Here is a 72,089-nt window from a genome sequence, read left to right on the forward strand (position 1 = left end):
TCAATAAACCACAAACGACACCAAACCAACTCATCAGTTGTATAACTTATGGAATTTCAATTTAAAATTTAGTACTAAAATTTAAAAAGTTAAAATCAGAAAAATTTAAAACTATAATCCGGGAAACTTAAAGTTGGTTTTAATTCTTAAAATTTAAAGCTAAGTCATTCCAAGCAAACTCTTGGAAACAAATTAATATACCAAGACTTCAAGACAAATTTACACTTGATACTTTGAGAGACAATTATAAATTGAATAAAACTCAAGACAGACAACTTAAAAGCGAAACCTATGTTATTGAAACATATGTGGACTACGTTGGTGAAAAAAAACTCAAGACTTGTGAAACGCATTCCTTAGTGCCATGCACACAAAGCTCCAATATTTTCCACAGCTAGATAATATTAATGCATTAGTTGATTATTGCCGACATAGATGTGTAAAGTCTTCCGTATACAAGTTTTCTCAACAAAGTAAAACAAACAAGGAACCATTACAAAATTTACAATGTATTCTTTGTTCAACATTATGCCACATAGTTGCAACAATTCTTGTTACAAAAAGAAGATACAAGAATTCTCTTGTCGTATCTATTACGAAAACGTAAGTGCATATACAATCGCAGCTAGCCTCTAGTAGCCATAGGGACACCTATACAAGGCCAGCAGCAATTTTAGTAGGCAGTTTTAGCAATTTTTGAATATTGGATCACGGACCAATATTCAAAAACGATCTCCCGTTTTCAGAGTGATCACGGACCTCAAAGGTCATGCCTGGCCACACCTGCTCAAGCAAGCAATTCCTTCTTCTAGATAATTTTCCCTGTTAATCCAAAACTCTGGTGCATCCTGATATTAAAATATGCCAACAATCATCACATCTGCATGGACACATAAGCCTGTGATTTGAGATAAACCAAAAAATTAACAGCTAACTCAAACCTTCATTATTCCTGCTAGTACAGCGCCGCCAAGGTACACCATGTGCTTCCTGCGTGGTGGATCCTCTATTCTTAGTCGTAATTTCTGATCACCATCACAACATAAAAGATGAGAATACGGGAACAATAAGTCGGCCAAATTCGTGACTATAACCTTTCACACATCACATACTGTTATCTTTCTTTTTTAAAGCATCCTGTATTTCCTTAACTTACATGGTTGCATGTTACAGCCACTTTTGGAGGAAGTACCGAAAAGGGAAGTGATAGATCCATAAACCTAGGGACTACACAAAAGCTTCAGATTTAATTCTTTTTAATTTTCTAGTGACATAACATTGGGTTTGGGAGGAGGACGTCTTGCTACAATCAAGATCCAAAATCATGAGCTGGGAATCTCACAATTTAAGGCTGGTACATAATATTGGGGCCACAAAGATTTAATTAACAAGAGCACAGCAACCTTTTCCTTCCATTCAGATCAATATCTTCCGAATTTATTCAATAAACAAACAAACAACAAAATAATTCTCTCTTGAGGTATTGATAAGTAAGCACTTGCAGAACACACCCTCAAAAGTTAGCTATTAAGGGGAGAACCAAACATTTAAATCTTCCATTGACCATCCCATGCTACTCAATGAGGGCCTTGAGGACCCCATAATACTATATAGCTCATCCCAATAATTAACTCTATTGGCTAACAAAAATTATTGATTGTTTCTAAATTAACAAGCAACGACAAGGAAGCTTAAATTATAATAATGTGTCTTCAATAATACACATGCTACATTGGATACACATGCAGAAGCAAAGGAAAAGAAGATGCCTAAGCTTACCTTCAATCCATCTCTGTTACCCTTCAGGACAACATCAAGATAACGATCAAGTATTTCCTTTTCCAATCTGAAAATGGGATGGAGGAAGAATATAGATTTACCAACTTTAACTTCGAAACACAATATAAAGAAAGGGATGATGGAACTGGGATCAGATTAGACTAGAAACACTAACCAAAGAAACAAGAATGTATTTATTGGTATTAAAGAAATCCTCAAACGGATGTCATGAAGTGGAGATCAAAGCATTGGGAAAAAATAGCACTTTGGGAAATTTTGACAAACCCAAAGAAAATAATATTGTTGACTGCAACTTAAATATAAGACTAATGAGTTTATTGAAAGGTACAAAACGAGGTTAGTTGTCAAGGGATACACTCAAGCTTATGGTGTAGACTACCACAAGACTTTTGCACTAGTTGTTAAAATGAATACTCTAAGGATTCTTATCCTTAGTTATCCCCTTCAATTGGAAACTTCTACAATTTGATGTTAAAAATCTCTTTCTTCATGGAGACTAAGAAGAACAAATCTACATGAATATACATGGGTTTGAAGGAGACAAAAAAAATAAGGTGTGCAGAATGCGAAAGGCTCTATACAGACTAAAACAACCCCCTGGAGCTTGGTTTGAAATATTCACAAAAGCTATGAAGGGATTTGGCCACAAACAAAGTCAAGGAGATCACACTTTGTTAACTAAAGAGGGGCAACAGTCCTTCCAGTTTACATTGATGATATTATAGTAATTAAGAATGATGAAAAAGAGAAGGAAGAAGTGAAACAAAGATTATTCCAAGAATTTGAACTAAAAGAGTTTGGAAGATTGAAGTAGTCAACTCTAACAAAGGAATTTTCATACCTTGGTAAAATATAACTAATTTGCTGGCGGAAACTAGAAAAATTGGGTGCAGACTAGTATCAACTCCAATGAAACCTAATCATAAGTTATGTAAGGCTGAAGAGAAACCAGCAGTAGACAAAAAGATGTATCAAAAACTGGTTGAAAATTAATATATATGGCTCATGCTACCAAACATTGCCTCATTTAGTGAGTGTCATAAGCCAATTTGTTCATAAACCAAAGGAATCTCATATTCAAGCTGCTTATAAAATTCTACATTACTTGAAGGGCGGCCCTGGAAAGGAAATATTGTTCAAAAGAAATTGAAAGCTGACTCGTGAAACCTACTGGTGCAGATTATGCAGATTTTCTTGTTGATAGAATATCAACAATTGCGCATTGTACTTTCCTAGGTGGAAACTTAGTGACAAGGAGAAGCAAAAAGCAGAATGTGGTTGCATTGGCTGAATCAAAATTCAAGTCCATTACACACAGGCTATGTGAGTTATTATGGTTAAAAATTATCTTAGATTACTTGAAGATTAATTGGAAGGGACCCATGAAGCTCTACTGTGATAATAAGTCAGCCATAGACATTGCACATAATCCCATTCAGTATGACAAGACAAAACATATTGAAATAGACAGACACTTCAATAAGGAAAAATTAGAAGGTCTGCTAACAAATACTTCAAGAGGTGGCTAATATGCTAACAAAAAGGACTCAGTACCAAATACTTCAATAATCTCATAACCAAGCTGGGAATGGAGGATGTTTATTCCTTAGCATGAGAGCGGGTGTAATTATTGCACATTTACTGTACAATAAATATAAATTGATAGAACAATAAAGGGTAAAGTACAACAAGTACTGACATTTTGTTTTTAGTACGTTAAGCAGAAAAAAAAAACAATCTTAATACAAAAACTTTAATTTCGTTAAATTTTTTTTAACTCTGCTAATGGTTGAGATAATTAAGAACATGGGGACTTTAAAAATTGTCACATATGTTAATAAAGGGAAAATTAACGTTAATATGCAATTCAAAAAATTAAAAAAAAAATAACAAAATTAAAGTTCTTGTTGTAAGACTATTATTATTTTTATTGTACTAAAAACGACATATGTCAATACTTATTATACTAAATTGGCTATTTATCCAATACTAAATATAGATTTGTTTGTAAAAAATTCCTAACATTAAGGGATTCAGATTATGAGTTAATTTGGTAAATTTGCTCCTGAATTAGTCTTTCCTTCTGGAGATCTATTTCTTTTATTAGGATTTTGTTTTTCCTTTAAATACCCATGTATTGTTTCTTTTTGAGATCAAGAAAAGTAGTTCCATAATTATTGCTTACTGCCTACACAATTTTTCACATTAACATGAGAAGGAATCTGCTTTTATTAGTTCTTAAAAGATCAATATAGAATTCTAGAAGCTACTTTCAGCCAAAGAAAAATGCACTAGGAGGCACTTTAAATATTCTAAAAAATGGACAAAAGGGATTCACAAATATGTATCCACACACAGATATGATGCACTAGGAGGCACTTTAAACATTCAGAAAAATGGACAAAAGGCATTCACAAATATGTATCCACACAGATATGATATTACCTGTCTCTTACATTACATCTGATTATCACTACCATGGATCTAGCAGAAAAACATACTTAAGGGTTGAGATTAGTGTCGAGTAATACATGTGTGGACATATATTACATAATACTTAAACTCTTTAAGTTTTAGAAAGAAAAGCTTTGGTTTTTAACTCAGATGTAACACACAGTGTAGTTAAAAGTTAAAAGGGTATGCATACAGCAAGAGTGCAGACTGTTGCACCTGCCCAAACAGCTAAAGGAGATACTGATCCATTACAAGACACCTAATAATATAAAATGCAAATACTTATTTAAAGTAATAATAATAATAATATTAACTAAAAAATTCAACATACAAGAGACAATTAGAACCAAGGTAAAGAAGAAATGACAAATTACCGGCTTGGTAATCCAGGATACATGGTGCTCCCTCCACTTAAAACTATGTGTTGATATAGCTGCAAGACAAAACTTTACAGCATAAATAAATTGCATGACATTTTCAAAATAGAATATCAGAGACAGGACTGCTGTGAATAAATTATGGAAAGTGTGCAAGACCCGCTAGGGCTGCAGTGGTTCTATTCATAAATGTAATTTCTTCACTTAAAGGAATATTTTAATGATAATTATTTGGACTGGTGGCCAATAACGATGCAATTTAGTCATTACCCATGACTCAATACAAATATGATCAAGTAGATAGAGATCTGATGTCAAATAAAAATATTAATACAAAGATTGAGGACTTACTCAGTTGAAAAGGCAGAAAGGTGTAATGGTGAAGCCAGAGAGAGAAAAAAAAAATTTCAACAAAATAATAGCCCCACCCCAACTAAAATTGAGTCATACTTTGGACCTCGTCTTTTATACAGTGCAAGGGTACAGTGAATTTCATTCCAGCCAAAGAGTTTCTTAGCCATATGAGCTCACAAGTGACTAAAGTCATTGCCTTGTATTCTACTTATCCACTTGAACTTGCCACAACATTTGATTTCTTACTTTTTCACATTGAATTACCTCCCATAAGAATATAGTACCTTGTATTCTACTTGGTGACTCTACTCAATAAGCCCAACAATTTGAGTATTTCCCTTATTTTCATAGATAAGGCCTTTATTAGAAGCATTCATAGTATACTTTAAGATCCATACAGCTACATCCCAACGGTCTTGACGAAGGAAGTTTAGAAATTGACTTACTATGCTCAGGCAATATCAGGATGAGTTTGGGAAAGGTAATTTAGCATACCAACTAATAGTTTGTATCTCTAAGTCAAAATATGGTTCTCCTTGGACAAGTAAAGAATGGTCAATGTTATTTCGTATTATTCCAAATTGTTGGATGATAGATCGAAAACATCCAAACCATGCATGGGTGATTGCTTGAGGCCATACAAGAACCTACAAAACAAATCCAGAAACAAGCACCATTGACCTCAAAGGCGATGGTTGGGCCATGTGGCAACTCCATTGGCAATGTGACTACCGACTTTGCGATGGTTTGCATGGGGTTCACCTTTTTGACCCACCACTAACCTCAAAGGCAGCAGTGGTGGACAATGGCAGTGGCAATTGTTTACATGGCAGCGGAGAGTTCCCAAGACTGGGAGCACTTATACCAACTCTAACTATGTAAGGAAAAAAATATTTATTTTATTGATAACAATTACATCAATAACATTCTCATCACCTCTATTTCTAACAATCAAACTCTCTAAAATAAGAAAATAAAAATATGATGAAATGAATATGAAAATTGTAGAGATTTTTTCTACCGATCAATATGAAGATACTGAGGATATTTTTATTCTAATAATTCGCTATTTTACAACAGTAGATATCAAAAGGAGTATCTTACCATCATCCGATTGTCAATATCCATTTCCTGAATGCAGCGAAAAACCATGTCAGCCATTCCATCACCTTCTACGTCTATAAGTTCCTGTTCAATGAGGAAAAGGCAAAGCAATCATAAGCCAGAAAATTACATGCTATGTAATTCACCTAAAATTACAAAGATAGTGAAAATACTTTAGTTATGCTCTTAAAGAACAATTGCCATAATGATTCTCATAGGATTTACACATTGAAAATACATCATTTAAACAGCCAAAAAAGTAAATATGTACATATCTTTAACAATAGAAAACATAAATAAAATGGACACCAAATACCTACCGGAGTGAAAAGAGCCTCAGGAGCTTGGAACCTTTCGGTGCCTACTTTAATGACCCTTCCATCCGGAAGCTGAATCAGAAAGGATAAATCAGCAAGCAGGGAAAAAGGGGAGGATTGTTGTGAGATTGATATTGACTTGATATGATGTGATGTACTACAATGCGTGAAGTAATAGTAAAACCCAGAGCATGAAACCTTGAGTATACTGATTATGTAGATAAAAATCAAGAGATTAACCAACTCTAAGAGATAATGAGGATATATGGAAGCTAATCCTAAAAATAATATTATGACATACCATCAAAATAATATTAGATATTTCTTATCTTCTCACAATAATAATGACAATTACCTTATGCACACATGAAATTTGGAAGAGAGGGGAGGCGATTTTTTAATCTTCCCTGATTTAGCTCAAATTAGAAAGCAAGGAGAAATGAGGTTGTTCACAACTTTGTTTACTATGCTGAATGAATTGCTCTAGGAATTGATTTCACCTCCCATCCCCTTCACTGATGCTCATAGGATAAAAAAAAACGGATTAACAATACATTACTCACATTTTCCCTCATCTACACTTTTCTTGGACCAAAACAAACAACAGAACTCTCCCCTTCCACCCTTTAAACCAAATGCACTACATGGACAACAACAATGACTAATAATAATAATAATAAATAGTACAAAGTACTTGCATGCATTCAGGAAGAAAAAGAAGGAATGTAATTACCAAAAGTTTTGAAAGGCATAAGAATTGAGATTCATTGAAGAACAGATTGAATTATCAACAACACATGACTCTTGTCCCTCTATCTTTAGGAAAAGCATTTTTTAACCAGAATTTTATACTAAATCTAGAATTATTTACACAAAACTAGTCATAAAAAGATTTCAACAAATGCAGGAGGATATCAACTTACAGTATAATTTTTAACAAGGATGGTGGTCTCAAGCCCCAACTGGTATTCCCTCTTGTAGTTGTAACTGGGGGAAAAAGATGTACCTAGTCAACAAAGATTACAGGGCACATGAAATCAAAGTGTGGCTTGAGATTTGTGGCCAACCTTGTATAGCATAGCTTCTCTTTGATTTCCCTAACAGTCTCAAAATCAGCAGTCCTATTTAATGCATACCTGAGGACAAAAAATTGTGTTCCAATAAGAATTTAAGCATACGTAAGACATTACAACTAAAATGAAAGGAGTTAGTCCCTACCCCCTCCTTGAAAGCAAATCAACAAGATAGGAGGTTATATGTCGACCAGCAACATTCATTCGTTTAGTTAGATGAGGGAAAGAATAGCCATCAACAACAGGAACCTGGACGATAACTTTCATGATTAACAGTTTTGGAATGTATATAAATAATAATAATAATAATAATTTAGTATTACATTAATGGCAAAATATTGAACATGTTAGCCACCTTTTGCACTCTTAAACCATGGGTCATACAACATAACACTTGTGTACATGATTGGTGATCATAGTGTTTCACTCATATATTACGATTCATAATCATTCAGAAAATGGAAATAGACAAGACTCAAGAGGAGTCCCAATTCTCAATAAAAAAAATAAACAATGAATCACAAGTCATGACATTTTACCTATTTAGTCTTGTTTCAAGAAAATTCCAAAGGCAGAGAAGAGATTTTTCTTGAAGATATGAAATAATTTCTCTACATCAATCTTAAATTAATTCCAAACTGCAAAACCATTAAGGATGTTTTGAGACATGATACATTGTTACTTGCATAGATCATTGGCTGACACACATACAACAGGATCAAAGCCAACGACTTTGTGAGTTGTGATTCTAGCTCTCCTTTCTCGGTTGTAGGACCTTTACATAATAAGATCCTCAATATTTAGCCTTGTTTAAACAGCCAATACAATGCGGGGAATCCATTCAAGTGTACATACACTGATAGCTGCTAAACCCATGTATATGAAAGAAAAAGGAAACATGATGGGTCCATACTGGAGGAAGTTAGGTTAATATCAACAATGAAGGCACGGAGGAATTGTAATGAATGAAATAGTGAAGAATGCTTCTAGTGCAGATAAAAGGGTTCCAAAGTAAAAGGGCATGTGACAAATGATAAATGAAGGATGTGTTAGACCTCCCATTAAAGGAGAATATGTGAGGCAAGATAAACGAAATACGACTCTATCACAGTAGAGAGGAACAAACAGATTAGGAATTTCAGACAGAGAAAGTTAATTGTGATTTGACAAAGTGGAGGGAGATAGGGCAGGGTTTTTCGATTTTTGAATACTCTTGTAGAGGTCATAGCTCTTTTTTTTCCTCTGAAGATCAAGATCATCTTGTTCATGTTGTCCATTGGACGGGGAGTTGTATCTCAATAAAATTTCTTCCATTTCCTTGCAATCTGATCGAGTTCTATCAGCATGATTATGAGGTCAAAGAGGGAAATGGAAAAAGGCTTACACTAATGAGCATCAGGGGATAGGGATAAAGAAAATTTGGAGAGATTTCTGGTAGCCTGAGGCTTGGACTAAGACTGTGACTATACTTATTTTAGGGGTTCCTTAGCACTTACTTTATATTACAATTTCTATACAATGGGAGCCTCTTGGAAGATTGGAATCCATTGTCTGATAAATTAAGTTACTGTTTCTTCAGTTATCATCTAATAGAAAATGACTATTAATCTAGCAATTGAATTAAAATCACACAACAAACTTTAGAAAAATAAACTACAAGCATGCAACAAAATAGTTGGGTTTTTTATCTGAAATGTGTAATTTACTATAAGTTGATAGGGTACATAAAAGTATTAGTTAACTAAAATGTTACGGCAATGTTACAAATGGTATAAGCTTTAAATGAGTGGTGGATTTCAAGAAATGAGGTTACACAAAAAGTCATCAATTGGTGTAATACTGATTAGAATTTAGAGTTTTTCAACAAATTCATTGTAATGACAATATTCATATATTTAGGATTCAAATCAACCAACGCTAGTGTAAATGCCCATTCTGTTTTAACACTATTTAAAAATTATTTTAAGGACAAGCTCACAAATCCACCATGGAATTTAAAGCTTTCATCCAATGAGTAATATTTATAAAAGTACATTATATGTTAGCAATTCAATCCAAAAATATGAACAAAGCTAAACAAACTAATGATCATGTTCATGCACTGAATTGAAAGTAGCCAAATATGATATTCACATAAATGCAACAGTGGAACTCATTCAAAAGTTAGAATCCAATAAGCTTATTCAGCACCTTTGCAAAATATATTGTCAAAGCAACACAGCATTTCTTATCAATATTTGGTTACTTGTTAAGAATAACATATAATATTCTTTAGAGAGAGATATGACATTGTCACAGTTGATTTAGTTACTGTACCCAATTCAATCTAAGATATGTTATAACAATCAACAAAGAAACAAGCTTGTAAGGTTTGGCATCCTAAGATTTATATTAAACTGACATTATGTAAATATTGACATTATGTTGCATAATCAGGAGAATTATGCTGTAATTAAGTGCAGATTCCATTTATATTTATTAGGAGAGATTTGTTAGTGATTTGATTTTATTTGATTTGTACAGCTTTAAACAACCATTATAATTGTCTTTTATTACCTATTATTTCCTTCCTTAAGTAGATTGTAAAACAGTCTATAAATAGAGACTGTAATCACATTTGTAAGACACATCAGAAATACATTCCTTCTATTTCTTTCTATTCCTTTCAACTTGGTATCAGAGCTCCTGATCTGGGAGACTCTGTTTCTACAATTTTTTGGCAGCCTTCGTTGCTGCAAATACTTTTCTAGGCAGCCTTTATTGCTGCAAATACTACCGCTGCCGACCTCCGCTGCCGACCTCTGTAGCCGACCTCTACCTCCGCTGCCGACCTCCGACGCCGACCGACGTAGCCGACCGCCGCTGCCGACCGACGTAGCCGACCGCCGCTGCCGACTGACGTTGACAGACGTGCCGACCGACGTAACCGATGTGCCGACCTCCGACGCCGACCTCCGACGCCGACCTCCGCCGTTGACCGCTGCTGCTGAAATTTATTTTTTTTCCAGCATTTTTTTTCAAACAAAAATCACCTCCAGTTTTGTCGTATTTCGGTCAACTCTTACCAATGGCAACTAACAACACAACCTCTCTTAGCTCCAATGATTTGCCGATGTTGCAAAGCAGTTATCGTCTCGATGGAAACAACTACCTGCAATGGGCCCAGTTGGTTCGTGCTACTCTCAAAGGAAGGAAGAAATTGAGTCACCTAGAAGGGAACCCTCCAGCCAAAACTGATTCGAAATATGAAGACTGGGACGATGAAGACTCTCTTATCATGACCTGGTTATGGAATTCTATGACGCCAGAGATTAGCCGAAATTGTATGTTCTTCTCCACTGCTAAGGAGATTTGGGAAAACCTTTGTCAAACATACTCCATGAAAAAAGATACTGCAGCATGGTACGAGATAGAAAACAAGATCTTTCATACCAGCCAAGGGAGCCTTTCAGTAACAAACTACTATGGTATGTTGAATGGTTTATGGATCGAATTAGATCAATATCAAAATTTGAAGATGAAGTGCACAAATGACTGTATTGCACTATCACAATTTCTTGAAAGGGTACACATATTTAAATTTCTTTCTGGATTAAACCCTGAATTTGATCCAATTAGGATTCAGATTTTGGGAAAGGAAAATTTCCCTTCTCTCTCAGAGGTTTTTCACATTGTACGAGGGGAAGAAACTCGGAGGTTAGTAATGTTGGATGGGGGCAACTCCGTTGATAGTTCAGCTCTAAGTACTAACAACTCTGGTGATAGTTCAGCTATGGCGACTGGCAAGGGACCTATAAAAGGTTCATTTCCTTCATTTGGAAAGCCTCCCACAAAGGCTAATCGTGAAGATCGTTGGTGCAGTTATTGTAAAAAGACAGGTCATACTAAGGAAAGATGCTTCAAACTTCATGGAAAGGAGAAGGTCTTGGAACGTATTGGAGGATTCAAAGGTACCATACAAAGGCATGCTAATCAAGCATCATCTGACTCTGAAAGTACGACCTTACCTTTCCCTCAAATAGCAGAGGAGGTCCCCTCACTCAGCAAAGAAGAGTTGGAACGTTTACGAGCTCTCATGAACTCTCTTAGTAAGACTAGCTCTTGTTCTTTAACCATGAGTGGTAAGAGTTCTAGTTTCTTATCCTTTAATGCTTCTGGTACTGAGAATATCTGGATTATAGACTCTGGTACTACTGATCATATGACACCTCATTCCTCTTATTTTTCATCCTACAATGTCTTGTCTTATAACCAACATATTACTGTAGCTAATGGTTCCAATACCCCCATTACTGGTCGTGGTAATATCCACCTTCAACCTTCCTTCCCTTTAAAAAATGTGCTTCATGTTCCCAACCTATCTAATAACCTCTTGTCAATTCATAAGATTACCCAAGATTTAAATTGTGCAGTGACATTTTTTCCTTCCCATTGTGTTTTTCAGGATCTTGCCACGGGGAAGACAATTGGACTTGCTAAAGAGCAGGGCGGGTTATATTACTTACAACAGGAAGAAACTAAAAAATGTGCTAAACTACAGGCACACACTTCTAGTCTTCAGCAAGGCACTGAATCTTGGTCATCTTCTCAAATATGGCTTCAACACAGACGTCTTGGACATCCTCCTTTTAGTACCCTAAAATCCTTATTTCCTGTTTTATTTACAAAATTATCGGTTGAGTATTTTCATTGTGATGTTTGTCAGTTTGCTAAACACCATAGAACAACTTTTCCTTCGAATAATAATAGAAATTCAAAACCTTTTGATCTTATTCATTCTGATGTATGGAGACCTTCATCTATTCCTAATATCTCGGGTGCAAAATGGTTTGTTTCATTTATTGATGATTGTACTCGCGTTACCTGGATATTCCTTATGAAAGATAAGTCTGAAGTTTTTCACTTGTTTGTAAATTTTTACAAAATGGTTCAAACACAATTTGAAAGTCCAATTAAGAGATTACGTTCTGATAATGGACGAGAATATGTCAACCAGAACCTTTCAAAGTTTCTTCAGGAAAATGGAGTTGTTCATGAATTAACCTGTGTGGACACTCCTCAACAAAATGGGGTTGCTGAAAGAAAAAATCGTCATCTCCTTGAGGTAACTAGAGCTTTACTTTTCCAAATGTCTGTTCCAAAATCTTACTGGGGGGAAGCCGTCCTGACTGCCACTTATTTAATTAATAGATTACCTTCTCGGGTTCTAGAGGGTGTTACTCCTATTCAACTTATGACCATATTCTATCCTTTTATTCCCATGTTAACTAGTCTTCAGAGTCGTGTCTTTGGTTGTCCAGCTTTTGTACATGTTCATAGCCCGTATCGAGGTAAGTTAGATCCTCGTGCCATCAAATGTGTCTTCATTGGTTATGCCCCCAACAAAAAGGGGTACAAATGTTATCATCCTCAAAGTCGTAAAGTTTATATTTCCAAAGATGTCAGCTTCCATGAAACAGAGTCTTTCTTTCCTAGTTCTCAGCTTCAGGGGGAGAGTATTCAAGAAGCTGAGGACCTTGAGTTGCCACCTTTTCCTTTGTTGCAGAATTCCGTTCTTAAGGAGAATGACAAAGACCCTATGCCAACATCATTACCAGAGAAGAATAATGAGGACAGATACTTTGGGAAACAATACCAACGAAGGCAACAAGAACCCGTCCTGATCGAACAGCAACTTCAATTGTCCGAACCGGAGGTAAGAACCCATACCTATGAGACCCTTGAGGACACTTTAAATAAAACTAACCTAGATGATTTACCTATTGCCTTGAGAAAAGAAAAAAGATCTTGTGCCAAATATCCTATATCTCAATTTGTGTCTACAGAAAAACTTTCTATGCAGCACCAGAGTTTTCTTTCAGCTATTGATTCTATTAGAATCCCTACATCAGTACAAGAAGTCTTAGAGGATGAGAACTGGGTTCGAGCCATGAATGAAGAAATGAAGGCATTAGAAAAGAATGAGACTTGGGAGATTGTAGAGAGACCAAAGGATAAGAAGGCAGTGGGTTGTCGGTGGATATACACAGTGAAGTATCAGTCTAATGGCACGTTGGATCGATATAAAGCAAGGTTAGTTGCAAAAGGGTACACTCAAACCTATGGGATCGATTATGAGGAAACTTTTGCTCCAGTAGCAAAAATGAATACAGTCAGAATTATTCTCTCCTTGGCAGCGCACTTTGATTGGGAGATGCATCAGTTTGATGTTAAGAATGCCTTCTTGCATGGATGCTTGGAGGAAGAAGTATACATGGAGATTCCACCGGGTTATGGTAATGTTAATGAAGAAAATAAGGTGTGCAGACTTAAGAAGGCCTTGTATGGTCTTAAACAATCACCTCGTGCTTGGTTTGGAAGGTTTACTCAAGCTATGGTATCTTTGGGGTACCGACAAAGCCAAGGTGACCATACTCTGTTTATAAAACATTCTCAGAATGGTAAACTCACTCTACTTTTGGTCTATGTAGATGATATGATTATTACAGGTGATGATGAGATTGAAAAACAAAATTTGAAGGAGAGACTAGCTGCTCAATTTGAGATGAAGGATCTTGGGAAGCTGAAGTACTTTCTTGGGATAGAAGTTGCTTACTCAAGACAGGGCATCTTTATTTCTCAAAGAAAATACATCCTTGATCTTCTCAAAGAGACTGGTAAGTTGGGTTGTAAGCCCACTGGAGTGCCAATAGAGCAAAATCATAGGATTGGGAATGATGAGGAAAACCCAAAAGTGGAGAAGACACAATATCAAAGACTTGTGGGGAAACTCATTTATCTATCACACACTAGGCCAGACATAGCCTATGCAGTTAGTGTGGTTAGCCAATTTATGCATGATCCAAGGGAAAGACACTCACAGGCAGTAGATAGAATTCTTCAGTACTTAAAAGCCTCCCCAGGAAAAGGATTGTTATTCAAAAAAGGGGAAAACTTATCCATGAAAGTATATACTGATGCTGACTATGCAGGATCGATTGTTGATAGGAGATCCACCACAGGCTACTGCATGTTCTTGGGTGGAAATCTGGTGACATGGAGGAGCAAGAAGCAAAATGTAGTTGCAAGATCAAGTGCAGAGGCAGAATTTAGAGCCATGGCTCAAGGGGTGTGTGAACTATTATGGGTGAAGATCATACTTGATGACCTTAAAATAAAATATGAAGCTCCTATGGGCTTGGCGTGTGATAATAAGTCTGCTATCAGTATTGCACACAATCCGGTTCAACATGATCGAACAAAGCATGTAGAGATAGACCGACACTTTATTAAGGAGAAGTTGGATGATGGTCTTATAGCCACGGAGTACATCCCGTCAAGACTACAATTGGCAGATATGTTTACTAAAGGACTTCCCACAAAACAATTCGAAGATCTTACTTGCAAGTTGGGAATGATAGATATACATTCACCAACTTGAGGGGGAGTGTTGCATAATCAGGAGAATTATGCTGTAATTAAGTGCAGATTCCATTTATATTTATTAGGAGAGATTTGTTAGTGATTTGATTTTATTTGATTTGTACAGCTTTAAACAACCATTATAATTGTCTTTTATTACCTATTATTTCCTTCCTTAAGTAGATTGTAAAACAGTCTATAAATAGAGACTGTAATCACATTTGTAAGACACATCAGAAATACATTCCTTCTATTTCTTTCTATTCCTTTCAACTCTTATCAATATTTGGTTACTTGTTAAGAATAACATATAATATTCTTTAGAGAGAGATATGACATTGTCACAGTTGATTTAGTTACTGTACCCAATTCAATCTAAGATATGTTATAACAATCAACAAAGAAACAAGCTTGTAAGGTTTGGCATCCTAAGATTTATATTAAACTGACATTATGTAAATATTGACTGTAGCAAAGGCACTGTACAAAGAAATAAAAAAATGATATCAAAAAAAGGGAACAAAAGCCATTGTCATTATAGTGGTCAGCATAACAACTAAGTGGCGTAGAAGCTAATTAATTACCACATGGGTGACACCATCACCGGAGTCAATAACTAATCCAGTCAACAAACCTGAGACAAGTAAATAAATGTTAAAGTGCAAGCTGAAAGAGGGCACAAAGTGAGCATATATTGGAGAAGGATGAGCAAGTTTTCCAGAGAACACATATTGATGGAAAAAAACTCCCTATTTCAGAAAGAAGTTCTTACAAGTTATGATATGTAATTTCACTAAATATGGTGTGTAATTAGAACAGAGTATAAAACTACAGTTTATAAATAATTAAATGTTATAAAGATAGTCGGAGTTTATAAAACTACATTTTTCAAAAATGTGTAATAAGACTCATGGGAGTAAACTGCGATTAGGCTGAGATAATAGAAAAACAAAACATCAACCTTCACTCATCTCTATAAGCACCTTGAGCATATAATGTCAGAACAGCTTGAATTTGGATAAACAATCCTGCAAAATTGTACTTCTCAAACATCATCTCAACCTGCCAGACCAAATAGCATAAAACAACAATATTATAATTAAGAGTTTAATTTTCATTCTCTGCTAATATAAAGATTTTACATTGTCAACTGATTAGAAATTAAATTAAATATGATTTGTAAACCAAGTGTTATAAAACCCAAACAATATTACTACATACAGTAATTTATGATTGGATAAGCATACAAAAAAACTTTTCCCTTATAAAATTCAATAATTAAATATAAGATATACTAGCTCTTTTGGGTTTTTTTTTTTTCAAAGGAAGGCAACGAAATCAGTAAGCAAACCATTTTTTCCCGATTCTTGGAAGGATTAAGAGGCGGATCGGTGAGTAGAATCTTGCAGTCTGGAGGATTAATCTGTCAAAAATGAACCGATTTACCAACAGACGGAGCAACAATAGTTGAAAGAAAATTCAGAAACAAGCCCCAAGAGAGTCACCTTCAATTCATTGTAAAATGCATGATCCCATACATGACACATATCATCCCAATTTTGCACTATCCCGTTGTTCACAGGATAAGATACATCAAGCTGATGTCGCAAATCTGCACAGCTTTCGCCAACAACAATATCCTAAACACAACACAAACAACCAATCTAATTTCCTAAGATCATCACAATCATAGAAATCATCATCATCGTTATAAATAATAATAATAATAAAGATGATGATGATTACGATAATACCTTGCAACAACAATATCCACAACAACGAAAACCTCTTATAATAAGGTTTAACACTGAGATATTGAGTTTGGATTACCTTAAGCTCTTGTTCGGTAAGTGATTCTTCGTAACGGAGCATTGGCCTTCCCACTACACAAGGAAAGACCGATGTGGGGAAATTCTCCCCAGAAAATCCACACTTCACATACTGCATTCACATATAAAAAGAACAAGAGTAATTTCAGAAATATAACACCATTCAGATCGTGGGAGTGTAAATGTTGCACTAATTCGGCGTATTTTTCAAGATCCGTTCCAATGCAAAGGTGCGAGAGAGAAGAGATATACTCCGGTTCCATTGTCGCAAACAACAACGTTTCGGCTGTCCATGGCGCCTTGGTGGAACTGCTGCAGTGCCTTTTGCTTGTTTTCTAACAGTCACTGCGTTGCTTCTGACTTTGACTACTGGCGTGAAAATGCAGCAAGGAGTGAGTGGGGTCTACACCGTGGTGGATCGGTGATAAGTTAAACGACTCCATTGCTCTGTAGTTTTATTTTTTTTAATCAAACTAGTTTGATAAGTGAGGGAACAGAAAAAAAATAATTAAATAAACATGAAAATATAAAATAATTAATTAGATTAACATATTAATAATATAATAATAAAAATATTTAAAAAATATAAAAATAAAAACTTTATAAATTTAAAACTTTAATATTTAATAATCGGAGGTTGTTCGCACCTATCTTGAAGAAGCATGGGTTCTGTATATTTGAAAAAAAAAATTACTTTTATGTGAGTTGCATTCTTATTTTTTATAAATTTTAATCAATTAAAATTTGTGTACATTTTTACTAGTGAAAAACGAATTATTTAACATTATCGTTCAAACATAAAAAAATTGTCATTAAAAAAGTTTTTAATAATAAATTAAATTTCAATATTGAAAATGATAAAAAGCATTTGAAAAATAATTTAAAATATATTAAAACCATAATAAAATCTAAAAATATATGAGTTTGTCTTGAAAAAAAAATATAATTTATTAATTTATACATTTTAACTATTTGCATTAAATTATACATTCCAAAACAGAAATTTTGAAAAACAAAACCCAAAAATATATTCTGGAGATTTTATAAATTCAAATATATTCTGGAAATTCAAATTTAGAAACGTTTTATGGAAAAGGGTGAATTTTTTTCAAAGTGTAAGTTCAAATTTTATAGGTGCAGAAAGTAACTTCCTGAAATGTATTTCACTAGGCAAAGCATTACCTGACTACATGTAACTAAGTACAAATTAGGCACATTCTCCCTGCACCCAACACATTCTAACTGGCACTCAATCACTTAATAGTAAAATATGAATATATCCTTAATGAAATTCTGAAAACTATAATTGTGATATGCACCCAATCACCTGCACCAACCTTATTTTTCTGTTCTTCCATTCCATTGTGCCTGCCGCAGCCACCGTAAGCCACTGTGTTATGCAGCCACCGTGAGCGACGTTCTTCTCCATTCTTCTGCACCCACTGTGACCTCCATTATCGCAGGCAGAGCACCAGATTCGAAGGTACGTCATGCTTCCGGATATTTTTATCCGTAAGTTTGTTTTGACTTACGGATATTTTTATCCAGAACATAATTGGATCTGGATATTTTTATCCGTAGGCACAACTGTGGCTGACTTCTGGATATTTTTATCCGTAGGCACAACTGTGGCTTCTGGATATTTTTATCCGTAAGCAACGATAAGTTCCGGATATTTTTATCCGTAAGCAACGTGCAGTTCCGGATATTTTTATCCGTAAATGAAGAAGACAAGGGCATTTTAGAATTTTTAAAAGTGTGTCGGGTGCCAGTCACAATTGATCGGGTGCAGGAAGCAATTGCCTACAAATTACTCCACATTGCAAAGAAAGGCTTTTGGTTTCTGCACCCCCAATTTTCTATCTGTACCCTCAATTGTTTATCTATACCCCCAATTTTCTATCTGCACCCCCAATTTTCTATCTGCATCCCCAATTTTCTTTCTGCACCCAAAATTTCTATTGCACCCCCATAAGTTACAAAGTACCTATTTTGCTCCTTAAAGTTTTATTGGAAGAAAAGAATTCAGGAAAGGGGTGGTAGTGTTTTGAAGTTGATTAGGTCGAGGTAGGTGGAGAAGTTGTGAGAGGGTATTTTTGTTTTGCTGGTTGTAATGGTGAAGATTCGTTTATCAGAATTTATAATTCAGTGATAAACTTCTCGAATACAAAATCCATAGAATGTTTCTTCCATTTTGGTATTTGGAAAGGTGTGGATGTACATTCCAAAAAACACATTTCAAAATGGTGTGGTAGATGAAAATTGTATTTCATATTATGTTTCCGAAAGTATATTTTGTAGATTTCGGGTGCATCCAAAAGCATTGCATAAGAGTTATAGAATGCAAAATCTACAATATTTTTGTGCCCTCGTTGATCCCTTATCAATTAGATATTAAAATATATTTTGTTTTTGAATAATGATCTAGAAGATGATGTCTAAACATAGCAACTTCCTGCGTTTGTTGATTAGGAGGAGTCTAGTTTGGTTTGTAAGTTGTGTTGCTCGTTTATGGTTTCAAGCAATCTTTTCAAGCTTTGTTTGAAAATTTCTTTCTCTAAGATGAAACCTAATGAGCATACCACTTTGTTTTCTATTATGACATCTCCCATGAAAAATTGTGCGGAATTAATAGTATATGTTCCTGATATAGTAATTACTAGGAATGATGTTTCTAAAATCTCTCACTTAAAGAAACACTTATGCAGTTATTTTTAAACTAATGACTTTGAAAATCTAAATATTTTTTGGCATTGAAATAGTTCAATCAAAAGAAGGAGTTATAGTTTCTCAAAGAAAATATGTTATTATTATCCTAAAAGAGACGAAGCATAATTGATTGTAAACCACTGATGGATTCAAATAAAAATTAATAGTATATGAAAAAGAAGTTTTTTATGATCTAAAAAGAATATAGAAAAATAGTTTAAAAACTTATTTATCTCGTTATTACTATATCATATTTGTCTTTTAGGACCTGTTTGTTTTTAGGCGAAAATTGACAAAAAAAAGTTAAAGTGCAAAGAAAGTTAGAAAAACAAAAAAATAAAATAATAAAAACATAAAAACAAGGTAATTTTTTGTTTTAAAACTTTCTCTTCCTCAGAGATTTGCAGGGAAAAATAAATTTATATTGTTTTTGTTTTAAACAATTAATAAATTACATACATATATAAATTATATTTTAATATATATATATATATATATATTACATTTATAATTTCTTTATTAATTATTAATATTAATTTGTATATTATAATAAAATAAACAATAAATAAAAGATTAATTTTAATTATTAATACGTATTTTTATTAAATTTAATAATATTTTTATTTTAATTTATTTTAATTCTAATATATATTTCTAAGTTCTTTTATATTAAATTATTTTTTAATTTTTTAAAAATTTATTATTTATCAAATTTATAAACTTGTATTTTATACATTTTAAAAAAATTTAAAAATCTTCCACAATATCATATCAATTACAAACTTCAATAAACTTTTCTTACAAATCTACTATAACATACCGTCAATCTAAATAATCTCAATTTCCTCTCAATCATTTCAAATTCATTCTCTAAAATTCTCTCACAAATTCTCTCCCCAATCTAAAACTACCCTTACGAACGGTATTATGAGTCAATTATACAAAAATTTTATATTGATTACTCAAATGTTGTCACTGCTATCTTAAGATATCTTAACAAAATTATACGATAATAACTATTTTATAAAAATAAAAAAAAAATATTCAATTTTTTTTAATAATGTGAGAACTAGTTTTTTTATGAATAAACTTACTATCACTTATTATTATTTATTTTACCTATTATTATTTGTTTTACTTTAAAGAAATATTATTTTTGAGAAAAAGTAAGAAACAAAATGTTTTTATCCTTCCTCTCCCACACACTTTTTCCTAAACCGAAATCCAAAAAAAAAAATTCCCTTCCACGATCTGAAATGAGTTTTGTTCTCTCTCCAAAACCCTTTTACTTTTCATGATTGAAGTCCAACTATAATAATACTCTTTGCCACAATGTTAAAATTTTGCCACATCACTATTATAACCTTGGGTGTAAAACTTGCAACCGGGAATTTATTTTGGATAATCTTATAATTTGTTCTTGAATAACATAATATTAAAGATATAATAAAAGTTTTCAGAGTTAATAATAATTTATTTTAAAATATTCTAATATACTTATATTATTAAAACCAGCACAAACATAGCCCCAAAATGTTTAAATTTCCATCATATTATCCTTTTTTTTGTTAAAAATTTAATCCTTAATTGATTTTAGTTTTATATTATCAATAGGTATGTTAAGGTGAATAATTTTTTTTGGTGGCAATTAAAATGAATTGGCATAAGTATGTGATGAGTGATTTATTTGTGAGTAACAGTTTAATATTATATTTTTTTTCTAAATTAACGTTTAACTGAGACATTTTTTTGTTACAAAATGTTAGTAAATTGGAACCAAGAAACAATATATCTAAAACGTATTTTGAAAAATAATTATGAACATGAAATAAGATAATCTCTTTTTTTAATTGTTATAGATCAGATATATACTTGTATTAAATATTTGAAAAACAAATACAAATATAATAGTTCTGTTCATTCTACAGATATATATCAAAAAATAAAATAAAACTGGAAGTGAAGTTCAATATTATTATAATTATGCAACAAAGATTTTGCTCATAACAAAAATTATGCAACAAAATATTTATCTCTACGCGTGTAACCACTTTCCAAATTTTTATGTGCACATGCTTCACGTTCAAAGATGAGCTATATCTAACTATTTTTCTAATATTTATGTGGACATGATTCACGTTCAAAGAAGAGCATCAATTTAATATTTTAAAGAAATGAGAAAGACATAACATGTAATATTAATAAGACATCTTAATCTTTTCTTGAGAATTTTGATGATTTTTTGAGATTATAGACTGATGATTAGAAAATTATATGTAGAATTTATGTTTTAATATTTTGATAATAGAAAAAATTAAGTAAATGGTTTACTTATATTGAGTGTTCGTATAAGTACAATTTTCAGTAGACCCTCTAAATATTTATAACATTCTAGACAAATGATTTTATAAGAATAGTTATAGCATTAAAAAAATTAAAAATTTAGATTAATACATTATTTTTTATCAGAACGATATGTTTGCGATTTAAATGAATAAAATATGCTGGAACATGTGTAAGAGGTTTGTTATTGTTAGAAACTTTTAATTTTAAATACATATTGTTAAAAACTTTTAATTTTAAATGCATATGTGTGTGAGAGACATTATATTTTAATTAAAAAAAATTATCTGCAAACTTTGTGGAACAAAAGATATTAACAACGAGATAGAAAATAAATATGTCATGATTAGGATTATCTTTTTAGTATTACTTGTAGAAATACAGGCACGATTATCCATATTTTTTTGGTTTTACTTCACTTTCATGATGATAGAAATTTAATATATATACAAAAATAATTTTGTATGAGTCGAAATTGAAAAACAAAAAATAACATGTAAAAGAAAAAATAAATGATGAATTGATTAAACAATCTTTTTTTATTCTTCTCAGGTTTGAATCTCTCTCTTTTTTTTCAAGTTTTTTCTCTTTTTCCATTGATAGTTTTGGGATCGAAAAGTGTGATGATGTTCACATTAAGATCATGTGAGAGTATGCTCTCTCTTCCTAGTGTTGCCTTAAAATAAGAAAAGAATGGGGAGTCAGCATATAAAAATTGTATATTAATATTAATTTAAAAATTAAAAAATAATTTTATCTTTTAAGTAATTTATATGAAATGACAAAATACTCCATTATACTAATAAAATGAGATATATTAAATAAGGATAAAATTGGAAAAAAAATTGTGTACACAAAAAACGGTTATAATGGAAAATTTCTTTTATATATAAGTATAGATTCATACTTAAATCTATTTTGAATAACTATAAATTATTTTTGAATAATTGAAAATCTCAACTACTAGGTGTTATTTAAGTGAAACGATTTTCTGATTATAAAAAAATTATATAATGTTTAACGCATTAAACTTCATCCATAATTTATGTTTATATCATAATTTTGTTTATTTATAAATATATAGGTATAAGCTGAAATTAGATATAGGATTGTTTCACACAACATAACATGTTTAGATAGATATATTGATAAAACTATTTCAACACATATTTGGTGTAAAATTTAGTAACACAATGTACATTAAAAGAACCCTTAGCTTTTTCAAAAACCATAGGTTATAAATTGAGATCATTGAGTTTCATTATTCTGCACAAATATTCACAATGAAATTACCTTAGTGTTTTCTTTTTGGTCTTTTTATTCTTCCATGGTTATGCTAACACTTTTGACTATTGGATGATTTCACAATTTTCGCCAAGAGGCCTTTGTCATGGTAATGGTTTATGTGTGAGAACAAAACCAAAACCAAAACCAGAGTTCACTATACATAGTTTATGGCCATCTAACTACTCATCATCCTCGCCACAACCATGCACAAATGAACATTTCAATAAAAATTAAATAAAAGGGATTGAAGATGAAGAACTAAAGAAAGACAAGCCAATCAATCTAAATTGTTCAAATGATATTGCTAAAATTACAAAAATCACATTAAATACCTAATCAAGTTATTAAAACTTATAATCTTTTAATTGAGTTATAAACTATTATAATTATTCACAGTGATTTTATAAATATGTTAGACAATCTACTATACATTTATTTTTATCCTCTGCTGTCAATCATTCAACCCTAGAGTTGGAGCCAACTATTCCAACATCTTTTATTAAATAAGATAAATTGCAAATGTGAAAGTTATCATAACAACTCATATAATTTTAATACAAAAAAAACATTTAATATTGAAAACTAATAAACATTTATTTAACTGTGACACGTGAATATTTTTTATGGACAAATAAGTAATAAAAAAATTAAACTGAAATAGTTATTTATTAAATATAATTTGAAGAAAATAGTTATTGATTGACTATAAATATTTTATATTTTGCGAAACATATAAAAAATTAAAAAATTCTTTAATATCAAACTTCTCTCACAAGGAATTGCATGTGGTAGAGTTAGTAGAGAATGGTGACCCTATCTCATGTTTTCACATGGTTATTAAAAAATCCCAAATATCTCCATAATTGACCTTTTCATAGATTTCAACATTAAAAAACTACTATTTTCAGATTCATGTGACCAAATCAATCAGTTTTAATTAAAAAATGAACAATTTGGCAACAGTTATTATTATTTTTATTATCAACCATTTTCTTAAGAAACAAGAAATCTGCATATTTAAATATTAACATTTGTGTGCTCATTTTAATCATATTTATGTTAAGGGTTTGTACACTTTTTGGCTTTATAACATTAAAATAAATATAATTATTTGTAATATATAAATATCAATTCTAAAATATAGAGATAAACTACTTTAAAAAAATCGACTGTATTCAATCACAAACCATAGTTAATATAGTTTTTAAAGTAATTATTAAAATACAAACTTATCATATATATATATATATATATATATGATTATAAAATATAAATTATTTAATGTCTTTTAGTCTAACTATAACTTTTAAAGAATAACTGCTAGATGAAAATTTTTGTTCACCTAAATATTGCATACAAAACTTTATATTAACCTTAAAATTGTTTAATATTTTATTATATAAATTAAAATTAATGTAATAATATTTTAAAAAATACTTTAAAATATAAAATATTTAATCACTTTATTATTATTTAATAGTATCACTATAAGAAATTCATTAAATAGTAGTTAAATTTAGAGAGAAAAACAATTAGTCAATATATTAACTAAATTAAATATTATTTTAGATAAAAAAAAATTATTATCTAAAGTGATTTTTATTATTAATAAAAATTTATAAAATGATTTTTAAATTGATATCTAAATTAGCATACTAATATTTTCTATTCTAAATTGGTCTCAATTAGTCTTTTAGAGAATAATTTAGAATTTAAAATATTAATAAATAAAACCTTGGTAGTTAATGATTAGATTTAAATTAAAAAATACTTTATAAATTTTGATTAGTAATAGAAACTACTTTAGATACCAATAATTATTTTAGTCTCTAAAATTGTCTCTAAAATTAATTGTAATTTAATAATTTTTTGTAGTGTATAAAATTATAATTTAATAATTGATAAAAAAAATCAGTTTAAATATAATTATTTAAACAATAAATTTAAAATAAAATATTTATTCTCTTTCATATAGTGTTTGTACTTTTATATATATATATATATATATTACAATCATACTATATTATCACACAAATAACATATATAAGGGGTAAGTTATTAAAATAAAATTTCAATATGAAATAATGCATATAAAAGGAAACATTTTAATTAGCAATCCATAAAAATATCAATTTTTTAAAAAAATAAACATATAAAAACCATATAAAACCACATATGGATCTATACATAAAAGGATATTCAATAATGAAATATCAACTAATGTCTTCCATAAGACTCTTATTAAGTATGTCGCACTAGAAACTAATATATGATCCAATTCCAGACTTAAATTAATAAGCGAACCCAAATGATAAGTTCATTACAACTCAAGACGCACATTTCCACATGTCATAATGTGCAAGAACTTCTTTCTTTAATTACTCACCACTTGATATCTTAATCTATGTGACTTAGGCAATGAGAATCTCTATTATAACATGTATTTACTTAATACGTAAATCAAACAATATTTTTAAGGATAGATTGAAAATGATGAAGATACTTTTAATAATTTTTTTAACCTATCAAACACCAACAAATACTAGCAAGCTAAAAGAAAGAATCTTGAAAAACCAAAATGTCACTCTCCCTATGTGTACTCTAGACTTGTTTACTGGAGATAGTATGCCCTCTTTTCACTTAATCTTTTAAAAGAAAGAGTTAAATTTTCAATATATAATCTAGTTCTTGATTCTAAGCATCAAATGAAAGAATAACAACTCACTAAAACAAATAATACAAATTTATCAAGGAAGAAACATAAATATTTTTAAAAGACAATCTACAAAGAAAAAAAAGTATTTAAATCAAAAGTGTTGATTATGAGAAAAAACAAAGGCTATAACAAAAAGACAAAAAAAAACTTAAAAAAAACAATAGTAATTTAACAATGTTTTATAATTATTAATAAAAGGTATTAAAACAAGCTAATTAATACCTAAATTTAATATCACTCAAAGTAAGAAAATGAGGAAAACACAGTTTTAGAAATAAGTTGCCAAATCTATATGAGTCAGCCAATAATATTGTACCTAAGTTCATAACAAATTGGATAAACACTTAAATTTTTTTCAATTCAATTTTTTTTGGCCTTGTTTTGTCTTGAATTGCTTGACTTAGGCCTTTCAAGTTCTTTTTTATTTGCTTGTTGTGTGATTTTAAGGTTTCAAATGTACACACAATATTACTATATGATTCAAGTAAAAAATAACACTATTATACTTATGTTTGAAGTCTTCTAATCAATTCACACTAAAAGTAACATCAAACTTACACATTAATTAGAAATTTGTTATAGAAATTATGTTTTACTAAAAAAAAATGTTTAAGTAACTAGATTAGAAACAAAGAAAACTTTAAAAGAACAATTATGTGCATATGACTGAAATAAACAAAGGTAAACTATATTATAGGTCATTGTAATTAATGAATAATATAATTAGACAAAACAACATGCTTAAAAAAACAACATTCATTGATCAAAATAAGTCAAAAATTTATGAGCAAATAACCAAACCGAATAACAGCAAAACTAAAAATGGAAATAACAATTGCAAACATGATTAGTTTGGAAAATTCAAATCATACAAGGAACAAGCTAGCATTCCATGTCAACTCATCTTCATACAATTGTGGTTTATAACCTTACTCGGATGACCAAATGATGATTTACTAACTATGATTTTGCTTGCTTATTGAAACTTTAATTAGATTTATCTTTTTGGAATTTCATATAAAACAACATGAATCTTAAAGATGTTCACCATTAAGAGTGAAACTTTGCTTCTAAGAGTGGAACGAAAAAAAATCAATAACATAAGAACAATATAGAAAATAAATTTTTAGAAGCTTGCCATGAACACAAGTTTAATCCAAAGGATTATACAAGTGTGAAAACTTGCTTCTAAGAAGTGAAAATGAACATACAAATAAAACTAAACATAAAGTGAATCACTATAAGGAAACAATAAGAACAATTCAAAAATTAGAAAGAAAAGGAATAGAAAGTGGAAGAGAGAAATTAATGGATCGATGAAGAAGACCATGCCACTTGAAGTTGCTTCAAGATAAGTGCTGAGATAAATTCTCACTTGATCCAATAAATCAAGATCCAATCATAAGAGAATTTTCTCTCTTTCAAGATACTCTAGAAAATGCTCTAAAAATTAAAATATTTAATACTCGAATTACGACCATTGTAACTAAAGTACAATAATTCACAATGTAATATAGTAATGGTGATTACAAATATCGTGCTATAACGTATAAAGTAACGTTTTACTTCTTGATACATAAATAATCGTCACTTCAGATAAGATATTATATATTTACTTCTTGATTTTTGACCCAATTTTTTATGGTAACTTGTTTTCGTGTATATTTCATAGTATAGTCCTTACATTTTCTAGAATAACCATAAATTTAAATTTGAAAGTTTTTGGTAAAAAAGGTTCAAACATTTATGACTTTTGTTATAGAGCTTAAAATAAGGTGCATGATGTATGAAAATTGAACAGAAAGTGATAAGGAATACAATGACCAATACCGAAAGGGAATTGGGGACCAAAAAGTGCCATAATAATCCATTTACTAAGTTTTCTATATTTTAGGCATTTAGTTTACATACTTATACTTGTCACAAAATTCATACTTATACTTGTCACAAAATTCTGAAAACGCGTGTGTTGTTTTCTTTTATTGAAAAGAGATTTATCAAAGCCTTACATCATCCATATCTTGATATTTAGTCTCCTTTCGTTTCGATTTTTTTTTTCATTTCTACACCATATTACTTAAATTATGTTCATATGTTCTTATGATCTTGCTATGCATCCACCTCCCTCATCCATCCACCATCCAAGCTTGCTAATAATTACCCAAAACCACAAAAGATCATTAAGGCAACCAAATATATACCACCTTCCATTAAGATTCTATCAAAAAATTAAGCTACCTTTTATCCAAGAACATCATACCTCTCATCCTTGACCCAAGAACCAACCAAGACCCACCTCCAACACTTCCTAACCCTTCTACTACATGATCGAAGGAAACCCTACTAAAAGAACACCAAAAGCACAACCTATTCCAACTAAGAAATCATGCACACCATAACTTAGCTTCCAGAACCTTATCATGAAGTTCTCTCTAATAAATTTTCAAATAAACCAACAAGAAACTCAAGAAACTTATCTCATGTCCACCTAGATTCATTTGTCATATCTTACCACATAAGAACCAAGCTATAAAATACATAAACACACAAAAAATGAAGCCAAGAAATTAGTTAACAAGCATAACCTCTTTCCAAGAGAAATCTCAACTAGGTTTCCATCAATTTATAATAATAATAATTAATAAACTATTTATTAATGTGATTGACCTCTTTCGAAAATGAATCTTTAATGGTAGTTGCATTACTTTTTTAATCATTCAATTCAAGTACAACATCCAACATGAAATCTTTCTATATATAATCTAATGTTATATGAATGATTCTTTGTAATGAATTTTTACATAATTTATGGAAGGATTTTATCTCAATCAATAAGAACACTTACCTCACTAACTAAAAATAATACATATATTATTATGTGATATAATATATTACACATTGTTTCCCGTTATATTGAGCACAAGTCCATAATTGACACTTATGTTAAATCAAGTAGTGTTGTATATTAAGATTCAATTATTAATATTATTAAGAAATACAACAAATATATCATATATAAATTGCTCTAGAAGGTCATATTATATTATAAGCGCGCGCACACACACACACACACATATATATGACAAAGACACATACAATGATACAAAACATTCATTACATTTTACTTTCCGAGAAAGCTTTGTTGGTATATTTTTTTTTGTACAAGTGGGAGTCAGAAAACTATAATATACATGACCTTGTGAATTAAACACTCTTATAAAAGAAGCTTTATTGTACATCTTCTTTTGGAGAGTTATTCCTTTGATCCTACCTTTGTTTTTGTTTATAGGAAAAAGATAGAAAATAATATTTGGAATTCTTAATCCCATAGAAAGATTAATAAAGGGTAAACTAAAGTGGTTTGTGTACAAACATTTGTAATCAACATTTGATCATTGAAATCCTTTTGGAATTTCTTAAGAGATACAAATTTTAAAAATTAAAAATCCAAATTTCCAATCTAGAATTTTGGAAGCGCTCTCTCGAACTCATCTACCAAAACCATGTTATATACATTCTCTTTGAAATTTCATTTGCTTCACTCTCCACCACCTTTAGGCCCTGTTTGTTTATGGGCAAGGAAAAACGAAGTTTTACTATGCAGAAGGAAAACTCGAAAATCAATGTAAAAAGGCACGGAATCCCAAAAAAATCTGCACTCTAAACTTTCTTCGCTGAGTTGCAAAGAAAGTTGAATATATATATATATATAATTAATTATAATTTATTATTTTACCCTTTTTATTTTAAATAAAATATAATTATTATTTTTTAAATAGAATTATAATTTAAATATAAAAAATATAATTAAGATTATAAAAAAATAATTCTTCTAAAATAACATAATTAATACTTTTTAATAATAAAGAAATAAATTTATATAATAATTATATTAATTAAAAAATTTAAAATTTAAAATAATAATGTTATTTAATATAAAAATAAGTTTTTATCAAATATTTATAATTATAAATATTTAAATAATATTTTAAATAAAAAATAATTATAATTTATAAATAATTAATTAATTAATTTTTTAACAATTTTTAAATGTAAGGGCAAATATTTAAAGTTACATTTTTATCAATTAAAAAAAATATAATTTTAATCACACCCATCACATCACTCACAAACTTTCCTCACATTTTTCACTCTATTTACCTTAATCCAAACACCTTAACTTTTTTTACATTTTCTCTTCAAATCATCTCAAATCCACTCTCTCATTTCCACACTCTAATCCAAACAAATCATTAGTAAAACCACATTTTTTTTATGCATCCTCTTTGGAATTTTATTTGCTCCATTATTTCTACCTCTAGCTTACATTACCCATTCACTTAACTAAAAAAATATAATAGAATCTGAAATGAAAATAATATTTTCAAGTTTAATTAAAGTATTAGGTATGTGTATTTTGAATAGTAAAAAATTATGTATTATGTTATCTTGAATTTTTTATATTATTAAATTATAACTTTATTATATTTCTTTGATATTTATATAGTATTTAACTTTTTTTTACATAATATTATGTTATTTTTGTTATAAAAAAAATATGAATTTAAATTTAAAATTAAATTTTTTTTTTAATAAAAATATGGATTTAGATTTAAAATCCAATATAATTCTTTGAATTTGAATTTGTAAAAAGTCTAAATTATTTTTATGAAAAATATAGATTTGAATTTAAACTCTAATCTAAATTCTTAATCCAAATATTTAGATTTAAATTGGACTTTCATAGTTATCCTTAACTTTATTCAACTTCTAGAACATACTTGTTGTTCTCAATACACTCAAAATATAAGTTGAATATCTTATAAATAAATTATTATTCTTATTAATAAGAGATAAATTAATCATCATTTAAAGATTAATCATCATTTAAAGATAAAAGCTAGCAATTTGCTTGTCCTTCATTATAGCTTTGATATATTATTCATTTACAATAATACCTTAAGACCTATTATGAATATATTATTAGCAAAAAGATAAGATTACAAAATAATATCTCTATAACAACAAAACTCACTTCAATTTACACTTATAATAACTTTTTTGTTCACTATTCTTAGTCATTCGCACCTCTATTAATTTATATACTCATTTCTCATTAATATTAAACATATTCTTTATTATGGTTATAGAATTCGAAAACTCACTTCCATTTATTCCACAAAAAACGTTCAATTTCTGATAAAAATATAAAGCAAGTAAATAATTTCTACATGAACAAATTTACAATTGATTTTGCAATCTAATCTAAAATCATTTTTTTCCCATAAGAGAATTCAGAATATTTTTCTTAATCTAAGTTAAATACCAATTCATAATTTATTTCATTTTTATTTGTATATAGTTTCATTTATATAATTATTTATATTAAAAAAATGCAAATATATTAAAGAAGAGAGTGTTTTCTTTATTTTTCCAGGACTAAATTAATGCACCATACAAATATTACCAAATATAACCCTTCAAAAACATTGGTGACCCTTGGAACAATCCAAAAGACACACATTCCTTCAGTTTGACAGATCAGGTTCAAGCTTGGAGGGCCCTTTATTAATTTATTATTAGACAGTATGCCCTACAAAATTTTTATTCTTATCCGAGTCCCAACAATCTGAATAATTTTTAAGTTAAAATATATTTTTAATCTCTATAGTAATTTTTTTTACTATATTTAGAATTATTTTCTCTGGTGTGTGTAATTCAAAAAAAAAAGTTATTTTAGTTCCTATGTAGGGAATACTAATAACTATTTCTCTTATTCCTTCAATCTATATTTTTTTTTCTTAAATTGAGTTCTTTATATTGATTTTGTAAATTTTATGGTATTAGATAAATTTAAACAGTTTAAACAAAACATTATTTTAATGTTAATAATATAATGAAACTTTAACTTTTTTATTTATTTTTAAATGGTTTTTTAGATAAAAAAATTAATTTTATTCTGTTAGGTATAATATTTTGATAATATTAAACACATTTAGTAATTCCAAAATTTGTAATTCTGATTAGTAGATATTAGTCTTTTCAAGAAAAAAATTGTAGTTGATGTGAACCCAAACTTTTCTTTATAAAACTACAATAAAAACTCACTCATTGTTTCTATAATAAAAAAGTGTAATGTGTTCCTCATTTTAAGCACATGCAAAATTTCCTTGATTGAAAAATCTTGCATTTCTTAGCTGTCACAGTTTTAAAACATTTACATCATACGGTTTTTTGCATAGCAGCCATCTTCTGATCTTCTAGCTTTCCTTTCATATTTGCTGGTTAATCATGAGAAATGTGGTTATTTTTTCCTTCATTTTTTTGCTGCTTTGTGTCTTCTTCTATGCTATAACAAGCACTAAAATTGAAGTGTCTATGAAAAATGAAGCAAAACCATTTTCTTACCATATCAAAGCCTTGGAATTCATATGGAGTCATCTTGGTTATCAACATGTGTGGCCAGTAAGTTCTTGCATCCATCACATTACACTGTGTCTCTCTTCATTAATCACTAATTGCTTAATTGATTATCAAGGAAGTTAATTCCTTAATTCATTGTAATACAATGCTTTTTATGCATTATAAGATAAGTAACACTTGTATTTTTATATGTCACTCTTAAGATAAACATGTTCTTTTGATCTATTGGGCAAGGAGATTGATAGATAGATAGATATCAGTAATCTCTGCCTATCACTTATCTAAATTCAGGGGTTAAGAAAGAGCAAATTTGATTACTCAATTATGAACAGGAAATGGAATTTGGCTGGAGAATTGTTGTTGGAACCTTGCTTGGAATCTTGGGAGCAGCATTTGGAAGTGTAGGGGGAGTAGGGGGTGGTGGCATCTTTGTGCCCATGGTAATCCTGATTCTTGGTTTTGATCCAAAATCAGCAGTTTCCATTTCAAAGTGTAAGCATTCATGTATCTCTTTCAGCAATCATTGTTCAGAAATGCAGCTGATATTGCTAATAATTATATGATTTTCTGTGAAGAAAGAAACTAGTTGTTTATAGACTAGTCTATTACTGAAATGGTTTTGACTGTTCTGTGTTTAGCCATTTACTGTGTTTAGTATTCAGGTATGGTGACAGGTGCAGCCATCTCAGCTGTTTTCTTCTGCTTGAAACAAAAACATCCCACGCTTGATGAACCTGTTATTGACTATGATTTGATGCTGCTTATCCAACCCACTCTCATGCTGGGAATCAGCATAGGAGTTATCTTAAGCGTAATATGTGCTGATTGGATGGTCACTGTTCTTCTAATAATTCTCTGTTTAGGTAATGATAGAAGATTTGTACTTTGATCAAAATTTCACTCAGCAATATCATTAATTTGCTATATTGGGTCTTTGCAGTGACATCAATCAGATCATTCTTCAAAGGTTCTGAGACATGGAAAAAGGAAACCAAAATGAAAGAGGTAAATGCTACAACTTTTTTGGGGTTTAAATCACCTTGCACCTTACCTACACAGCTTTTTTAGTTTCTCCATGGACTTTCCAATCATGCTTGGTGAAATTAGGAACATACTGGTTCACTCAATAACCTTGCATATTACCAAGTTCTTCTCCAAAGCAAAAATCTTGTGAATATGGTATAAAGATTCTGATCCTCCATTTCTTTTCAATAATATCAGGAGACTAGCAAACTTTCATCAGAGTCTTCTGGTGAGTTTATGAATTGATTTTTTTTTTCTCAAATAAAGACTTCATCTTGTTCATCTGGTCACAAGACACAACCTCAATATATATCTACAAGTTAACCAAGTATATGCCATGGACCTTCTCTTCCAGCTACTTGCAATGGGGATGAGGGATACAAGTATCTTCCAGGATGTGTAGAAGAAGGTGCTGCAAAGAATACTAGAAAAACTGAGGTTGGTATGCACTGGTCCACATGTTCTTAACATGATCAAATTAAGTTATTATATGCCATAAAGGAAGGTCTATGCATGCAGGTGAACTTCCTTGGCAACATCTATTGGAAGGAGTTTGTACTTGTTTTCCTGGTGTGGCTCGCATTTGTTATCTTACAGATTGCCAAAGTAATTTTCTTTTCCATAGAATTACAAGAACTTGCATTGCATTCTTCCTTTTTTCTTGTGCAATCATTTCAGCTAACCATTCAAAGGGATTAACTTTTGGCAGAATCTTGTAGCTTCCTGTTCAGTCACATACTGGATACTTCTTTTGTCACAGGTAAACCAATTAGTATCACTTCTTTTTCTGTGGTGCCAAATATCCATGCATAAGAGGCTAAGATCTATTATATAATTGAACCAACTACATATTCAATGAAACTTTGATCTCAAATGTGGCAAATTGGAAATTACACTCATTATATGCTGGCACTACTTGTGTTTTGTAGATACCAATTACTGTAGGATTTTATTTGTATCAAGCAAGAGCCCTATATCAGGGGAGATCTGCAGGTGGTCAACACACACATTGGCCATTGCACCATCTATTTCTAGCCAGCATCTGTTCTCTGCTGGCTGGAATTGTTGGTGGACTTCTTGGTACAGGTTCTGGATTTGTCATGGGTCCTTTATTTCTAGAAGTAGGAATTGTTCCACAGGTGAGTTCTGAATCTGATAGATCTTTCTTTCACTTTCACCCTTATTTTTCATAGTGCTCAATGTGAGTACCTAGAATTTAATTTGAACCAGAACAGTTATCTTCTTATCTTTCATGGTTTTGCAGGTAGCAAGTGCCACAGCCACTTTTGGAATGATGTACTCAGCATCTTTATCAGTTGTACAATACTATCTCTTGAACCGTTTTCCAGTTCCCTATGGTGAAATAACACTTCACATTTTACCCTTTAAATCTCTCTGAATGGTTTTCAAAGGAAACATAAATTTCAAGTAATTTATGTTCATGTTTCTTACTGTTTGGCAGCTCTCTTCCTCACCCTTGTGGCTGCCATTGCAGCATTCCTAGGACAGCATCTCATTGACAGGCTTGTTAATATCTACAAAAGGGCATCTTTAATTATTTTTGTCTTGGCCTTCACAATATTTATTAGTACAATTGCATTGGGTGAGTGTTTTTGCTGCTTCCATTACTTCATACTTGCTAATTGTTTGCTTTTCTCCTTTTTTTTATATAATTTCTTAATAAACATTTACAGTAGAACAAATTAGGTGAAATGATTTTTACATTTCAAATTTTAAAAAATATCTTCCACACTTACTTCCGGAAGTTAATTTTACCATGTGCATAACTTAATGTAAATTATAAATAAATAATTTATTTTAAGTTTAATTAAATTTTAAATACTCATAAATTTAAATACTTTCAATTGGGTGGATTAAAATTTATCATTCTATTAGATATTTAAAATATTATTCTTTTACTTTTGATTATCATGATGTTTTGATTTTTACCATAAACTTAGTAACGTGATCGTTTTTTTTCATAATTCATCAATCAACTCACTTTTTTTTCTTGTTAATCTCTTTTAACTCGTGACTCAACTCGTTTTTTTTTTCAAAAACGAGTTGACTAACAAATAGAAAGAGATTGGAAGAACAAAAACAAATTGATCTGTGAGTTAGATGCATAAATTGGAGGTAACAATTACTTCTTCTTCTTGACAATAAAATAAAAAATATGATACTTATAAAAAATATTTTAACCACTTACTAGAAAAATAAATTAATAGACTTAGTTGAAAATACTCAAATAGGATATTAAAAACTTAATTAAAAAATCATTATATTTTTTTTTCTCTTACTTCTTCATCCAAAAGTTTCTCCTAATAAAACTTTTGTTCTCCTTTCTTTGATTGGCCTTATGAGAATATACCGTTTTCTCATAACTTTCACTTTTTATGTCTCTTTATAGGTGGAGTTGGAATATCAAACGTGATCTTGGAGATTGAAAGCAATGAATATATGGGATTTGAGAATTTTTGCAACAATAATAACTAGATGTTTCCAAGTATATATTTACATTTTTTTTGTCATTAATTGTGGCTTGCCACCACACGAAGAGATTATATGTTTTGTCCTTGTTTTAAAAAGGTAGTTCTATAGAATCTTTAAATTTTGTAAATCCATAGAAGATGTATTCTACCTTTTTGCACGAATTATAAAATCACAATTACGTTTATACATATGGTTTCTGTTTGATTAGTTCTACTGAACTTCTAATATTTGTAAGATTTGTCAAAAGAAAATAAATCTACATAATTAATTGTTCCATGTAAAAAGAAAGAGAGATTAAGTAATTTAGGAGAGAGCGTGGAAGGAATTAATCTTAGACCAACCTACTCTTAAAACCTTCAAAAATAACCTTTTACTTAGGAGCACAATATATAAAATAACCTTTTTCCATTATATAAAATCATTAAATAACAATTAAATTTAAAGATAAAAAATAATTAATCACTATATTAATTAAATTAAATATTATTTTATAGATTAAAATATTATTTATATTTAATAAAGACTAATTTATAATCTAAAATATTAGTAACTAAAATTTTGATAACTAATTTAAATACTAATTTAAAAATTATTTTATAATTTTTTATTATTAATAAAATCTATTTTAGATAGAGAATTTTTGTAGTTTATAAAATGTTCTCTAATTTAGTCAAATAATAACTAATTATTTTGGTCTATAAAATTAATTTATATTTGATGTTTTTTTTTGTCACACTATAAATGAAAATATTGAAAAATAAACTAAAAAAAGTTATATATATATATATATATAATATGATAAACATTTCATCAAATTAGAAATTGAAGTTGAAATAATTTCCTTCGGTTGACAAAGTCGAAAAGACAATTAATTATTGTTCACACTAAAAAATTACACTACAAGAAATTAAATAAAAACTAATTTAAAAAAAAATAGTTATTATATTGACTAAATTAAATATTGTTTTAGAAACTAAAATAATTATTGATATCTAAATTAGTTTCTATTATTGATAAATAGTTTCTATATTGATATTTAATTAACTACCAACTTTACAATTTATAAACTATTTATCAATAATAGACACCAATTTAGATACCAACAATTTGTTTAGTCTCTAAAACATTATATAATTTAGTCAATGCAACTAATTATTTTTTGTCTCTAAAAATGGTTTCTATTCCATGACTTTCTAGTAATGTTGTAATAAAAACATTTAATAATACCTTATGTTGAGGAGGTATTTTAATAAAATATTTTATTTGTAAATATATATATATATATATATATATATTATCTTGTTCAAGAGAACTAGAAGTATATATATTAATCCAAATTTATGGATTCTTTTGGTTCAAACCAAAGTCAAACAATATATTTCTTAACAAGGAAAATTCACAAATTCTTACTTTTATCTTGAAAATTTATCTTGAAAATTTGCAAAATCACTTCATCTTCCTATCACTTATTGTTTTTTATTCTTCCAAATTATCATATTCTCTCCTATAAAAATGGAGTATCTAGAAATGGACCTTATATCATGTCCTAAACTTGTATAATCTACATCTATTTAACCTTTTACCTTTAAGTGTGTATAATTTGATAATAATATTTCTTTTTTTGGGAGAAGAATTCAAATATTTCAATATTTGTGAAGAAATCCACATGACTCTTAAATGGATTACGCAAAAATTGACTCATATATACAATCTAGATAAATAAATTACTTTTCCAACTAACCTTTTGATGGAAAAACCTTCCATGTGCATGACAATTCTTCTTCTTCAATGTTTTGGTTTGAAATTTTTCTATGGATGATAAAGAATAACAGAAGCATATAAGAAGTGAAACAATGTCATGATTTGGAAATGAAAATTATAACTTTGATTCTAAGCGAGGTTAGGCCAACACACTAGTTTCTAGAGTGAGGTTGGACCAACACTACTATGAGGAGTCTAAAATGTGTCTAGCAAGAAAATAACTATAGAGAAAACTTTGACAAGTAGAAGTGTCGCAGAATTTGGACAACATTAGAGAGAAACTTTAGGGTTCATGATAACCCTCAAATCAGATACTGGAATGAACTTAGGACAACCCTAAGGAAACGTCATGTACCATCTTACTATGATAGGGAGTTGATGTATCAACTCCAACAACTTCAACAAAAGGACAGGATTGTAGAGGAATATAGGCAAAAAAATGGAGTTAATATAAGGGCGGGAATAAGAGAAGAACCTAGAATAACCATGGTATGGTTCCAAAGTGGCCTCAATCATGAAATCTAGGAAAGGGTTGAACTTTTACCTTATAATGACTTAAATGATTTTATTCAACTTTGTGTTAGGGTAGAACAACTTAAAAGGAGGTATAATAATAGGAAGGACTACCCTGACACATCCTATTATAGGAGAGAGCTTAAGAGGGAGGGTTACCCCTCCAAATCTAAAAATAATGAGCCACTGGAAGAAAATAAGGATATGGATAGAGGAAAAGAAAAAGAAAAATATAATTATAAAACTCTTCCAAAGAGGCTAAAATGATAAATGTCCAATGCTTCAAATGTCTTGAAAAAAACACTACTCTTTTGAGTGTCCTCATAAAAGAACAATGATTTTAAATGATCAAGACATTAAAAGTAAGGATAATTCTTAGTCTTCACCTAGTGAGGAAGAAGTTTTAAAATCTAAGGAAGAAGAAGTCTTTCCTTATGATGTAGAATTTTTATTGGTGAGAAGGCTTTTTAGAAGTCAATCCATTGCATTACTACAGTCACAATAACCTCTCCCACACTTGATTCAAAAAAATTTAAAACAATTGTTCTGATATTGTGGATAATGGTTCTAGTTGTAATTGTTGTAGTGCAAAGTTGGTAGAAAATTTAGCTTAAACTATTGCACCCGATCTAAAACCTTAAGAATTTGTTGTCCAAATTTTGAAACACTTCTATTTGTCAAGTTCTCTCTATGTTAACACCTATTAGTGTGACTAGTCTAGACATATCTAGGATTTGACCTCACCTATTCTAGACCTTTTTTTCTCTCACGGTTTCACCTCATTCCTCCATTGAAAATACACTTCTCCATAGCTTCTATAAGACATGATCTAGCTCCATCCAAAGAAAACTCAAACTCAAGAACATGGAGCCAAGTTTGGTTTCCATCATTCCTTTAATACTTAAAAAAAAAACAATTTAAGCACTAAAACAACTCATGGTTTTTATCAACAACGATGTACTTCAAACTTAAACATCTCAATTTCAAGTAATAAATTAAATTATACTTTCTTTAGCATACAAAAATATGACTTTCAATTTAGTCACTTCAATTTGCAATACATATTTAAGATCTCTAATATAAACCAATAGTTGAATTAATCTTTATTTTATTTATAGACTTTTTAATATGTCCTCTATAAAGCAAAATTATAGTCACATACAACAAAATCTTCTAATAGTTCACAAGCAAGATGATTTACCAACTTGTTAACACAATTAATGATAATCGAAGCATGTGATCAAGTTGTAATAAGAAATTATTTCTAACATAAAATCAAATATTTATAGTAAAATTCAAATATACTAAAAAATAATATAAAAAATCGTAATTAGCATTTAATGAGCAAATTGTATAATTATGAAAATATATTATTCCAAATGTTTTTAAGGAATAATTTGATATTACAATAAAATAAGAAACACAAAGAAAAATATATCTAAAAGTAATCAATAATATATATTGTCAAGTACTCTTGGATGTTTAGTCAAAGACTAAAAAAGAAAGTCGATATTTTATATCTCGAACTCATTTGCTAGCAACACAATATCAAATTTAAAGTCAATATTTTATAACTCGAGACTAATTTGCTAGCAACACAATATCAAATTTATATGTGAAAATATTCAAGTGATTATGTCGAATACAAATGAACTCCTTGTGTAATTGGTGCATTTCATTAGTGCACTCATTGTACATACTCATTGTGTATTAGATATAAATATCTTAAATAATTATAATTATCTTGATACCGTTATATGATTTTAAAAATATTTTTAGTAGATTAAACATAAATGTCTTATATAAAAATATAAAGAAAAACTTTTAAAATTTAAATTTTTGGTTCAAGCTAATTAAAGCATGTTAAATAATCAACTTTGTCAAAATATGATTATTTAAATTGTTATTACCTACTCTCTATAATTATATATAAGGACATAATATATTATTAATTTCATTTCATATATTGAATAATGAATTTTCATATAATCTATTTTTGGCAATTTGTCTTTATCTTTATTTAAGATCTCTTTAAAAATTTAATTATTATTTTCAAAATTCAAGAAAACATTAATTCGTTTTTATCAATTATTACTTTTATTGTGGTAAAAAAATACTATTTTTCTTATATTTACAAACAACCTTAAACCTTATAACTGACATATAAAAACAAAAAAATAAACCTTAAACCTTAATTGATATAAAAAAAAGTAAAATGAATACATTTTATAAATAAATTTTAATCATAGATTTTTTATTAATTTTTTTCATTTTATTTTATGTTTATCTTATTATTACGAAGTGGACTTTAAGCCTAACTCAACCCCATAAAACTGGCTAATAGAGTTGAGGTTTGCACCCACTTATATATAATGAAAGGCTCTAATCTCTAGTCGATGTGGGATCTCCATTGGTTTAATACTAGGGATGATAATGATGAGAAGGGTTGGCTATGTTATTATTCTCAAAGTAAAAATTATATAGTGGGTATACATGTATCCACATATGTACTAGCCCTATATTATTCTAAATTTAAAAAAAAAAATCACAACAAAAGAAATAAGTTGTCATCAAGAGTTTAATATAAAAAAACACATATTTTTTTCAATGTCAAATATTAAAAAATATTTATATAAATATTAAAATAAAATATCAAATAACAATTACATAAAATATTAAGTAATTATAAAAAAATATTAAACAATTAACGTAATTGAAATTTCATTATAATTATAATTTTGTTATTTTTTAAAAAAATTTATGAAGTAAAATACCTTGAGGATACAAGTGAGTTTGATGGATATCAAACAATTCAAATAATTTAGAAAAAGAATAAAAAATTACGTAACTAAAGTAGGATTCTTTAAGTGAAATGAAAAAAAAAAAAAAATCATTGACTAAGTCAAACCGTGCAAAAGAGAGTAAAAAATTGTTAGTGAGAGTAGGTTCTTCAAATTAAAGAAAATAAGAACCAACTAGAAAATATAAACTAAGGGCTTACATGATTAAACATTCAAAATTGAGAGTCAGATATTCTCATATAACAAATAAAAAACAAATAAAAATATTAAAAATGAGTAAAACTTATCAAATATGTATTGTAGAAACGATTTAATTAAATGGAGGTTTGTATTTATTAAAATATAATACGTCATTTTGAATAATCAAAATGAATACTCAAGGTTATAATGAAAGGTTCTAAGTAATTGTCAAATGAGTTAAACAATTAAGATAGAGAATGACAAATAGTTCAACTAATTAAGAGTTGTTTCAAATAAAATGAAAGCATGGCCAAAAAGAAGAAAAAAAACAATTTTTTTTGTTACCTAATAAACTTAGGGTATTTTAACAATTTAAAATAAGGACATATATAAGGATGAGGACAAAGACAAAATATATACATACTTATCCCTATTTTCATTCTTATAATCAATTTAAAATATTAGGTGTTACTCATAAGACAATTTCGAACAATACACTTAAGTATGACTTCATTTAATATTCCTATTTAATAGTAATAATATTTTAGATTTTGTATTATTAAACATTAAACCATGTATATATAATGGAAGGAGAATTCCAAATATTAGTATATCTAAAAAAGTAAGAAAAGTCTTAATTACTTTTATTATTTTTTGTATTACTCATAGTGAGGGAGATCATTCAGGGTTTTTTTGTCACTTAAGTGTTTGGTGCATCTATCTAGTAGTATATGTTAATGACATTGTTCTTACAGGTAGTGATCACCATGACATCTCTCAAATAAAACAACATATTTGTCACCACTTTCAGACCAAATATCTTGGCAAACTCAAATATTTCTTGAGGATTGAGGTAGCATATTCCAACAATGATATTATTATATCTCAAAAGAAGTATGCATTGGATATTCTGGAGGAAACTAAATTAATAAATTGAAAATCTATGGACACACTTATGGATCGTAATGTCAAACTTCTACCTAGTCAGGGGAGTCTCTCTCAGATCCCGAGAAGTACATAAAATTAGTTTGAAAATTAAAGTATCTTAACGTTATTCGTCCTGATATTTCATTTGCAGTTAGTGTGGTGAGTCAATTCCTTAATTTCTCATGTGTTGATAATTGGAATGTAGTCATTCGAATATTGAAGTACATTAAAGGTTTTCTTGGAACATGCTTGCTATATAGTCACAATAATCATACTAATGGGGTAGTATTTGCCTGGATCCCAAGAGTGAAGAGAAAGTTGGGTCTACATTGGATCTCATCTAAATCACCCTATCTATCCTCCCAAGGATACGTTTGGTTTCAAACTCCGGTTCAAATAGAAGAAGTACGCCATGCTAATGTGCCTGGGATGATCCACGTCTCAGATTAGGCGCTCATAAGCACATTAAACTATTCATGTGGATAAGAGCCCTTAAAGTTTAGGCACAACGAAGCAATTATCAGGGATGCACTCTACCACTAAGCTAATAACCCGTCATGTGAGTCTCCTACCGAGGTCTGCTATGCCAAAATCAAGAGAAACCCCATCACCCACTTTCATTTTTATACCCCATCCATGTCGCCATAAGGGCGACATGGATGAGGATGAAAAAAGGGAGCTCCTATCAACTTGTTCCAACCTAGGATAATAAGGTCATGAGTTTTGTCTTACTTCACCAATGAGAAATGAAAGAAGACATCCATCTCCAAATTTGATTCAAACATAACTTGCTTTTTTTTTGGGTAAGCAATGTCAAACTACCCAACAAGCATTAGCTCTCCTTAAAAAAAAGGTGATCCAACTGCACCTTCCAATACATGACTTCGCTCCAGTCACTAGCCCTGCCTTCGACATCCCCTTCCTTGCGGTTAGCTCACCCTTGTGAGATTTAGATCCTTTGTCCATTCCATTGTAGCACATATGTCATCCAGGACATAAGGGACATGATGACTTGATGTCATCCTCACTTTCCTTTGGCTTATCACCGACAATCTTGTTAGGGTTCCAAACTTAATCTTGGAAACTAAACACGAAGGTTGCATGTTGTGGGACTTAATCAAACCCTTTACGACACAACCTGATGACAACCATGCACCACCTGTGTCCGTGTTCCCGAAGGCACCCTCTCTTTCAAAAGGATATTGTATTTCCATTGGTGAAAATTTGATTTTTTGGAAGAGTAAGAAAGAAAATGTTGTGGCAAGATATATTGATGAAGCATAATAAAGAACTATGACCTTAGCTACTTGTGAGCTTGTTTGACTTAAAGAGTTACTTAAAAATTGTCGATTCATCACTAAATTATTACAGACCAATAAAAAGAAATAAAGTACCATAATTTAGAAATCAATTACTCATCTATTACATCTACCCATCTTGTGATTCTAAATCAACAAACTTCTTCATCAACTCACGAAATTAAGTAAACTTATAAGAATTTCAATCTGGAGAGATTACTCAAATGATACTCATATGTGATAATTAGTATACTATTCCTATTAGCTTAAATCTCGTCTTTCATGAAAGGACCAAACATATTGAGATTGATTATCATTTCATTTGAGAAAAGATTGTACCTGGAGACATCAAGACTGGGTTTGTTAATTAGCATATATTTTCACTCAATCTTTACGGAGATCTAGAATTGATTATATTTGTAACAAGTTTGCTACATACAATTTATATACACCACCTTGAGAAAATGTAGAATTTAACGGACTTGACCCATAGTTTATGTTATTTTATTATGTTATTCTATTATTATTTTTGTTATGGTATGTCAAATAATCTCACATCGCTTAGGAGTTGAGGCCAATGACGGTTTATATACATATTCCTCCCTTAATTGACCAAGAAGCCTTTTAAGGACAAAATCGTGACGAGGTTCCGAGCTTCAAAGCGAACAATGCCTCAGATGCGGTGATTGACCCTAGTGATGCTATTTTAGTGGACTTGAGGTCATTTGTGGAAACGAAAAGTCGTTACCTTAGTCCTCGATTCTGGACTTGTTCTAGTATACCCAATAGTCTCACATCACTTAAGAGTCAATGTCAATAACAATTTGTAATAGACTTGAAATCGGAATAATTCATATTTATATAAACAACCATCTATATCTATATATAATCTATATATAAAGGAGATTCTCCATTGTAATTGTTTTTTGTTACACAAATTTCCCCTATTTTGTCCTTATTAATATTTGATTTTATTATTTTATTTTGGATATTTCAGACATTTTCTATTTTTTTAAGTATTTATTAAATAACTAATTATTCTTATAATTAATTAATTAATTAAAAACTTTTTTTAAAACTAATATACTATCATTTCGAAAAAAAACAATCATCAATTTTAAATTTTAAATGTGGAGTAGTTTGTCAAACGTGGAAGGAAAGAAACGGTTGATTGATGAAAGGTGGAATAGTTCTTAAGACGTGAAACAGTTTTTTTTTTCTTCATATCTTCATCTCTCTTAAAAATTATAGTTTTTATCTCTTCTTATTGTTTAGTTGTTATCCCTTCTTATCATTTGGTTTTTTATATTAAAAATTTGAAAAAACGTACCTTAATATTATAAATAATTTTAAATATATCTTTCATTAATAAATATATTTATAAATATTAATATTTATATAATATGTTAATATAATTATTTGTACATAATTAATTGTGTTGAACTTTATATATTTATAAATAATTATTTTGAAAATACAAATTATTTTTAAAATAAATATTTTCTTTTATTACACATTTTTCTCTTTTACTAAATTTTCACTATGATATAGATGATATAAATGTAAAAAATGGAGTACCAAGAGTAATTGAAAGTGGAGGTTATTTTATTTTATATGTGAGATTTGGTGTGAAAATGTGTGAGAGTATGCTTTCTTTGTTGCCTTAAAATAAGGAACTAAAGGAAAAATAGAAAATCATATAAAAATTATACATTAATATTAATTTAAAAAATTAAAAAAATAATTTTATTTTTTAAGTAATTCATATTAAATAAAAAAAAATATTTCATTATATTAATAAAATGAGATATATTAAATAAGTGTAGAATCGGAAAAAAATTATGTACACAAAAAAAAACGGTTATAATAAAAAATCTTCTTTATATATAGACTAGTGGGAACACAGGCAGTGACGTGCCTGTGTATCCGCATTTTTTATTTTTGTTTCTTTAATATTTTTTTTATTTTTCAAAAACAATTTCTCTTAATAAAATTAAAATGAGAAGTTAAAGAGTATACAATTAAAGAGTAGTGTGTATCCGCATTTTTTATTTCTCTTTTTTTAGTATCTTTTTATTCTTCAAAAAACAATTTCTCTAACATTAAAATGAGAAGTTAAAGAGTATACTATTAAAGAGTAGGTTAATAAAATAGTGGAGAGCGGTCATTAAAAGTTACATATGACAAAGTTATTTATTTACATGAGAAGTATGGTAAAAAAAAAGAATGTGTTATGTGTAGTGGAGAGAGAAAGTGGGGAGTAGGTACCTATACAAGAGAGAAAGGTGGAAAGTATGATACGTGGGTTATGTGTAGTGGAGAATCATAAGTTTAAATCAAAAAAGTAACGTAACAAATAAAATCAATTTTAAAATTATTTTATTAATTTTTGAAATTATAAAATGTCTAAATAACCAAAATAAATTAATACAATAAATTATTAAGTAAGGATAAAATGGAAAAAAAATTAAGAGCAGTTAAGAGGGGAATAAAAAATGACACAATGACCATAATACAATAATAAAATTAAATATTAATATAAGAATAAAAAAAATAAAATTAAGAGCAGTTAGGAGGGGAATCCCTTTATATATAGATATAGATAAATAAAAAACGGTTATAATGAAGAATCTCCTTTATATTCCTTTATTATAAATATAAATATATAGATTATATATATAGATATAAATATATAGATATAGATGTTATAGATATATGCATTATAAATTTATTTATATTTATTATTTAATATATGATAACAATAAAAATATATGAAAGGCCATTATGATTTTTTTAATTTGAGTTTTTAAATGTAAAGAAGATATAGCAGTTACATGTATGTGTGTATATATATATATATATATATATATATATATATATATATATATATATATATATATATATATATATATATTCAAGCGTAAAAGAAAAGAAATTGCAAATTTTTCTAAGAAATTTAAAACCCTACACCCCTTCCCTTTCCCTCTCTGAAACCGCTCTTTGATTCTGGTCTGAACAATGTCGACTGCGTTGCTGGACGATGAAACTGCGAAGAAAGTCGTACGACAGGTTTGCAATTGTCGTTTTTGCCTTTAGTTATTCGTTCGTCTTTTATTCAACTTTTGTTTACGTTTTGTTCCCAAACAGGTGGAGTTCTACTTCAGTGATAGCAACCTTCCCAGAGACAACTTTCTGAAGAAAACCGTCAGTGAAAGCGAAGATGGCAGTATCCTATCTTCTTCATTACGCGTTTGTTCCCTCGATAAATTGCTCCAAATTTGTAGCTTTTCGATAAAGTGATTAAATGGTGTTTTGCTTACAAGAAAACATAGCCTTAGAACAATAAATTTGTATTGAAGAGTAATACCGAAATTACTTTAGGCTTTTGGATCAATTTTTGTCATTTTTTTTTGTTTCAATTCTAAAATTCCAAACAGGGACATTCGTCATTGTGTTTAATCCTATTGCTGTTCTGTTTCCATAAAGACCTATTTGATCAAACCAAAAATGTGGCTATTTGCTTCTTTTTTTTCCCTTTTGCAATGTTGTTGGTCTTGACTCTTCCTGCAACCACACAGTGGTCAGTTTGGCTCTTATTTGTTCTTTTAATCGGATGCGAAAGCACCTTCAACTGGAGGAAGTAAAACCGGCTGAGGTGAGCGAAGATACAGTCAAAGCTGTTGCTCAAGCTTTGAAAGATTCGGCTTTGGTCAGAGTCTCAGAAGATGGTTGGTTTCTTTTTTGATGCATAAAATGTGGTTTTATTCAGGCAACATTAAGTTAGTATTTATTCATAATTAAAAGAATATAAGATTACTGTGAATTCCTCCTAGCTTTTTGGTTGTGTAAATTCTTTCTTTATTGTGGCTAGTTTAGACGGAGACTTTTTTTCCCTTTGCCGTGCTGTAGCAATATGAATAAGTTATCGAAATAAGCTTTTTTCCCCTTGAACACTGTTTTTGGTCTCTTGCAATGTTTCTTTCGTAAACATGCTACAATTTATTCTTTTGAACCACTTACTTCCTCAACTTTGTGTTTGCTATTGAAATAAGTTTTATGGTGATTGCTTGTAATGGTTATGGTGTGTTTATGTTTTTGAAAAATTTTAGGGGTTCTTGAGGTGAGTGGAAGAGGAATCAAATGGTCATTATTTAAATTTAATTTTTATTTGTGACTATGAATGATAAGTACATGTTTAACCCAGTATTTGTCAGTGCCAGATCCGTTGATTGTATGGATATATTCTGCTTTTTTAATTTTTTGGAGCTAGGTTCTATGCTGAATGAATTCATGCTACTTAGTTATTCTTAGTAAAAGAGTTTATGCCTAACTCACAAAACTAACTTGTAAAGTGAGGTTTGATCTACTTATATACTATAATTTGACCTTATCTCCAATCATGTGGGTTTTCTAACATACCCTCTCATGCCAAAGATTGGACATCTTGAGCGTGGCAGTAGGGGAACCCGATAGCGGGTGACACAAGTCCCAACAAAGTTGACTAGGATAAGCTTTGAATGGTTTTGTATTAGTAAGTTTGTGCCCGATTCAACCTCACAAAATGAGTTTGTAAGGTGTGGTTTGCATGCATCTACACACTTGAATTTGGTGTTATCTTTAATGGATGTGAGCTCTCTAACAGTTGTAGACAAATTTTTCTCATTTGTTTATTCATGTTTCAGGGAACAAAGTTGGCAGGTTAACTGAACTTCTGAAGCCAGAAGAGGTAATTGAGCAGGTAGAGATAAGAACAATTGCTGCATCGCCATTTCAATATGATGTGAAGCTTGAAGATGTGGAGGCATTCTTTGGTCAATATGCCAAGGTATTGTTTAAATTGCTGCTATCATTTATATTATAGCATTTTTGCTTGAGAGAATTGTAGTTCCTCTCCTTATTGTTATTGTTTTTTATGTATGGTATGTGGCAACTGGAGTGAAAATTGTATAAAAAGTTCATTAAACTTCTTGATGTGAAGCTGGAGCAGGATGCTTCTTGTAAAGAGACTGTCTTCATTTTTAAAGATAAAAATCTGGAAATTTATTGCACCGGTCAATCTTACATTCTTTAGATTATAGAAAACTTTGATGACAAAAAATGTTTGTAAGATGGTCCTTGTGGTAAAGAGTACTTTTTGATAATTTATTTTAAGTTACGAAAGGGATAAATTCTAGTTTTCTGTTTCAGGTTAACAGTGTTCGGTTGCCTCGCCATGTTGGAGACAAAAGGTTCTTTTGTGGCACTGCTCTTATTGAGTTTTCATCAGATGAAGAAATGGAATTCTTTTTGAAGAAAAACCTTGTCTATGCGGGGGCTGAGTTAGAATTAAAGCCAAAGTAAGAATGCTTGTATTGATTCAGTACTGAGTCATTGATTGATCAATTATAATTAAAAATTGTTATATTTTTTTTCTGTAAATTAGAATAATTTCTTATGTAAGTGAAAGAAAGAGAGGATAGTTTTGTGTATTTTATGTCAAATTCCTTTGAAAAAAGTATATTGCTGAAAGATTTGCAATTATTGATATTTGTAATAGAAAAAAAAAGAAAAAAAATGAGCATTGATAATAGCTGCTTTACAGTCAGCTTGTTTTTGTATCATTACATGAACATTTGAATGTAATGCATTTAGGTTGCAATGATTCGTTTTGTTGTAGCATGAGAATTTTAGGATGTGAAAACAGTCTACATAAGCATATTATCTAATATTGTTTATGTTTATTGTATCCAATTCAGGAAGGACTTTGATATGCAGAGAGAGAAAGAATTAGAAGAGCATGAAAAATTTCGTCCACTTGTGGGTTTAGATCACCAGAATAACACAAATACAGAAGCAGTGTAAGATACTAACAATTATTTTGATCCCCACTCCTACAATAAAACAGATAAGTTTATTAGCTAATTATCTATGTTTATCACAGCTACCCTAAAGGCTTACTTATAGCCTTCAAGCTAAAGACTATTTCTGATGAAGTTCCTTCAGAACAAAATAACCCTGATCAACAAACCAATGACGCTCATGATATCGCCAAAAACGATCAACAAAATCCATCTGAAATTGCTGCTGAGGAAAGTGGTAAAAAGGTGTCAGAAAATTATGAGAATGATAAAGAAGACAGTGGGGTGAGTGAAGGAAAAGAGACTGAGGGTGAGGAAAAGAGTAAAGAAACTGGTGAAAAAAATTTCGCTGCTGCTGACAAGGACAACAAGTTTGTTGTCTCACGAGAGGACTTGAGGGTTGTCTTTGAGAAGTTTGGTACTGTGAAGGTAATAGGTTTTCCCCCTTTCTTTGGCTGTTGGGGCTTAATGCCTGTTTAATTTTTGTCCATTTTACAGCTATCTACTTATTATAGCTACTTTATTTTTTTTTGGAGTTTTTAGCACTTTTAAAATGATACTTTGTGCCTAGTTTTGTTTGAATACCCAGGTGGTGAGTTCGACCATTCTGTCTCAGTTTCATCCTTTAACCCCTAAAACATTTGTTATTATTTATTATCTAGCTATTTGAATTGACCAAGACATGTATAAATTGTATACTGTTTGCCTGTTCAGTACATTGATTTCAAGATTGGAGAAGAGTCAGGATACATTCGATTTGAAGAACCTGAAGGTGCTCAGAAAGCTCGTGCAGCTGTAGTTCTTTCTGAAAAGGAGGGCTTAGATGTGAAGAATTGTATTGCTATTCTGGAACCAGTGACTGGTTTGTTTCTCTTCTAATTTATTTTTTCATGAGTTATTCATATGCATTTGTTTGGTAAAAAGCCCACTTCATAGGGCTTAGTTGTGAAGAATTGTATTGCTATTCTGGAACCAGTGACTGGTTTGTTTCTCTTCTAATTTAATTTTTCATGAGTTATTCATATGCATCTGTTTGGTAAAAACGCACACTTCATATCTTGATCAACACTTTTTTTTGGTTAATCTGATAGCTGTTCTTCTGGTATGGTTTCAGGTGAGGCGGAGAGAGAATACTGGAGCCTGCTTCGTGGTAATCAAGAAAAGCGCAGGGGATGTATGAATAACCGAGGAAGGTAAGAGGAGTCACTCAACCATGTCTTGAATAAGCCATTATCGGTTCCTCTTTTATTTTTGGCTTAAATATATTTTTGATTGGTGAAAATTTGACCTATTTCTTATGGTTATAAAAAAAGGTATTCACTATGTATGTGACTTTTTGTTCCCAACAAGTAGGCTATCAATTTTGTTAAATGTCAGACCAATAAACATAACATTTCTAGTGACGTGAAAATCATTATATATGTTGAGGCCAAAAATATATTTAAGTTTTTTACCTTTTTATTTTGGGGCTTCTCGGGAGGGGTGGAACTGAAACTAGGATATAACTAATAAGAAATGTTGTAAGCATTCTCTAATGCTCTTTTTGACACATTCTCTTCTTACATTCCATTGCAGGGGAAGACAGCATGGGGGGAGAGGAGGTAAATTCAACCGGTCCAGAGAGAATGAATCTGCACTAGATCGCCCAAATAAAGTTAGAAGGTTTTAACTATATAAGATTAATGGTTATAGATGACTTCAGATATCAGTTTTTTTGTGTTGCTGAGAGGTATTTGGCAATGTATACCGTAAATTTTGATCTGTTTATAGTTTGTTAGGAGTAGCATGATGTAGTTCTCCGCGACTCTGGGGTTAGTTTGTAACACACTAAGTTATTGCCCTTTTTGCAGTTTTTGGTATTATAATTTAATGAATGCATACCCTTTTCTTTTTATCACAACATTTTTGTGGAAGATATTTTGAACTGCTCTACTGTACTATTATTATTATTTTTTTGTATTTTTGCATGAATCACCTCTATCTGTTTGGTATTTTAAGTCTGAAAGTTTATTTCCTATTTAAAGCACCATACGATCAAATTTATTGTGAAAGAGAAAAATAAAGTTACTGTAGTATTTTTCAAGTTTTCTTAATGAAGTATTTATGTCGACTTATTCATTTTTATATTCTTTTCATTAATAATTAACAATGTTGTCATTTTTACTAGTACTATGTTTTCAATAGTTTAAGCATTTAAAAATATTTTTGGATAAAAACATTGACAAATGGCCTATCAGACAGTGTATGAGGGTCATTGATGGTTTTAACCAACGCCTAATTGTTAAGGCACAGACGAGTTAAGCTCTTTTAAGACAATTCTTAAATACCTTAAGTTTTGTTATTTTACATATAAGTTTTGATAATAACACAAATTTGGTGAATCTAATATACTTTATATAATGTGTATTAAGAAATAAAAAAAAGCTCATGATAATACTTAAATCATGACCTTGGAGCAAGTCCTTCTTAAAGGCGCAAGAAATGGATGTAAGTAAATATTATGGATAAAATAAATGTAAAATTGTAACATTATTTTTTTTTTGTATTTTTATAGTAAATTTGAATTGTGAAGAATAAATTATAATATAATTGTAAATATACTTTTATAATAAAATTTGGATGAAAAAATTATAATAAATGATAATGTTGGTATTTTTTATTTATTAAAAAGATATCAAAATAAGTACTAGTAAATATTAAATAAAATTGTTTGGATATCTTAATCTTATAAAAAAAATATTAACTGGATGGTTTAAAAAATTAAAAATTAAAATTAAGTTATTCATTGATGATATGTATGTAATAATTAAAAAAAAAATGAATAAATTTATTATTAGGTTTAATAAAAAAATAAATGTATAAATTATAATTTTAAAATAAAAATTAAGAAAAAATTATATTTAAATTGAAAGATTATGTAAATAATGAGTTATATATAAATATATGTAATAAATTATAATAAAATTATTATATAATCATATTTAATTATAAATAAATATAAGAAATTATAAAGATAAATGAAAAAAAGTAGTGAACCTTAATTAAAATACAATTTATATATTAGTTAAAGGTGAAAAAAAGATAATACATGATATTTAAATAACATAAATATAAATTATTTTTAAATATTTTCATGTTTATTAGTTGTAAATTGTTGTTAATTATAGAAACGATGTAGTATATGTTGAACATAAAAAGGAAAATAAATTAAAGATGGTCATTCATTTAATATTTTCTTCAATAATTATATTTCTAACTATTTTTTAACATTAAAAATATTTATTTTCTAAAACATTCAAAATTAAAATTATCAATTCTTTTTAATTTATTAATTCCTTTTTAAAAATTATTTTATTTTATTTTATTGGTTCTTAAATTTATTTTTATTCTATTTTTTTTTTCTTTTCCATGCACTCTAGATAAAGAAATAAAAATTTCTAAAAACATCATCCTCGGAAACCAAATTCTAAGAGAGCTTTTTTTTTTAAAATACAAAATAAAACCATGGGAAAAAACGGTGCCACATAAGAAAATAAAAACAAAATGGTACTAGATAGGAAAATAAAAACAAAAAGGTGTTAGATAGGGAAATAAAAACAAAAAGGTGCTAAATGAGGATGAATCTATTGGGTCTGCTACCTCTAAACAATGACTGAATGACGCTTTAATGCTTGATCGCATTAATATTGTTCATCAACTTCATGGTTTCCTCAATCAAACACTGATTATAGAAACTTTAAATATTGTCTTTGTACGCGTCTTTATGTTCCTAAAACACATTTAGAAACTCTTTGTGAATCTTAACAATCAATATAATCTTCATATTAAAGCATGAGTATGATTGAGAACAATATCATTTAATATCAATTATAAACTTTTTTTTCAAAATCCTTCTTATACATATTTGAATAAGATCGAAGGCATAACTGTTTCATAAACAATTTTATGAATATTTATAGAAATTATATTTCTTCCTTGAAATATGAAAGCACATGTACATATATACATGTATTAAAACAATTTGCACTGTATTTCAAATCTATTTCGCAAACACATTTTATTCTTAGTTTCAACTATTTGTTTTGATTTAAATCTTTTTTCAATTATTACACAATATAAAAAATGAGGATGAAAGAGTTTGATAATCATTTGAACATATATAGAATGTAATATTGAGTTTTTAAACTTCCTTTTGAAGATCATCTAACGTGCATTATCGTTTGTCACATATATGACTTGATCATCGTCTGACACTTGTAGAGCTTTCATCATCTCTCATTTGTGTTAGTTTTCTCTAACACTATATAACGAGGTTGATCTATTGAGTTCTTATATAAACATTGTCTACTATCTCTATGAGATCTTTGTATAACTCTTACATGTTTCAACATGGTTTAGCAAGTTCCTCTTCGACATCGTCCATCGCCTTCAACTAAGACTTTGGTTAGCACGATCTTTTTCGCTCAACGTCATTTTCTGTCATGGATATATAACATTTGGCAATGTCAAATACATTTATGTAACATCATCTTTCTTCCTTCTAGGACAATATCTACTGCACTCTTAATATTGTTTATAAAAATCATAGCACATCTTTATAGTTTTCTTGTTATCATTAAAAAATACTTAGAATCTCTTGTATTGACTGATAACAGTCCGAGGAGATCTCCGACTAATAAGTATGATCTCCAAGGCTCGGTCATGGAGAAATTAGAAGAGGAAGAAGACAACAACGAAGGTGAGGAAGACGAGGAGGAATACATGACTAACTTTTTTGTTCGTATGGTAAGCAACGTGCCAAAACAAGTGATGGTTTCAGGTGTTTAAGTAAGCAAGAACAGTGTCTTGACACTATAGGGGACCACTGTGTATAGCCTTGAGAGACCCAAGAGACAAAGCATCGCATCCATCTCAATCGTTCGATCTCCCTCGATCTAACGGTTCTCGTCAAATGACGCCAAAAAACCCTCATTAATGTATGTCACATCATGCGCTCAAATGTCGCCCACGTCACATCAAACCTCGGAAAGCCCAATCATTACATCAATCTCGGGCAAAGACTCTTCGGATTAACCATCCTCGAGCCTGGAGGCAAGTGTATGGGTAAGATCCACACGACCGAGCCTATGTCTCGGTCTCGATCATCAAATCCAGTTACGCTTAAGCAGAGTTAGTCAGGCTAATCAACAATCAAGAGCTAGGTAAAACACTCCTAAACATGACCCAAGCTTTCTAATCTGACCCAATAAGAAAGGTCCACTAAAATAATATAAATAGCATAGATTCCAAGAATCAAGTACGTAATTACACAATATTCAGAATACCGAGTGTCGAATACTAAATCTGATTTAAGCGTCGAAATGTCTTTTGCAAGTACCATCCGTGTTTGAGTAAGTAAGAGCGGTGTCTCGACACTGTAGGAGACCACTATTTATAGCCTTGAGAGACCCAAGAGACGAAACGACACATCCATCTCAATCGTTAGATCTCCAACGGTTCTCGTTAAATGACCCCAAAAACCCTCATTATTGCATGTCACATCAGACCTCGAAAAGCTCAATCGTCACATCGATCTTGGACAAAGACTCTTCGGATTAACCATTCCCGAGCCTGGGGGCAAGTGTATGGGTAAGATCTACACGACCGAGCCCATGTCTCGGTCTCGATCATCATGTCAACCGACACTACAAATCCAGTTACGCTTAAGCAAAGTTAGTCAAGCTAATCAGCAATGAAGAGTTAGGTAATACACTCCTAAACATGATCTAAGCTCTCTAATCCGACCGAATAAGAAAGATCTATTAAAATAATATAAATAGAACAGATTCCAAGAATCAAGTACGTTATTACACAGTATTCAGAATACTGAGTGTCGAATACTAAATCTGACTTGAGCGTTGGAGTGTCTTCTGCAGGTACCATCCGAGTCCGGATTTCGTGAAGACCGAGGATTGGAACGAGCAAAGAAGAAGAAGGACCGATCGACCGATCGACCAAGAAATCAGAAAAGTAGTTTCAATCGTTCTCTAAGTCTCAATCCTATAAGAACATGTAAAAAGTTTGAGAATAGATATAATGATATGTATACCTAAGTAAGCAGTAAAGAAAGTGATATGAAATTAATCTATTTAAAATCATACGTTTAGTTTAACTCTTAGAAAAATATAATACTAAAAGTTACTGTTTATTTTATTACAATATTGGAAATAAAATAGTAACATATTCATTATATTGAAGTGTTACCAATATAAATAGAGATATTAAAATAGAATTATTAAATATATATTCTCTGGATACGTTACGAAAAACATATCCTTTTATTAGGATAAGAAAAAAGAAATAAAAAATTATCATAATTTATTAAAATAAAAATGTATATTAATTTTTATAAAAAAATATGTTCATAAAAATAATTAGTGTCCATTTTTTAAAAAATAATAAAAAATCAATTTCTTGATAAATAATTATGTAAGTTAATTATAAATATTTAAATATAACTACCTAATTATAAAATAATTAATTAAGAGTTGTAAAAAGTTCATAGTAGTAATGTTTAAATTTATAAATTTATAAATGGATAGGAACAACTGTTTTCTAATTATCCAATATAATTTTTTTAAAGTAAAATTAATTAAAAAAACTTTGAACCGCGACGTTCCTTCTTAATATCGAGATTAAAGATCACTAAATAAATAATAAAAACTCATTGTTATTATTCTAAACAACAGAATATAACTTACACATGAATAAAGAAATAAAGAACGAATAAAAAGTAGCTTGAGTTAAATACAAATAACTTTAAATTATATATAATGGTTCTATAATGAGTGAAGACCTAAATTAAGTTCTATAATTAGTGAAGACCTAAAATAATATATTAACAGTTTGAAGAAAATATTGGAATAGTTAAATGAAATGAAAGAGCGTCAATTTTTCCTAATTTTCTTTTATTATTCTTACTGTTAATTTATGTCCTTCCCTCTTCCAAGTGTAATTTTTAAGGCAACCGAGCTTTTCTTATCTCATGAAAATTTATAATTATAAATGAGAAACGAAAAAGTAACCGAAAAAAAAATTGACATAAGAATTCTACAAAAATCAAGAAACCAAAATTTTACAAATAAAAAAAAATAACAATAATTTAAGAGAAAGAAATATAGTTTATATTAATTATAAAAAATGATAAAAAAGAATGTCTAAATTTTATCATCATAACAAAATTAATGAAAAAATAAAAAAGGAAACATAGAATCTAATGCCTGAGTAAACGGGGATTATAAACAAAGGACTTTGGAGCCAATACAGGCTTTCTGCAACGTATAGACTCAATTTGAAAAGTAAAAAATTATTATTATTAGAGCATTAATAAAGTGGTCAATTTCATAGTTCTCTTTTGAAAAAATAAGGTAAAAACATTATTGTGCAGTGCGAGATTACCTTCGACATAAAGTATTTTTTTGGTTAGTAAATAAAAATATGAGAAGAGAGAAAATCCCTGAATATATTAAAAGCAAAAATTAAACAAAATATTAGAAATAAATTGATATGAAAAAGAAAGGAATGAAAGTTCATCAGTGCACTCGGCAGAAACAACAGTTGCATCACTGAATTAAAAAAATATCCAAAAGTTTCAAATTTTAAAACTTGCTGTTCTAAACGATCAAGCTAACACACTTGAGTGAGTGAGAAAATGAAATAGCAACTAATTAAATGAAGTGTAAGTGATGAACAAAAAGATTCTAAAAAGGTGAAAAAACAAATAATTTTAAATCTTAACATATATGCTAAAAATCCAAAAACTGAAGATTGCTCCTTCGTATATTGTTATTCTAATTGATAAACAATTAATTTAGCTGTGAATGAAATATGATTAAGTTCTAACCTCTTTAGTGCTGAGGAGTTCGAAATCCTTCCTATAATAATAAAGTAAAATTATCTCAACGATAAAGCAAAAGAAAAAAGTGCCTGTTAAGAGTTAGCCCAGAAAAAACAAATTTAAACCGAGTTCCACTAAATAAGGAGTATCATTTCAAATTACCTTGCTTGCTTCTGACAAAACTTTGAAAGTTTTACCCGATCAGAAGTCTAAATCTTTTAATTGGCTTACTAAGAAGCACCACTACTGAATGAAAGGAACATATTTATTTCAATCAGCTTTGATCGCCCAGATGCTTCATACAAAACACTATTCATAGAAATGAAAGACTATACATATATTTGTAAACTCATTATAGAGCAAAAACAAGTTTTTTTATCCATATTTGACAGTCATCTACAACCTTTCAACAGATAAGAAGAAGGGCTTGGGAAACTTATAGCTGATGATTTGTTGTCATCAACCTTGCTTGGTGATCCACACTCGCTAAAGTCAAGTGTGCGTCGCTCTATCTGCAAACACAAAAATCCTTACAACTATAAGAATCCATAGGAGCATATCAGAGTCATTTTGTTTGAACCTATATTTTCTGTTTTCATTTTCTATATTCTGTTTCCTTCTACTATATAAAAATTCACAGGATAAAATTGAAGTCATTAGGCTTGAAAAAATATTCTATGTTTTACTATTGAAACCAAAATGTCATGTAATTTCACTTTGTTTTCAAATTGTACAGAGAAAATGAGAACAGAAAACAATAAAAAGTAATTTTCTGAGACGAAACAACCGTTAAGATTTATCTAGAATCAACATTGTAGTTCGGTGGAAAATGTATTAGAACACTCGGAATTGGGATTCTCTCTCATTGAATGACCCCGCAGCAGAGAGCACAAACAAATTCACCTTCCATATTTTACAAATAGTACTATGTCTTACTCATTCAAACAGGTTTTTGTAATGTCATATTAAAAGATCCAACTATAATTATAATGCACAAAAGGAATCATTATATTTAGCTTTACCAATGCATTTGAAGCCAATTGAGAATCGTTCCCAGGCTGATTGGGGGAACCATGGTACTTATCCTCCTCGTTTCCAGATGCATCTTTCCGTGATGCTGCCTTAGGAGTTTCATTTCCCAAAACCTCTTTAGCATTGGCATATGTAGCAGCAGTTTGCTCACTGATCTGTTTTAACAACCCGATTGCATCATAGCTTCTATCACCTGGGCTCATTAAATACCCAAAATCCTGCAAACATGTTCACTGATTATAGCATACAGTGAAAAAAATTAAAAATCTAACCTACAAATCAAGAAACTTGTCATAAAAAAAAACTACAGTAATTTCAGTACCTCAACTGTAATTTCAGTACCAAGTCTGGGGCTACATAAAAAAGTGTTGAAGAACCAAGGAGATTTCCATGCTGAAGGTGATTCAAGGCCTTTCCTAAAAGGTGTTCCACCGAATCTACCATCAAACAAGAAAACAGTCAGTTGCAATGAGAGAACTAGTACCAAAATGTGAAACAATCCTGTTGTATGCAGAAGAAAAAAAAACAGTTTTAAGGTGTGGCACACATAGAAGCAATTTCCAAGGAAGCAGCTTAAGCAATTAGCAATTGTACCTATGGTTTCAATATCAAAGCAATCAACTATATCCATAAGGAACAATGAAAAATGGAAAGACAGGAATAAAAAGGTAAGAAGTACAAGGAATTATACATGCTACATGCTTCAAAACCACCATCCTTTCTAGTTTGTTCCCCTGAATTGTCCCCTGGAGCTTGTACACGAGTAACAGCAACCGAAAGTTTTTCATGCTCCTTTGCACGAACACAAGGAGAACTAGAATTAATCCTTGAGCGTGGAATTTTTGAAGATAATTTCAAATGGCTGTTCTGATTTGGAACTGCTTCCAAGGACCTGTTCATGCTTTTGGGTGATTTAGTACTTGAACCTAGACCTCTGTTTGATTTTAAACCAACTTGATCAGGAGAAGACAGCGTCAGGTCATTCACATCATGTTCAACCAAAACACCAGAAGGTTCTTGTTCCTGATAAAAAGAAAAAAGTGAAAAGTTTGTCAGAGAAGAGTTAGTAGGTATTTCAAATTTTCACATAATTAATTACACCAACAAAAGGTGAGGAACAGTACTTAGTACTTACCATCGCAGCAGCTGATGCTTCAATCTTTAGTTGCTGTTGCTTTACATTAGACTTTGAATTGTCTACAGTGTCTTTGAGGGAGTTCTTTTCATCAAAAATTGCATATTTAATTGGCTTATAAGCTTGTCCGCAATTTTCTTTATTATCATCAACACATGCACTGCTGCTCTGTTTTTTAAATGAAGGCATATCTGCTTCTTGAGTCTCATTGTCACCAAACATGACATCCAAACTGGAAATGTTTTTGGTAGTCATGTCAGTCTCAAGTTTCTTATCAATTCTTTTATCTGAGAGTGGTGACAATAAATCTCGGTGTCGTTTCTTTAATATAGATGGTGTACCTGTAAAAGTTTTAGCTGCACTTTTTAACAATGCATCTGGACTATCACCATGAGAGGGTGAGTCCCACAACCTGAAAGGAGTAAGACAATTCATAGAAGACATCATAAACTGGCGGATACCCAAGGGACTAAACTCTTGCTGCATATCAACCCCAGACTGTACAAGATCACAGCTGAAGAAAGGAATATCCAAACTTGGAAAACGGGGAGGTTCATAACATAGAGATCCAGAGTCCTCCTTTTCTGTATGCACATTTGTCTTTTCCTCTGAAGTACCATTCAGAATATCACGTGCTTCTTCCATTACTGCTGTACCCATGTCATCCACACAGGGAGAACTGGATACGTAATTGACATAAGTGAAGTTAGCAGGTGCTCTGGAGACCAACTGGTGACCATTTGTTCCAAATAAATGATTGCCATTAGCAGTTGGTCCCTCCCTATCATCACAAGCAGAAAGTACTGGAGGGAAAGACAGGGAGGACGAAGTTCCTTGATAATTATTAGAACAACGAGGACAAGTTAACTGAGGAGTTGAGGTTCCACCAGTTTCAGCCATCTGGATATTACAAGATTGGCAAGGAAATGAAGTACATCCAGAAAATTCAACTGTATCTTCACCTTTAATATAATCTACAGGGGGGAAACACCCATCATTCATTGAATCTGAAAATAGAACTCTGCAACATTCATCATCAGATATCAACACATGCTCTGGTTTAAGAGAATCCAAAGATGCAGGTCCCATGGACGTTGAAACACCCAACCCCTCTGAAGTCTGAAATGGAGCATTCACCATGTCACAGATTTCACTAGAAGCTACACAATCTCTTTGCAACTGCGAGGAATCCTGCCCCAAGACCATTGATGAAATATTGGGTAAGGAATGTAAATTGAAATGACAATCCCCACTTATGGAATTTCCAGGTTCATGTGAGTGTTGCTCAGTGAACTGAGAAGTGCATGCCTCTTGGTGAGAAATTTCAGGAATGCATATATCATCAATTGATACATAATATGGCTCTGAACAAGATGCTCGACTTGGACTATGATCCTTTCTGAGATTACATTCTTCATTTGGCCTACACACCGGCTCTCCAGTTTGTAATTCAGCACTGCCCATCCCTCTAGCAGATGGAAAGCGAACAGCATTAGCTGAACCTTGGCTGGACTCTGAAACTTCTTCTCCTTCCATCCTCTTGGAACAATTATCATCACCACTACATTGCAACCTTGTTGATTGATTTGAATTTCCAACATGAGGTACAGGCTCAAACTGATTAAGCACACCAGATGTCAAATAAGAATCCAATTTCTTTTTCACAGAACTGTTCCAGTGATTTTTAATAGCATTGTCTGTCCTGTTTACACAGATAATTGAGAGAATGAACTAAAATGGCACATGAAAAAATCAGGCATTACTCATGCTGCAATTTAGATCTCATACAGTTACAGCAGATATCCCTTAGGAAAGAAGAAAAGATAAAAACTAACTGAAAAAGTTCAATTAAAATTTTATAGTCTTTCTCATACCAGAGCCTGCAATACTTTGGGAATCCAAATCCCTATGAGACTTGGAACATCAATAAAATAGAACTGTGACTCGATGGGGGAATGGCTTGACAGCATGTTCACAGTTAATGAAAAATAATTTAATGTGTATTTATACCTTCCAGGAATGTACTTTGACAACTCGGCCCATTTGTTCCCATATATCTGATGATAATGTATTAGAGCCAACTCCTCTTCCTGAGTCCATGCCTCCTTTTTTATAGTAGGATCAAGATGATTAACCCACCTACCAAGTTTTACAAATTATATTATTGAAAATGAGCATCAACAATAACAACAAAATCCCCATCCATTAGACAAGGTTGACTACACAGATCACAAGTCATTCAGTTAAGTTAAAGACCAAACAAAAAATGAACATCATATCATCCCTCCAGAATTACTTCAAGAAGATACCAATTCACAATTAAAATTGTGAATGACACTTGCAGAGGACTATTGATTTGGGGTTAGGATAGGGCCAAAAGAAAAGAGAAATATGGCTCAAGTTGACCAAAGCACTAACCTCTTTATAGTATTAAGGGTAATCTCACATTGACAACCAACTCTGATGCCAATTGATGAGAAGTAGCCAAGAACTTTGAAAACCCACCCTCAAAAGCTAGCATAAGGAGAACCAAATATTTAAATACTTTTTCAAGCATCCCACACTCGATGTGGGACTTGGGTACCTCATGATACCGAAGTTCCTATCATAGTCCTTCTTAGGGTCCCTCTCACCCATTTAATGGGACTAAGAGTCCGTCTTATAGAGAGGAGAGAAATAGAGTGGATGGAAAATAAAAAAAAGGTAAATGGAAAATAGGTAGCAAATAAGGTAAAAATAGAACATGTTTGGCTGAAGATAAATAAAGATAGATAGAGAGATGTATAGAAATAGAGTGGAATATGGTAGGACCCTATCACTCAAATTCTCTCCTTCCTATTTCTAACATACCAAACAAACAACATCCAACAAAACACCAAAAAAAACATATAATTTACTTTCCTCAATAGTGCTCTTCAATGACCTTTATTATGTGTCCAACCACACCATCTGAAATAATTGTCATATTTTCTTAGGTGGTTTAACATTCTCCTTACCATAATGTATAGCTAAAGATAAAACATTACAATAAAAATTGCCTTTGAGCTTACTAGGTACTTGGCAATCATAAATAACCTCTGATGCCTTTCTCCATTTTAACCATCTCGCTTATATATGACACCTTATTAACTTCCCCATCATTTTGTATTGTTGTTCCGAAAAATTTAACTTAGAAACATATAATGTGAGTTCTTCTTCCATATCCATCTCCAAGTAAATTCCTCTTGCCTCTTGCTTAAATTGCAATGCTACTCTGTGTTGCTCCTACTTGAGGGAATAATTTATTTCCAAAGTCTGTCTCCAAAGCTCAAGTTTAATTATGTATGTTGACTCTTCAATCAAAACTATATCATCCGCATAAGATGGATTAAAGTCCAGATACTATACTTTGCAGCCCACTAATCTGTTTTTATTCACATATATGTATATATACTAATTTAATTAAAATATATCTTATTTATGGAAATAATTATACTAACTATATTATATATTCCTTTTCTCTACCAAAAAATAAATATATATTTCTGTAAGTATATATGTTTGGATGCTTTTGATTCTATGTTTGTATGATTTTGAATGATTTAAGTTGAGAGTGAATTTCAATTTTTTTAAAGGTAAAATCATTATTTTATTGGAATAAAATGAAATATTAGATTGAAACAAAAGATGCAGTTAAATCAAGACGAAGAGAATACTATAACATAAATCGACAACCTGTTACGGGGGAATATATTTAAGTATGAAGTTACCTTCTCTAAAAGCAAAATGGGTCATGGAGCCTACCATGGATTTCACAACCCATGGGCATGGCGACCAAAATGTTGAATACTGACATTGGCATATAATAGCATATAACATATAGCGAAACAATGGAGGGGTCCAAAAACACCATGTTAGTGTTACAGTGTGGCCATAATGATTATTTAACAACATTGATGAAGCAACACTAATTAAGTGATAAAAGAGTCTGCAGACCCATTTGCCTAAAATTGGTTGTGGTGCCAAACAGGATGTGATCTCTCAAGTACAAGTACAACCATACATGCCAAGTGCAACTCAATGGGGGAAGAGAGCAACCTTGACGTAACACAATGCAACAGTGCAATAAGGGAAATTATAGTGCACTATTATTAACTACTCTTCAAGTATCTATATTGATTTGTATGGAGAAAATCTTTTTATTGTGATTTTGAGACAACTCTTGCACCATTATCCAGGACTGAGCTATGGATATTATAACAAGTAAACAGGATATACAAAAAAGGTTGACGTAACACATTCTAGGATACACTATCAAGGTTGTGAGGACCAAATAATCTAAAGAGAAAAAAATTATTTGTGAAAAAAGGAAACTTAATGAATACAGGAAAAGAATTAGCAGAAATCCAATCCAATAACCATACCTTTCTCGACATTGCTTACCAATACGTCCAGGTAAATGTCGTGCAAGAGATGACCACTTTTTAGCCCCATTTTTATTCACCAATTCAATAATTATGTCATCTTCCTGTTTACAATTGGATTAAACAAGCATGTTATTAGTAGATCTAACTAGAAAATTGATAGTCCAAGGTCAGATCAAAGGAACGGAGGCATCTACAGTTGAACTGTAGACAATATGATCAAATAGGCTCCAGTATCATGTTATCCTTAAGGGTTCAGAAGGAAAGGGCGAAAGAATAACTTCAATGTGATAAGATGAGCACACAAAAAAACGGAAAGAAGAGATTACCTCTTTAGACCATGGACCTTTAACAAGTTCAGGATTTAAAACTTTCTGCCACCGATGCAGGCATTGCACATCAGTCCTTTCCTTGAAACACTCGGCTGCAAACATATATTTGGCAATTAGAAAAGCAAACATAAAAATCTATATAGAAAAACACTTGGATGTGCTAAAATTGCTTAAGATCTGAGCAAAAAGAACAAATCTTCATAAGAGACAAGCTATATAAATGATACACGGACAGATTAAAATTACAAATTGGTTTAGGAGTAGGACAGAGTTTATATTAGAAACTTACAAAGGAAAATAAAGCATATACCTCCCCCAACAATACATAGGTTTTCATTTCATTTAAATCGATTGAACAGGTCTCTAATTGAAGAAAGCTCATTTCAGGTACATGAATCAAGTAATGGAGATGCAAAGTAACTTAAGCACACACTGGACACTAAATGTACAATGAATAATATCAATATATTACCAATTTTTTTCCAATTCTTTCCCTTAAATTTCTCAACCGCCGTCCGTAAGATATCATCCTGCAGGACAAAAAATAACATGTGTTACATATTTATTCACTATATAATTGATATTATTTCTATAATCAAAATGAGAAGTAAAAAAAATGAAAAACATTAACAAGCTATATATAGAGGAATAACTAAATTAAATATTTTTAGCATAAGTAAAACAGTGTCGCCAAACTTAAGAAAAACTACCTCCTCTAATGTCCATTGCCCTTTTGTAGAACGCCTTGTAGGGCCAGTGGTCCTCCTACAAATAGATATTTTATGGTTAGCAAAAGCTCAGTTAACTTCATCATCAATGTCTCGGAAGAAAAAGCTACCAACTACTACTATCCCGTTTATATTTGAACATTATCAATTCAATAGAAAGGACATTTTAAAGTAAAGGCAAGATGATAAACTATAATTTCGAAAGTATTCAAACCCTCTCCCGCTAATAATGTAACAATTTTGACTCTATAAAAGAACATCTAGATAAGTCTTATCAACAAAACATCCCTTTAGGAAATTGATAAACATGTCAACAGTAGAAAGGTTGAAAAGAACCAATCACTGACTAAAATTGTCTAAAAAAATAAAGCATTTTGCAGAAATATAACCTGTATTGTTGGGGAATATAGTATTGTCTTATTTCTGATTGTAAGAAATGATAAGCATTTTGCAGAAATAAATAAGGAACGGTTGAGAGTTGAGAAATGCTACATTATAGTCTCTCAATAAAAACAAAAAAAAACTCAAATAAAGGGAAATACTTATTCAAAAGTACAATGTTCTCCTACACTTCCTCTCTAAACTCCCCCATCTGGAAAATTCTACTGGTTTTGTTTAATCTGAACAAATGTATTATAAACAGTGTTAAATTATGAGAAAGATTAATCACAAATACCCATGTAATGCTTTAACTTTCTGAGCCCCGTCAACTTGTCCATAAGATGGAGCAGGCATGCTCCGTTCACCGTCCATATTCTAAGTGGATTGCTACTCTTTTCAAACTTGGTTCTCCAAATCATTATAATCCGTTCCAAGGAGCCACAGGCACAAACTCCTCCTGCACAGAACTAAATGAGAAAAGAAAATTAGAACATTACCGACAACAACAAAAAAATAAACCAAAAAATTATACTAGAGGAAATCAATCATGCAAAGCAAACACAAAAGCTTCTACAAATCCACACCTTTTAACAGTAGATTCTCGGGGTTTTTTTTTCAAAGTTTTTCTAACTTTCATATTTAAAAGTTCAAAAATATTCCAAGTAATAAAATTAGAATTACTCTAATTCTCTTTACAAAGATCTAAAGACCATTTAAGCGAAAAATTACCGATTCGAATCGAAGTTAAGAAAGAAAATACCAAATGAATCGAAGGGAAGGGAAGTTACCTTAGCGATACAGAGAAGATCGAAGCGAATCGCATTAGCAGATCGGAGAACAAAGTTTAACAAAGAAGAATCAATCTGCAAAATGAACTATTGTAACGATCGGAAATGGAAGGAAAATTTGAAAAGTTGAGAGAGAGGAATGGTAACGTTGGAGAGTGTTTTGGTTCTACTTTATCTGTTTCAAATAAACATGAAGAGGCTGAGAAGTTTCAAACCCTATGAGTTGTCTCCAAAATACTATGGTTCCACTAAGAAAAATGTCACACTTGTCACATCACAGAAATGACGTTTTATTTTTATTTTTTTTTAAATATCTAACGGGTACTTACCCAGGATTTCTATTCAATGGAAGTTCATGTCTATACTTACTATTATATAATTATTATTTCTTATATAAATTTTTTATATTATTTTTATAAAGTTACATATATATATTATATAAAAAAATAAACCATTTTTAGTATAATTTTTTATTTTAAATAATTATATTTTAAAAATAACGATTATATTTTTAATTAATGTGCAGAAATGCATTTTTTTTTTGCTAATTTTCAAAAAGTTTTAATAACTTCTTTCTTAAGTTTTAATGGTGAAATTATTTTAAAGTTTGTTTGGTGTTACATTTAAGAAAAGTCAGAGTAAGCCGTTTTTTCTTTATTGAATAAATAATTGAATATTTTTTATTTATTTCAAAATAATTAAATAGTTTTTAAAATAATATATAAATTTTTAATATTATTTTTATTAAATTATATATATATATATATATATTTAACTGTATTATTTTTTATTAATTACTTGTAAAAAAGTATAAAATTTAAAATTATATATTTTAATGGAAAAATATGAATATAAATAGGCGGGAGTTTTTGTGTTTTTACTAATTTTCAAGAATTTTAATAACTCTTTTCAAAATTTTAATGGAAAAATTATTTAAAAGTTTGTTTGATTTTACATTTAAGTTACATTTAAGAAGTCTAAGCAACACACTTTATTATTCATTTATTATTAAATGAGAGTGAGTCCATAAAAATTTATGATTTTTGACTAATTTTAATTGATAATAAAAAATGCATTGAGAAGTGTGCATAAAATATAATTTTCTGATAGTTTTTTTTAATATTTTGTTGTATTTATGGTTGAGTAGTTTTAAGTATATTATGGGACTCACAATTTTTTTACATACTTCTAAGTGAATCTTTATTTTACGAGAAATTAACTTTAATTATTATTTAATTATAAATATGTAAATATTTATATTTATTAAAATAATTTAATTGTAAATATGAAAATATTTATTTAACTAAGAAATTAGAAAAAGTAAAAATAAATTAAAATTTGAAACAAGTAAAAACGTTTATTTATACTAGTAAAAAGTATATATGTTTTTTTCAAGTGTATTTAAATTTTATTATATTATAATATATAATTTATAATCTTTATCCTTTTAAAGTAGTGGTAAAGTGGGTTGACCCGTCCCGTATAGGTATGCAAAATGCGGACTAAGTTGATCCACCTGGCATGCGGGTTGGCTTGCTGGTTGGTCCGCATAACTTTTACAAATGAACTATTATATAGATGCAATTTGAAATTATGAATTAATCAAACATATGTGTATAAGAAAGTATGACAAACAAATACATCTCACAAATTCTGAAATTGACTAGACAAGATGGCCAAAAATCATTCATAGTACACATCATCAATAGTTAGAAGAGTTTTGATGAACTCAAAAACAACACTGAATAAGCAATTGACTTCAATTAACAATAAAAAACAGTTACCACATCAAACCTTTGTTATGCAGTTGCTATTATATCATCTTCTTCCACTTCAAGAACATTAGATGCAACCTTAAAAGAACTTTCATATTCCACTTTTTGATAATTATAATTTTTTCCATCATCTCCATATATTTGAACAATGACAATGAAAGAATGAATTTACCCTCAAGAAATCCATGCTTCCAACTACAAATACAAATGATTGCTTCCACATTTTCAGGCAAAAGAGAATTCCTATACTTGTTAAGAATTCGAGAATCAATGCTAAATGCAGATTATGATGCAACTGCAGTTATAAAAATACTCAACAAATCTCTAACCATTAAAGCAAGATCCGAAAAACGTTGACTATTTCTTTTCCACCACTCAAACACATCCATATGCTCCAAAAAATCAAAATCCAAAGTTGGGTCATTCAAATAAGTGTCAAATTGTGTTCTTCAACTTTGATTAGCTACTTGAAGCTTGCATATTTTTAGTTCCTATTATAGATGTAATAAGTTAGTAACATGGGGCAAGTACAACAAAAACTAAGAAATGAACTCCACATTCAAGTAAGCAACTTACATAAAAAAAGACTTAGTTTAGAAGTAGATGAGGATGAAGATTGTCCTTGCTTACGCTTTAGAGTATTTGATGTTGTTGTTCTCAAACCTTTGCTAGAATATTTGGCAAAAAGTTTGTATAATTTTTACTTGATGTTTCCAATTTCAGCCTCCAAGTCAGTGAATCAATCTTTTCAAAGCAAAAACTCAATGTTTCTAACTTTATCCTTGGGTCTAAAATTGCACCAAATGCAAGTACAACACTATATTCATCCCAGTATTTTTCAAATTTGACTATCATCAATTCAGCCATATTCTTAATTAGTGCATCTTCATCTTTCACATTTTCCACCAACAAGCTTTGAATTTTCCAAACTTGTAAAAAATACAAGTTGGAAGTTGGATAACTTGTAGCAGAAATCAAGATAGTGATATCATAAAATGGTAACAAGAACTTACAAATTTTTTTAGCTCTCTCTCAATCTTCCTCTAAAGGGAAATATTTATAAGATTTGTCAATCAAGTGCAAGCTTCAAAAAACACATTGATATTTAAGAGCACTTTTAAGCATCAAGTAGGTTAAGTTCCACCTTGTAGGAACATCAAGACACAACCCACATGATGCATCAATATCACTAAACTTTTCAAGGCATTGTTTGAATTTCACCATTCTACTCTCTAAACCCCTCACATATTTGATGTTATTTCTAATTTGGTTCAAAGCCTCAGCAAGCACCTTTAATCCTTCTTGAACAATTAAATTTAATATATCTGCACAACAACGAACATGAAAAAATTCACCACCACATATCAAATCATCTTGTAAAAGAAGTTGGCTTCTTAAAGTATTTTAGAGAACATTAGTAGCAAAAGCATTATCCAAAGTGATAGAAAATATTTTTTTTCTCTAATCCCCAATCTTGTAAACATTCATAAATTTTCTTAGACAACTCAAAACCTGTATGTGGGGGAGGCATATGACAAAAGTTGAGTAGCTTGCTATTTAACTTCCAATTTAGGTCAACAAAATGGGCAGTAAATGATATGAAACCCTCCGTATTAAGCATATCCTACTAGGAATAGAAACAAGCAATTCCTTAAGCACTATCTTTTCTTTGATATACATTCTCCCAATATCAGCCTTAACAGTGTTTCTAGAAATCATAATTGCATCAGGACACAAGTAGTTTATCCAAGGTCTAAGTTCGGGATACTCAACAAAATTATAAGGCAAATTATGTCTAATAATTAGATTAGACAACAATTCACAATGTACAACTTGATCTATCTTTGTTCCTTTCAACTTTCCCTGCATATCTAAAATCATTTGACCCACATCTTCAGTTTTTATTTTATCACATTTCACAACATGACGATTTAAATGAGAAGTGCCATATTTTTTTCCACCAGTTGGATATATTCTATTGCACCTTGCCCTTTCTTTTCCATCCTTATCCACCCCAATCTTAGTTAAATACTTCCAACAATCAGATGTGGTAATCTTATCCCTTTTCTTTTTGTCACCTTCAACAGATTCAGATTGTTTTTTAAAATCATCTTCCTCAATTTCATTTTCACAAAGGGGAATATTAATATCCTTTTTAGCCATTCCAATTTCCAAATTAAGATCCTGATTAATTAATAGCATCAACATAAGAACCTATCTAAACATAATCATAAATACAAAGAGATAAACACAACAGAACCAACATGACGTTGGACTTAAAAATTACCCCAAAGTTGTCACATACGAAGCCAACACTACAACAAATATAAAAGCTTCTTCAGATCACTTGAATCTCTTTTATATCAGAGGAAGGCATCAATTATATCAAAGTGGCGGAAGGTTAAGGAGGAAAGGATAAAACCTGGGGGAAGACAACGGTGGAGGGCGGTCGTAGTTGTAGATGATGGTGTTGGCGATGGATGGAAGGAATTGGGAGATGGTGGTGTTGGCGGTGAAGAGTGGTCGCAGATGATGGTGTTGGCGGTGGAGGATGGTCGCAGTCGCATAGATGGTAGTGTTCACGATGGAGGATGACTCACAGTGGAGGAATCGCAACACATAGAGAGATTTTAATTTTAGGGATTGAAATGAAAATGGTTGGTGATGAGAAAGGGCAACACAGTAGCACAACAACATTACAAGATGGGGTTTTGTGTGGGCTGACGGGTCAGTTCATCTCACCCCGTCGTAAGCGCCCATGGGCCGTGGGTTATGCGGGGCAGGCTTAAATGGGTTGGCGGGTCAAATAGGGGAACCCACCCCGTGTTATTTCTTGCAGGCTACAGGTCGGCCCGCGCGCCCCACCCCGTTTTTCCACCCCTGTTTTAAAGGGATAAATACAAATGGTTAACGAAATAGTAACCAAATTTAAAAAGTAAAAATAATTAATCATTATATTAACTAAATTATATATTAATTTAAAGACTAAAAAGTTATTCATATATAAAGTGATTTTTATTATTAATAAAAATTTATAAAATGGTTTCTAAATTAACTACCTAAGTTTTACTGACTAATATTTTAGATTTTAAATTGGTCTCTAAAAGACTAATAGAGACTAATTTAGAATATAAAGTAGTAAATAACTAAAATCTTTGTAGCTAATGATTAGATACCAATTTAGAAATTATTTTATAAATTTTTATTAATAATAGAAATTACTTTAGATACCAGTAGTTTTTTTAGTTTATAAAATGGTTCTAATTTAATCAAAATAGTAAGTAATTATTTTGATCTCTAAAATTAATTTTTATTTAATTATTTTCTTGTAGTGAAGGGTAATTTTTTTTTATAAAAATTCTTAAAATAAATAATAAATAAAGTCTAAGTTTTATTTCAATAAATTTGTCTTGTCAACATTGAATTAAAATATATATATATATATATATATATTTAAATTATCTTCTAAACCATACTAAGTTTATTAAGAATGAGAGATATTTAAAATATGTAATGATAATCCTAAAATTTAATACTCATATTATAGAAGTGATTTTTTTAGCATTAAGATATGGTACATACAAAAGTTTACGTAAGAACTACAAATCATTAATTATGTGCATCCCATTCAAAAATATCATAGACGGTGCACAACTTCAACTAATAAAAAAATAGCAAAACACAATCACCAGCAACCCCAATAAATGTTTTATTCTTAGCGATGATGAGCTAGAATTGTTCGAGGTGGATATCCGAGTGGTATGAACTAATTGATCTTTTTTGTAAAGGATTGTCAAGCTTTGTGAATGAAAGCATAGTGGTGGTTCACGTGCACAAGACTCATTGATGCTCAAGTTCTTAAGAGTAGTTTAGATAATGTGAATAAATAAGTAATGGATGAAAAGTATTAAAATTAGATGAATACTCCCTAAGGTGGTATTTATGGGCTTTTGGGCGTATATAATATCTAAGTAACTAATACCCATTATCAGAAATTTAGCCGATTTTAGCGGCAATGTGGGTTAGTTACTTTCCAGTGCCTCTAAGATACACGACCTTTGCATGTGATTAATTCCCACTATTGTCAACTAAAAGAAGACACATTTTCACTTTCGCTTGTTGGCCTCTATTCATGTGTGTGTTTTGCTCTGCTTTTGTTCTTCACTTTGGTTCTCCTTGCATTTGTCTTTGCGTTTGATGTTCTTTCTCATTTAGGTATGTCTACCTCTTTCGTTTCTTCTTCTTCTTCTAATTTTATTTCATCCTTTGGGAATAGTACTCTTGTTAGGAGTGGCAAAACGGGTCAGCCCAACCCGTCATTGACCCCACCAAAAGCGAGGCGGGGCGGGCTGGCTCGCCAAGATTATACAGGTTGAAATTGGTAATCCGCCTCACTATAGGATGTGTTAGCAAGCGAGCCCGTCACTTTTAAAAAGAAAATCATTTTTTTGGTAATTTTTTTTCTATTTATTTGATTGTAGTCATTGATGTCACTTTGGACAATAAAAATACAAGAAGAGCAATAAATTTGAATCGACAATATTTTTAATGCCTAACAAAATAAAGTAAATATCAATAATATTTCAATGAATCAAATTATGTATAAAAAAATTAATGTA

At 30.3% G+C, this 72,089-nt stretch overlaps 4 protein-coding genes across 6 annotated transcripts; 2 read left to right on the top strand and 2 right to left on the bottom strand.

The window, feature by feature from the left end:
• Positions 1 to 384: 384 nt before the first annotated feature.
• On the bottom strand, positions 385 to 17,150 carry LOC137813421 (actin-related protein 2). Of its 2 annotated transcripts, XR_011081425.1 has the most exons (16): positions 16,962 to 17,122; positions 16,711 to 16,821; positions 16,386 to 16,520; positions 16,232 to 16,303; positions 15,864 to 15,942; positions 15,465 to 15,514; positions 7,625 to 7,728; positions 7,474 to 7,542; positions 7,330 to 7,393; positions 6,410 to 6,478; positions 6,090 to 6,173; positions 4,629 to 4,687; positions 4,448 to 4,513; positions 1,780 to 1,846; positions 942 to 1,025; positions 385 to 848 (listed from the first exon to the last, which is right to left on the bottom strand). XR_011081425.1 is itself a non-coding variant. In XM_068615665.1 (15 exons), exons 1-15 carry the CDS (start codon positions 17,001 to 17,003, stop codon positions 768 to 770), a joined length of 1,170 nt encoding a protein of 389 aa, XP_068471766.1. In that variant the 5' UTR covers positions 17,004 to 17,150; the 3' UTR covers positions 385 to 767. The 2 variants fall into 2 exon arrangements, 1 of the variants encoding a protein (XP_068471766.1); XM_068615665.1 differs by lacking the exon at positions 4,448 to 4,513 and having other exon boundaries at positions 16,962 to 17,150.
• Positions 17,151 to 31,808: 14,658 nt separating this feature from the next.
• On the top strand, positions 31,809 to 35,891 carry LOC137813423 (sulfite exporter TauE/SafE family protein 3-like). Of its 2 annotated transcripts, none has more exons than XM_068615668.1 (12): positions 31,809 to 32,229; positions 32,520 to 32,679; positions 32,843 to 33,050; positions 33,128 to 33,192; positions 33,409 to 33,439; positions 33,566 to 33,648; positions 33,730 to 33,816; positions 33,920 to 33,970; positions 34,140 to 34,349; positions 34,475 to 34,568; positions 34,673 to 34,813; positions 35,621 to 35,891. In XM_068615668.1, exons 3-12 carry the CDS (start codon positions 32,852 to 32,854, stop codon positions 35,704 to 35,706), a joined length of 1,047 nt encoding a protein of 348 aa, XP_068471769.1. In that variant the 5' UTR covers positions 31,809 to 32,229; positions 32,520 to 32,679; positions 32,843 to 32,851; the 3' UTR covers positions 35,707 to 35,891. The 2 variants fall into 2 exon arrangements, with proteins under 2 accessions (XP_068471769.1, XP_068471768.1); XM_068615667.1 differs by having other exon boundaries at positions 31,878 to 32,229; positions 32,850 to 33,050.
• Positions 35,892 to 46,103: 10,212 nt separating this feature from the next.
• On the top strand, positions 46,104 to 50,920 carry LOC137813424 (la protein 1-like). The gene is made up of 10 exons (XM_068615669.1): positions 46,104 to 46,252; positions 46,331 to 46,409; positions 46,762 to 46,911; positions 47,866 to 48,008; positions 48,371 to 48,519; positions 48,919 to 49,020; positions 49,104 to 49,449; positions 49,735 to 49,882; positions 50,135 to 50,213; positions 50,596 to 50,920. The coding sequence occupies exons 1-10, from the start codon at positions 46,202 to 46,204 to the stop codon at positions 50,687 to 50,689; spliced, it is 1,341 nt and encodes a 446-aa protein (XP_068471770.1). The 5' UTR covers positions 46,104 to 46,201; the 3' UTR covers positions 50,690 to 50,920.
• Positions 50,921 to 57,143: 6,223 nt separating this feature from the next.
• On the bottom strand, positions 57,144 to 65,979 carry LOC137813425 (transcription factor MYB3R-1-like). Its single transcript, XM_068615670.1, has 12 exons — positions 65,696 to 65,979; positions 65,203 to 65,374; positions 64,509 to 64,563; positions 64,271 to 64,328; positions 63,796 to 63,890; positions 63,467 to 63,570; positions 61,074 to 61,202; positions 59,064 to 60,765; positions 58,620 to 58,951; positions 58,251 to 58,365; positions 57,919 to 58,146; positions 57,144 to 57,408 (listed from the first exon to the last, which is right to left on the bottom strand). Exons 2-12 carry the CDS (start codon positions 65,277 to 65,279, stop codon positions 57,289 to 57,291), a joined length of 3,015 nt encoding a protein of 1,004 aa, XP_068471771.1. The 5' UTR covers positions 65,280 to 65,374; positions 65,696 to 65,979; the 3' UTR covers positions 57,144 to 57,288.
• Positions 65,980 to 72,089: the final 6,110 nt, after the last annotated feature.

This window comes from Phaseolus vulgaris, chromosome 1, assembly GCF_000499845.2.
Source record: "Phaseolus vulgaris cultivar G19833 chromosome 1, P. vulgaris v2.0, whole genome shotgun sequence".
Classification (NCBI taxonomy): Eukaryota; Viridiplantae; Streptophyta; class Magnoliopsida; order Fabales; family Fabaceae; genus Phaseolus; species Phaseolus vulgaris.

Bases quoted from the DNA above. Each gene is read 5' to 3' on its own strand.
- LOC137813425 (XM_068615670.1), bottom strand. From the start codon at position 65,279: ATGGACGGTGAACGGAGCATGCCTGCTCCATCTTATGGACAAGTTGAC. The intron at 64,564-65,202 runs GTATTTGTGATT...ATCTATTTGTAG, and splicing joins AAAGTTAAAGCATTACATGG to GAGGACCACTGGCCCTACAA. The intron at 64,329-64,508 runs GTAGTTTTTCTT...TTTGTCCTGCAG, and splicing joins GGCAATGGACATTAGAGGAG to GATGATATCTTACGGACGGC.
- LOC137813421 (XM_068615665.1), bottom strand. From the start codon at position 17,003: ATGGACAGCCGAAACGTTGTTGTTTGCGACAATGGAACCGGA. The intron at 7,394-7,473 runs GTTGGCCACAAA...TTTTTCCCCCAG, and splicing joins GAGAAGCTATGCTATACAAG to TTACAACTACAAGAGGGAAT. The intron at 6,479-7,329 runs GTAAGTTGATAT...TTTCTGATTCAG, and splicing joins TCCTTGTTAAAAATTATACT to CTTCCGGATGGAAGGGTCAT.
- LOC137813424 (XM_068615669.1), top strand. From the start codon at position 46,202: ATGTCGACTGCGTTGCTGGACGATGAAACTGCGAAGAAAGTCGTACGA. The intron at 46,912-47,865 runs GTTGGTTTCTTT...TTCATGTTTCAG, and splicing joins GGTCAGAGTCTCAGAAGATG to GGAACAAAGTTGGCAGGTTA. The intron at 48,009-48,370 runs GTATTGTTTAAA...TTTCTGTTTCAG, and splicing joins TCTTTGGTCAATATGCCAAG to GTTAACAGTGTTCGGTTGCC.
- LOC137813423 (XM_068615667.1), top strand. From the start codon at position 32,056: ATGAGAAATGTGGTTATTTTTTCCTTCATTTTTTTGCTGCTTTGTGTC. The intron at 32,680-32,849 runs GTAAGCATTCAT...TTTAGTATTCAG, and splicing joins AGCAGTTTCCATTTCAAAGT to GTATGGTGACAGGTGCAGCC. The intron at 33,649-33,729 runs GTTGGTATGCAC...CTATGCATGCAG, and splicing joins AGAATACTAGAAAAACTGAG to GTGAACTTCCTTGGCAACAT.